Raw genomic sequence first — 68,305 nt, forward strand, 5'->3', positions numbered from 1 at the left:
TTTTGACAGGAAGATGTAATCAGAGCATAACTACAAAAACTGCATAGTCACAGTAGCTTTACACCTTTGGGGTTTAACTTCTCTCCAGGGGCATTGATGCTAAGTGAGTGTAAACCTCTGCATCAGGGCCCAGGGACACTCAGGAGAATCTGCTAAAAACCTCTACAACACTGACTGTCACATCAGTTTCACAGGTATGTGGCTGTGTAATGGCCTCTTAAAGCTGTGGGGACAAGGTGAATACACAAATAAAATATAATAAAATAAAGAACTGTGTGTGTGTGTGTGTGTGTGTGTGTGTGTGTGTGTGTGTGTGTGTGCGTGTGTGTATTTAATATTATTTAATATTTAATATAGCTCTGATTTGAAGATGCAGAGAGGAACAAAAGGCATGTCCTCCTCCTCCTCCCTATCCTCCTCCTTCTGCCTGTGACTCCTCACTTGCTTGTGTGTGACTTCCACCAATTAGAGAATCACATCACACCTTTAAATGGACTGCGCCTCTTAATCATTAATGATACGGTGTCATTCCTTCTGACGGGAGTCCTGTTGCACTGACGCAACCTGACACACACACACACACAGGAGCTGCCACAGTTTGGAGTTAATTAGAAATAATATGGCAGAAGCTGGAGTGGAGCCTTTGTAAAGAAATGTTTGCATTACGTTTAGGCGTATGTGTGTGTGAGTGCGTGTGTGTGTGTGTGTGTGTGTGTGTGTGTGTGTGTGTGTGTGTGTGTGTGTGTGTGTGTGTGTGTGTGTGTGTGTGTGTGCAGGGATCACCGTTGTTTATTTTGGTTGGTGTTTCTCACATTGAGGGGACACACCCATGATTGATAGAGAATCTGGCGGGATCTTCAGCCTACACGTGGATTAAAGGCGGCAGTGATCTTTGCTTTACTAAAGCAGCGAAATCAAATCACACACAAACAAATGCCTGTGAAAAGCAACACCCCGAATCATTATAGCTGGTTGATCAGTGGACATGAATATGACATATTGGTGAATAACGCCTGTTTCTCAATTTGTGAAATGTTCGAACCTGTGTTAAAAAAAGAAAAAAAGAAACTTAATTATTTTTTAAATGATAATCTGTAGAAAAACGGATTATTTTAGCTCTATATTTTCTTTTACACTGCAGAAAACCTGATTGTAATTCCACTTTGTGCATTTTTTTTTCAACACCAGCTATCGAAATCAATAATTACAATAACAATGTCAGTTTCCGGTTCCGGTTCCGCTTAATTCTGATGGGAGCATTTCGGAATGAACGCGACATGCATGTGGGATGTGAACCCTCTCGGTCACATACTGTGGTCCTGTAATGGTTTTCTGTGAGAGGAGAGTTACAGTAACAGGCCTGCATTCTTCTCCATAAACGCCATTGTTATTCCTCGGTTATCTCTCTTATCTTAATCTGCTCGGATTGTTTACTGATCGCATTTGAAATAGCTCAATTACGAATCTATCATCTGTCTTTTGTTATTTAAACTCCCCATTAAAGCTCTGTTAGTGCGAATAACATGATACTCCGACATTTCATTGGGAAATAACCCGGTATTAAATGTGAATTTTGAGCTATTTCAGTTTTTCAGAGCAGTAACTGTAATCCGATTTAAAATAATATAACGCAGATGTTTTGCTTCATTTTGTCTTTTTTTCTGTTCTACATTCTTCAATCCAAACATGCACTGGAACCAGGTCACATTATATATCCTAATAAATTCAATTATCAACAAAATGACCATGATTTCTGGATACAATAACAAAGAATCTGTGCTAAAATTATGAATGATGAATATTACTAACCTTCAATCTGAATATTATTTATATAAAAACGAATAGAAACACTGAGTGAATCCGCACTGAAGAACGCGATTCACTGAGGAAAATAGACCGAGCAGGACTATAGTGACCCTTTACGAGCTGCTCAAACATACACGGGGATTTGGGTGCGGAGTGTGTGTGTGTGTGCGGAGTGTGCATTTGTGTCTGTGTGTGTGGTGGGGGGTTAGTTTGTTGTGGCTTCAGTCAGTGTATCGCTTGCAGGTGATGCCAAGACTAGATAAGAGGTCGCCGATCCCTGCGCGCTGTCTAGACCAGGTTGTGTGACTCAACCAGAGAAACTGGACTGAGCACAATTTACAGCAGATTTTTGCCCCCGAGATAGTAAATGACCACCGGCCTGTTCCTGCTACAGGGGGCGGAGGGGGGCAGCGTGAGATGGTTAGGGACGATAAGCATGCAAGAGCCTTCAGCTCGGCTTTGGGCTCAGGTGAACTGGACAAACAGCGTGTCCAAGGCTGCAGCGCGCCACATGTTTGCTCCAAGGAATGAATGTTGTCAAACGTTGTGGTGGATCAACAACGGAACAGTCAGTTTAACTGTCAACAAACGCAACAGCTAACTAACCAATCACCCCTCCTTATAATCAATGACCTCTAACTCCGCATACAAAGATTCTCCACCAACACACTTGCATGTATTCAGCTTTTTTTTTTTATTATTGTTTTCTCAGTTAATAATCCCTTTACGAATCGCTTTTTTTCTAACAATAAATAATATAACAATAATTTACTTTTTTTGTTCGAGAAGCTCAAACAATCTATAATCCTGCTCATGAGATAAAATATTTTACAACACGAATAATTTTTTTGCAGATATCATGCTCCGCGTTCCTTAAGACAAAGACACTGTAGTCAAACTGGACTCGACAAACGCAATAAATGTATCAAAAAATCTCGCATGTTCGAAGAAACAAGACACAATATGAGCACAATGAAAATCGCAGAATGTCCGCCGGGGGGGTCTGGGGGGGGGGGGGGGGGGGGGGGGGGGTCGATGTGGGGAAAATGGTTTCCGGTTGTGTTGTAGTATATCCACCAGGAGCAACTTCCGGTCATCCTCTGTGTCCATCACAACTCATGCAACAACTGCTCGGCGTCTCTCTCCCTCTCTCTCTCTCTCTCTGTGTCTTTGTATGATGTCACCGCGTCTCCCAAAAATACCGGAGTCACTCGGTGTCACTCGGCGGCTCCTCCGTTTCTCCGTACACACACACACACTCCTTGTCTGCAGTTTCGGGTGATGTGATGAGCTGCTCACATGCAGGGGGGGTCTAGAGGGACGAAGGGGGGCTAGGGAGGGGTCCGGGATCATGCTGCTTGTCCTCTTTTTTTGCAGGGTGGGTGGTTTCAGGGGGTGATGGTGCGGCGGGAGGGGAGGGGAGGTGGGGCAGGGGGGCGACGACTCTTCTGAGGTTCCCCCTTGAGTCTCACGTCTCCACCGGGCTGGGCACCATACTGTTGGGGGTGTCCGGTAACTGTGAGGACAAAGAAGTCACGTCGCTGCCTGAGGAGTTCCCCAAAGAGCCCGACTCAGAGAAAGACACCTGGAGGGGGGGGCGACACACACACACAACGACACAATTCAACAACATGGAATGGACTTTTTATTTTGGTAATCATGCACTGTGAGCAGGGCCGGCCCCAGCATTTTAACGGCCCTATGCAGACCCTGGACCCCCTCAAAATGTAGTGTCCAAACATATCACATATAACTGATGTAAATGTAAATAAATAAATGTTTAACGTTACAGTGAGTTATTATGCAAGTTATTAGTTGATGATAGTATTTTACGACATTTAAGAAAAACATGTGCATTATTAAGTGTTAACATTGTTTACATCACAGCATCTTATTGCAAAATCACAGGCAATACTGCAATATATCTCAGGTTAACCAATGCCTGTGTATAAAAATAAATTGAGCGTTTGAATGCTTTAAAGTGAATAATCTACAGCATTTTCAATTCTAATATCATCGAAATCTGTTTTTAAATGACTAAACTATACCATGGGGCGGAGGGGGCTGATCATCATGGGGGCCCTATGCAGCTGTTATGGTGCTTAATATGTAGGGCCGGCACTGTTACCGTGTGTGAGAGAGAGAGATCTGCATGGATCTGTGTGTCTATCTGTCTCTCTATCTATGTGGCCTAATAGTGTGACAGTGCTGTATGTGTGTGGTGCCCACTTATTGTAAGTCGCTTTGGATAAAAGCGTCTGCTAAATGACCGTAATGTAATGTAATGTAATGTGTGTGTGTCGTGTCGGGTCCTGCACACACACACACCAGTTGTTGGAAGGCTGGCTGGTCCAGGTCACTCTGCAGGGCAAACTCACTCAGGGCCTTCCAGGGAGGCTGGTAGGTCTGCACCTCCACCGGGTTCCCCTGCACGGTGCTCTCGTGCCGGATGGGACTCCCGGCAACCAGAGGCGTCCCCGTGAGGCCCTGCAGGTTCTGAGAGACAACACAGAACACACCACTCTGTCAAGAACGCACACAAACACACACTCTACTACAGTAGAGCGTATGTTAATGATTGGTCATCAGATATTTCTCTTAAGTTGCAATTTGCAGCTTTTCCAAATGATCCCATGGGATGCAGAGAGAAGAAGGTGCAGGCCAAAGGTTTCTGCTGCAGAGGTTTGTTTCTATCATGCAACTGAAGCCAAAGCGGTTGATTCATTATTCATTGGCTTAAAGTTTGAATACAGAATAGCTCCAGAAACAATAAGAGGTGTAAATTAAGTACACATTCATATTAATAAAAGAATCCTGCAGGTATCAGAAACGCAAATATGAACAAGAATATACTATATCATAGAGAGAGAGAGAGAGAGAGAGAGAGAGAGAGAGAGAGAGAGAGAGAGAGAGAGAGAGAGAGAGAGAGAGAAAGAGAGATAGATAGATAGATAGATAGATAGATAGATAGATAGATAGATAGATAGATAGATAGATAGATAGATAGATAGATAGATAGATAGATAGATAGATAGATAGATAGATTGACAGATTGATAGATTTATATGTAAGGTTGATATATAAGGTAAGGAAGTGGGCAAACTTACAAAGATGCTTACAGTCTTATCACTGTGGTGCTGCTGCTGGAGCTGCTTCATGAGGATGGACTTCTTCTTGTCTTTGCACCGCTTGTTCTGGAACCAAACCCGGATCACTCTGGGGCTCAGGCCGGTCATCTCGACCAGCTGCTCCTTCATCAGCGCGTCCGGTCGCGGGTTAGCGTTGTAGCAGGTCCGCAACGTGTGGAGCTGTTTCTCGTTCAGCACCGTCCGCACCCGCGTCGTCTTCTCCGACTGTTTGTGGACGTGGTTCCGATGCGGAGCCTGCCGCACCGTCACCGGGTCTGCTGCGGGGGAGGAAGCGGGAGATATGCGTCTGTGAGTCGGGCTGGGGGAGGTTGAAACACTCGGTCCCGCCGGTGGTCGCCATCCGCCACTTTTTATTTATATTATTATCTTTCATCTGAGCTCGTAAATCAACTACGGAAAGCAGTTTGAGTTGCATCATTTCATTAAATTGGCTGATATTGTACCGTTGAGTACTTTTATCAATTTGGCCGGATTTGAGACTTTGAAGGTGAAATATCAGGCCTATAATAATATAATATTTATTTGAAACGATCTCGTGTGTTTTGTTTGTTGTTATAGATGTCAGAGCCCATATTCATCACATCCATATGGAGAATTATTTTCAACGCATAATTAGTCGATACTGCTAAGAAAGTGATATATTAGTTTATTATTAACCCGATTTTTATAATTAAAATGTCAAGGCTGCACTTTCCAGCTCTTTTCAGTCTTCCATTCCTGCATGTCCCCAGCCTTTATAATCCTTCATCTTTCGGTTACAAAATAGGAGAATATATTCCATCAGGTCGATCAGAAACACTGCAGAGTGAAGCCATGCTGAGCCCTGAGTGTGTGTGTGATTCCACTGCAGCCTCGATAATTCTGAAGTGTGTGTGAACATTATTTCCACACAGGTTTGTTTTCCTTGTGCTGGCAGGCGCCCTCAAGATGACACACACACACATACACACACACACACACACACACACACACACACACACACACACACACGCAAACACACACCCACACACACATTGCGACAGGCGACACACCAGATTATTCAGATAATGGTAACAAGCAGGTTAGTGCTAATGAGATCAATTATGAAATTAGTCTTAAGAAATCAGTAACACTATGATCTCGTTTCGAATTGATTTTGTTCAGGTAAAGTATGCACTTCAAATAATGTTTCACGTTTAAAATGTGTTTAATAATATTACTAAGTTATATTAACGTATTATCTAAAATTAGAGACGACTCTATATTATATATTTGCAGATATTTAAACGATTGGTTTTAATCCTAAACGACTTTATTCTCTCAAGCAGCATAATATCAAAGAACGATCAGAACAAAATGACGTCAATTTCTTTTGTCGATTAAATCAAGATATTTTCTACAAATGATAATAATAATAATAATAATAATAATAATAATAATAATAATAAAACAGATGTTAATAAACTCTACATTTATTTAACTGTAATCTTGAAATAAACAGAACAATCCCAATATTTTAAAGGATGTTTCGATGTTTTATAATAGTAATAATAATAATAATAATAATAATAATAATAATAATAATAATAATAATAATAATAACAACAACAATAATAATAATAATAATAATAATAATAATAATAATAATAATAATAATCCTGGTTCCTGACCTGCCAGGTGCAGCGGTCTGTTGGTGTGGATGTGTCCGGGGCTGATGGGGCTTCCTGCGGAGCTCCTCTCCAGCAGCAGGCTGTGGTCAGCCCGACACAGCAGCTCGTCGTCCCGCAGAGAGAACTCGTCCCCCGGCAGCAGCTGCCTGCTGCACACCGAGCAGCGGAAGCACTCGATGTGGTAAACGTTGTCCCGGGCTCTCATCACCAGGTCGCTGCTGCTGAAGCCCAGGTTGCATTTTGCGCATTTTATTCCAAACAGCCTGGAAGTTTGAAATGGAACAAATCGTTAGAAATGTACCACAGCAACAACAACAAAACAACAGTGTTTGCCTGATGCATGAGTTGGAATTTATAGTAACTTTTTTTTTGCCTAATTTCATGATTTAGCTCAATTTAAATCAATAATAAAGAAACATCTTACAGAAAAATTGTCTAAAAAAAAGAAGAAGTGCGCAGTTAATTTGAGATATGTTACCCCATTTTATTCTGCGTATTTATGGAGGTGTTTTATCTGACTTTCATAAATAATTTGCGTATAAATCAATTCTATCTCATCTCGTCTCATCGCTGCAGTCATCCACGTGTCACATTCGCGGTCATACCTCACATAATCTCTTTTGCAGTAAGTTTTCCCGTCTCGGACGAAGCAAGTGCAGGTTTCGTCCAGGTACTGGCTGCACTCGGCGCACTTGAGGCAGGCTGCGTGCCACTCCAGGTCCGGAGACACTCTCAGTATGTACTGGTCATGGATCTGACTTCCACATCCAACACACATCGCGAATCCTGGCTTCTCTGCAAAAGGAGTCACAGAAAATTACCGAAACGCCTTAAACGCATCATTTTTGCACTGAATTTGTCTTCTATTGATTTGCGGACTGGACAACTGTTGGTGTTATGTAACAGATTTTTAAATTCTTCTTCGCGTATAACTACATGAAACGACGATCTCGTCTTAAATACACGCAAAAACACGAAATAATCTATTTTATTTCATTACAAAATCGTATACCTACTGTATCGCTGCAAGTATCAGCAGTCTAAATACATCGCGCAGACCGTAATCCCAAACTCTAAAGCTGCCTGAGCGCTCACACTTACTTTTGGAATGATCCCCCATATCACCCAAGAAAGAAGAGTTGAAAATAATATCCACCATACAGGACGAGTGAGGGAGTGTGTTCGCTACGGGAAAGATGAGGCTGCTGGCTGGCTGGCCCCTCCGGCTGGCTCCCCCGATTACTTGTGTCTGTCCCGGACCGGAGGGGGGCCAAAGGATCCTGCAGGGTCCCACGCGCTGGCTTCTGACGTCATGACGTAAGAAAGCGTAGGGTATAGCCTCCGGATCGCCCCGCGTGCAGCGTCTCTCCGCTCCACATCTGCCCGTGATGTGAAGCCAGAATGAAGCCGGTGTGTGAAGATCAAAACATAACAATGTGGTGTTTCACATGCGGGGAGGTTTGATGGAGAAGAATTTGATTTTTTTTTAAGAAATAAAAGGATGAATGGAAGGAATGGGGTTCATCATCATCATCATCATCATCATCATCATCATCATCATCATCATCATCAAAAAAGGAAAGGGAAATAAAAAGGAAATTAAAAAAGAAAAATGACCAAAACACTTACAGACTCTACACAGACCCACTGAACCTCACAGAGGTTTCGGGGTCTTTCTAAATAACACAATTTTGACTTGATAAACGTCAAATATCTGTGTTTATTTTAAAGTAACAAATAACTTCAACATTTTATCATTATTTCTAATTTCAACACAGGTTTCATTAATTTTTTTATAGATAAACCAGGAGGAATTCTGGACTTTTCAGTCGGTGGCCTCTGCTCCATCCGCTCTGCTCATATATTCGAGAACGAGGACATCTACTGGATAAAAGTAGAACTACACGCGAGAAAATGAATGGCTGTTTGCTCTTGAAGAAAAATGAAAAATACTGAAGCAAAACTTTTTCAGCTGCCATTAAATCCGAAGAAAATAAATGATTTTTTAATCGTTTTTATTTGAGTTCTGTTGAATGGATTTTGTATATATTTATTATTTTCCCACATACTCAATATACAGTATATTTATATTTCAGCGATGTAAGTTTTGGACCTGGAGTGTGATGATATACCGTCGTAGTGGATTTTAGCTGCTAATTATTACACTGATTAATGGGCCAATATGAAAACCGAAGAAAATTGACTTTTGGCATAAAACAAACAAACAAACAAACAAATTATTATTATGAGTATTTCTCGGATCTTTGCCAGTCACGATAATACACAAACACAATCTGTTTAAACTCCTGACACCACTGCACACAACAATTCATCTTTAAGAGCTTGGGGTTGAAACGGAAATGAACCCAAGAGGTAACGACTCCTACAAAAGTAATTGGAATGTTCCAATCAATAAGATGAGATTGATGGGGTTGTCCATTTACAATCTACACCTCGTGGAGGTGTGGGTTGTAAAAATGCCTTTCTGCTCCATAGAAACACACAAAAAGTCTGGTGATCGACAGCATCTGCTCTTTTCAACTAAGGTACACAGATACAGTACTGTCTGCATGTGCTAAGAAGATGAGATGCATGAAGCTACAAAGACATCTCAAGACCTGGGTGGCCATCTATCCAAAGTAACAAATGGAAGCAGTACAGTTTCTCCTTTCCATTGGCAAGGACATCACTGCAAAGACAACCCCAAGAGGACAACAATGACGAAGACGATGATGAAGGAGAAAAAAGGACCAAAGAAAGACACAACTAAATCAGAGTTCTGCTTTTATCTCTAATGAGACTATGGCCGGAGCTGAAGAAAGGAAGAAATAACAGAAATATTGAGTGAGTTGAGAGAATTTATTTGAAAATTATCATTGACATTTACCATCCAAATTGGTAATGGTTTGCAATTAGTGTAGGCAGGATGTGTTTGTCTGTTACGGCGAATTCGATGAAGATCAGCTGACATTTGATGAGTAATGAATTCAAAAATCCGGGTTATTCTTTCTCTTCTGACCACTATATCTCATCTTGACCTGTTGACCTTGCTGCTCTGTTGAGTCTCTTTGTCCATGCCAGTTGCAAATCATACTTATGAAGTTCTGAAGTGCTGGAACGTGCACAAAAATTTGTCTTCATCAAATATGTCTCAATGTTCTAATTCATCTGAAAGTTATTCTTCTTTGAATTAATGTAACTTTGGCCTCAGTTATTCTGTGTGTATACAATAACGAAGTCCATTGCATTTAATGTATTTGACTCCAGGTTCTATTGATGCTTGCTCATCTATAAGATTACACTGTTAAGGATTTAAGCAAGGAGATGTTTGCTCGACTCCCCTGCATCACCGACACGAGAGCCTGTAAATGTCTCTTATAGGGACGTGTTTTATAGGGTGAGGCATTTGCTAGGAATGGAAATTTCTTCCTTTTTTACCTTTTATAGTCTCATCAGCTGTTCCAAAAGGTCTGTAGTTTGAAAGCCTAAAAAGGTTAACCAAACGCTGGGCCTCCCATTTACAGAGTTTCCAGGCTGGTTGTAAGAATCACTGAGGCCGAAAACACTGTTAGTTTTGATAAAATTTTAGGAAGTGGTGAAGGTATTTTGTAAATATAATACTGAAAATACTTAATATCTAAAATACAATGAGCACACTTCCTAGGAAAATAACGCAAGTTGAATTTTAAAAGGCGTATGAGGAAATGTTGCAAGTTGTACTCCAGTCCAGCAGGTGGCAGCATTAAAATTCTTTGCTTGTTTGCGAACCACAAATAATGTTACAGACGTCATTAAGCTTTGGGGTAAATAACCGAAAAACTACATCATAGTGGCTACTATTTAACTGTTTTAGCCCCCTAGCGTCGTGTGGCTGCATCTATTTAGTCCGTGTTTCTTCTGGTTTCACTTTTGGTTTTTGTCTTTAAATCACAGACATTATCTCTGGTCAAAAGGTGTATTTGTTTATATATTTGTTTGTTTATATATTTAGACGTACGACTTGGTCTTAAAGGAATGTTGATCTGTTCGAGTGAAACTTTCGGTTTTATGACGACATAATTCAGTGCGGGGAAAAAAATTGCACCGAATTATGTTTGACAACCTGTTGTTATTACCCTCTTCTACCTATAGATGTCAGTAGTGAGGCGGCAAAACAGCAAAAACAGGAATTTGCCACTTTAATTACACTTTTAATCTTTTTGGAAAAGCTGACAACGCTGTGACGTATTTATGCATTATGTAATAAGAATAACCCACAACATCCAGAAGAATAAATACTTGACATTGACTAAACAAGATGACTTAATAATGCTGCACAGGTCAAGCTGGGTCAGCTTAAAGGGCCTTTTCTATATATTTAGTTCACAATGAAATGGCACATGCAGCATTATTGTTTGTGACCTGTTAATGACTGCACGATCTTCTCCTGCCGTGCTAGCTGTCACTCCAGCATAAAAGCCTCCCTGAAGAATCTCTAATCACAATTTGATGGGGCCCATTAACCTCATGAAATATATATGTGCGACTGAAATCATCCACTTAAACTTTGGCAAGAGCTGAATGTTCTTGTTTGGAATTCAGATGGGCTTTCCTGGGTTACATGACTGAACTTTTCACTGTGACTCGCTTTCTCTTGAATGCTTAAGAGTTCTATGGCTTTCTGCCTTTGTTGTCAGGCCCATAAGTCTTTTTACTACAGCCGTCCCTTGGAACTCCCCCAGCTTGATTCAACTGATGTCGTGCCAGTTTGTTTTTGTGTGTGTTGCAATGTCTTGATTTGATCATGAAAATGGCATGCACGCTCACATTGAGTCGACACAGTGAATACATGAATTAGCAGAGCGAGGGTTAACTATATAAGAGGCATGCTGGCTCGCTGTGACGGTGCTCATGGTGTCAAAGCTTTGCCAGGGAGCAGCACAGGAAGTGACACCTGTGGGAGGAGGACGGGCTGCAATCAACCAGGGTAACAGATTTGAATGATTATCTACTAACTGCATTTACAGAATAACCCAGGGCAACATTTTTAATACTTATAATACTGGTATTGAAAGTTGGCCCAGCACATATCTTAATATCTCAGCCCTGCCTTGTATTCTGAGAGGGGAAAAGCTTGTTCGGTAATTCAGAAAACGTCTGGAGATCATTAGGAATTTATTGTTTCTTTACCCCGGCGACTACCAATCGGTCTTTTTTGTATTTTGTTTCCGTACTGATAGTTGGAGACGACCCCTGGCCTGCAGGTCAGTCAGACTGGGAGGATTCTTATGCCTGTAAGTCATCAATCACCCCCGACGTTTCTGTCCATTTGATCCAATTCATGTTTTTATTACTTTAAAAGTCTGAGTAAGTTTGCAGCAGTGTTTACATTTTGCTCCCTAAATAGTGTTACTTACATTCCAGAAGTTATGCTTTTAGAAGTATCACTTACTGTTGGAGTTTGGGTAGTGTGAGATTTATTATAGACCTCTGTGGGCTGAAAATGTGTAACACTGTAATAAATCAATGACTATGAATGAATGCTAATATTCTTCCCCTCGCAGAAACGAGAAAAACTCTCAATTTTAATTTTCTAACATCATTTTAAGGTATTGATCCCTCCCGACTTGTACCTGTCGATCAGTAGAGCCTAGTGTGTGTTGTTTTCATCTTAGCGTAGTCTTTTATGTCTCACTAACGCTTTTAGTTTCAATTTCAATTTGATATTATTTACTTTCACTTCTACTTCATAATAATACCCTGGTGGTTTAAAGGCCTAAATGATTAAACAGAGCTATTAGCGAGCAGGTTTTAAGTGCTTTTAGTCTAAAAAAAAAGAGTCAACTCTGCCAAAAGTGAAAGGAATACGAGCTCTCAAGGTATATGAAGGTGTGTGTGTGAAAACAGAGAAGAGAAAAATGTGTCAACAGACTTTCCAGAACATTTCACGGCTGAAAGAAAACAATTGCCAGGTCAAATAAAGACATATTTTGCATGTATAAATCAGCGATAGTAAGTCGCTCTGTGTTCTTTATTTTACCTGCAGAAAGGCCACAGAGAGAATAAAAGCATGGCATCCTCGTGCCAGCAGGGCGACTCTGAGAGGGGAAGCATGTTGCAGATTTATTATTCATCATTCTTCCGAGTTAATGCAGTATTCACATGATAATTAGTATTAATTTTTGATTGCCGCCTCAGGCCCGCTTCTGCATTGTGGGCCTGCAGAAGCTGAGCCATTATTACCTTATTAGTGTAACTGTCAGACGCCTCTTTTATTTTACAAATGCACGTCCTGTATTTTATTATCAGCTGCAGTTGTCAGCGCCGAGCTTTGTTGCTGTTTCTTATTAGTGGCTTTAACAAGACGCAGTGTCACTTTAATGAGACCCGGCCCCGTCACAACACTGCCATCACATGCACTGTGTGCGTGTGTGTGTGTGTGTGTGTGTGTGTGTGTGTGTGTGTGTGTGTGTGTGTGTGTGTGTGGAGTATTACTATCAGTCAGCTACATTTAAGTATTTGTTGGTTTTACTCTTTTGAAATTTGCCCGAGGCACACAACAACTGAAATGGATTTTTGTATGTGCGTGCGTGCGTGCGTGCGTGCGTGCGTGCATGCGTGCGTGCGTGCGTGCGTGCGTGCGTGCGTGCGTGCGTGCGTGCGTGCGTGCGTGCGTGCGTGCGTGCGTGCGTGCGTGTGTTTATCAGGGATTTGGAGCCGTTGACCAAACATGAGGGTTGGAAAAGATAACCCAATATTTTAATATAACTATTTGCTACTTGCTTTTCTTACCCGGCTCATTCAGGCCATTTTACTGCATCATACATGTCAAATAGTATTAAACAACTTCACCCATTTGTAGGATTATTTCAAATGTTCTGAAAGTCTGATATGATTAAATTGAAAAGGTGGAACATGAAGCTAAAGTGTATCTTTAGCTTGACAGGAATTTTGAAATTGGTTCCCTCACATTTCACTGTAGGGTTGTTTTAAATATTTTTTAACTAAATTTCTTCAAAAGTAAAGTTCCAATCTTAGTAAAACAGTCAGGCATGATAGATCTTCTGTAGGTGATTTGGGTTTTCATGTACTCTATTAGCTACAGAGATAGATCCACAAAATAAAATATTAACTAAGGTCACTTCTTTGTCTTAGGCCACTTAAATTTGATTTAAACACATTGTGACCTTGCTTAATCATCCTTGGTGGAGGTATGTGCCCTTTTATTAAAAAAAAGCATCTTTTAACATCTTCTTTCCTCCAACACAACCAAATCTCCTCTTACACATTTTGTAGCTTGTTGTCTTCTCTGATGTGTTCAAGTGTCCAGCTGATTCACTCAGTCGTGTCACAAACTGTTGGCCCTTCATGTTCTCACACCTTTGGTGCGTGAAGATCCAGATGCACGACTCCCGTGGCCTGCCCTCTCCACCACCTGTGTGTGTGTGCATGTGCGTGTGTGTGTGATTGCACTCTTAAAGCCCATGTGTGCCTGCTGCTCAGTCGGTGACTTTGTGGAGGAAACTTTGAGAAGCAGTTTGTATGGATGCTGAAGGAAAGAAGGGAGGGGTGGGGGGCTATTCTATTTTCCCCTGTCTCTCAAGTGAAAACGGGCCCCCCCAAGATTGACAGCACCTTTCATACTGTATTATCCGGCCTTGCTTTTAAGTCCGGGAGAACTGTGTTCACAAATTGATGCTCTGCTCCTTTGAGGCTGTAGCTGAAACATTAAATTGTACTGAAATATTCATATGTGAGTGCATTTAGCTGAGAGCAATTGATGTGCGACTCCCCAGAGGCCCCCATGGAAATGCTGCAGGGCCCCGCCGGCACGTGCTGCCAGACACCCGCAGCTCTGCACCGGGCTGAGGTTGTGATTTTGCCAAAGGTAGCAAAGTCAAACTCCTCTGAAGGATGAAAGATGAAGGGATCGATCTGATTTCATTGAGTTACGTTCCAAACTTGTCAGCAACTTAAACGGAATGCAAACTTCCTGAGGTGTTTTTCTTCATAGTATAGTCAATTAAAACACAGAAGAAAGACAACATTTGATAAAAGTTGTATTTCAATTCCAGTGAGCACATTACATCATTGAAATAAGAGCCTAACCTCTTTAGCCAATGATAAAAGAGAAAATATGTACAATATAAAATAAAGGAACATTACCATGGGATTGGATTGTTTTCCCCTTAATCTTATAAAACAACATTTTTAATAACAGTGATATATTTAATTTTTACTGTATTTTTCTAACAATACATGACGAGTGTTATTTTTAGTTTATATATAATTTAATATGCAGTTTTTACTCTGTGATCCAGCATTTATATGTAAATCCAATAAAAGACAGTGAGGTCACACAGACCTGACAGTAAATTGTATTTTAGTCCATCCACAGTTTGTATTCCCTTATAAATATTCATTCTCTGCATCCCCACTATACAGTAACTACAGAAAAAGCTTTTCACATGACTGAACGGTAAAGGCTCATTTACTTCATAAGCGTCCTCTTGGAACAATAGAGACAAGATTGAGACAACATTTCAGAATAAATACAAGGATTTTATAGTAGTAGTTATCTGAAGGAACAGGTTGGTTAAGGAATGGTTGGGTTTTGGGGACACAGATTGTGTAAATGCTTGGTCAGGATGTCATTTGGGGGAAAGGTTGAATCTGTGGCATGGTTTCCCCAAAGTGATTTGCTTTTTACGCACAAATGTTTGCTAATTCACCACAAAACAAGCCATGCATAACCACACCTTAACACGTCCCACTGCTGAATTAGTTTGGATGTAGATTATTTTTGTGAGGTCTTTGAAGCACAGAGTAATCCAGCGTCCCCGTCTCCCCGAGGACCGTCTCAGTGTGTCCTCATGTTTATCCCATGACTAACTAGTGTTCTTCGTCTTCTGCTTGCTTTTACCGTATGCTAAATACACAAACAGCCGTGTCACTCTTGTGATTTTGCTTCTTTTGTATTTGAAAAGAAAGAAAATCCATATTAGCCTCTGTTATCTCTGGACAGTGTGTAAGACTGTATCTGATTCTAACATGCACAAATAAACAATATTTGATTTGCATTTACAACTAAATGCTTGAATAATTAACCTGCAGCCCCCAGAGGCCTGATGTGATTGAGTTTGGTCACTCTGCGTCTTGTTTTCACTTTCTCCCCTTTTTCTCTGGAGTTGACCCACTTTTACCCCAGGAGGCCTCACCATCAGACTGGAGGGGGGGGGGGGGGTTTACAGAAGAATTCATTTTTATGTAAATGCAAAAGAAAAAAATATACATGTTGCCATGACAACAGTCTCCTGAGTGGACTTTTGCCGTGCACTTAAGAAGTGTGTTTGAAAAAGAGAACCCGAGAAGCTTTTTAAAGAATGATGTATAATTTATTTGTATTTTCCTCCTGCAGCAGGGCTTGTGGAAGGAGCGACCTGTGTGAGACATGTTCTGAATCTGTCACAGCAGCAGCAGCAGCAGTGATGCACTCCTGCCCCCCGTCCGTTTGTTCTTTAGGAGACTTATCCATTTAACATACACACTGCTGTGTTCAAAATCACTTTCACCCACTAGAAAAGAAATCCTGTTTATGAATGAAATCCCACTCAGTGCCTCTTGTTGCTGTGTATGATTACATTGATATCATAGAGGAGTGCTACTGTGAGAGCACACACACATGAGAAATACAGAATACATTGAAAGAAAGAAAGACGAATATGTTTTGCTGTAGTAATAAACTGCATGGTCTAAAATGAAAGAAATAGTTTTGATAATAATAAGACTTCAATGCTGTATTTCTAATGATGTCATAAGAAACTGAAGGTTTTTCCGAATCTAGGCTGTATATCTAAGATCTAAGATAAGAAGTGGATTTCCATAAGGATTCAAATATATTATAGTCAAACATGATATAAATATATATGATTTCTTTGTAGTGTGATTATGTATTATTTCTGAAGGAATTAACAAAAAAGTTTTTTTTTTTTAAATGCCTGAATTGGAGAGATATCATTTCAAATATCGTGGTCGGATCAGGATCAATATTCAGCCAACAAACAAGCAAACAAGACTCGATTTTTAGTTTAATTTGACAACTTATGCTCTTTGGAAACATTTTCTACAAAATATTAAATAAATAGAATTGTGGTTTTATTATAGGCGATGAAAAACGCATCAGAGCATCATAATAGAAACTCCAGGCCTGTTTTAACTGTTACAGATAATAAGACCTGTGGTTTAATGATGAGGGTGGAGTGAACTCCAATCCTGTTCTTTTATTTAATGTGTGAGGAAAATGTAATATCAATATTCATTTTTTATTTTTTGTAATTTGTACTTTCGTATTTTAAAAATTCAACTTTTTAAATTGTAATAAAGGAAGGAAGTTTTACGATTATTGTTCTAAGTAATTAGAAGATGTAACCTCATTTTAGAGGCCTGTCTGTTTCCTTTAATGAGAATGAAAACAATGATCATGTAATGTTAATGCAGTTAAAGTGACTCCCTGCGAGCCATTATTAAAACATTTCCATTATTAAGTCAGGTGTCTAATGGTCACTGTTAATTCACTTTGCCTCCTGTGAGTGTGACAGTCTGCTTCATCAGAGACGTCCCAAAAGTCATTTACCTCCACCTTATCTGCTCAGTGTCACCACCGGTCAGAAGTCAACGCGCACCCACACGGTCCTGATATGATACATATTGACAAATTGGGTTCATATGAATCATTCAGGTCCACCTTTTAGCCCTGTAGCATGAGTGGAAGGCCTCGGCAGCAGGTCGTGACTTCTCTCACGTACAAATATCGCCTTTTGGTTTGATGACTGAGTGGAGCTGCACAGGGTGGAGCTGGAAACTGAAGCCTGTGCGTTATCTGTTCTCTTCCACGCTTAGTCGAGGGTTCAGTTGCGACACGTTTCACCCCATACAAAAACGTTGTGTTGTGTGTGAGAGGTGGTGAGCTCATGATTTATTCACCTGCTCCGTGGCATGTGATAGGCTGAGCTGTTTGAGTAAACTAGATTGATTTGATCGGTTTAGTTATAGTTAGGAAGGTTATCACCTTACGTGAGTGTGTGTGTGTGTGTTCATGTCAGTCATACAGAGAGCAGATGGGGTTTTATTGTGAAACTTAAAACTTTCAATATATTCTATTTAAAGACTGAAGGGTCAATTCACACGTTTAACCAAATTATTGTTAATCATACTTTGCTTTTGTTTTTGCATTTGACTTTGTTTTATTATTTTAAGTTTCTATTTTTGTATCATTATTCACTATTTGTGTGAATTTCCTTTAGTTTTTTTGTTTTGTTTCAGTGATTTTAATGCTTTGTTTCTGCTGCTTGAACACCTTCACCTTCTTGTCGTCACTCTATTGTTAGACACTGCATTCTGTGTGTGCGTGCGCGTGTGTGTGTGACCTACTTGTCTCCAGTTAGACTCGAATCCACAATGTTTGATTTGAAGGCTTCACCACTTGACTGTCTCCCACTCTGATGAGCTGATACGGCTGGAGAGAGTCAGACGTCACCATCTATGGAGGACGACTCTGGTACAACACTTTGCTATAGGCGGAGGGTCAAAGGGCAGCACAGGTTGGGTTCACACTCAGACGGCTTCCACACAACGCTTCTGTTCAACATGAAAACAATTAACTCTGAGTTTAGGTCTGTGATTAATTGAACATCTCCAGACTCTCCAGGTCGAGGCCTCATAATGTTCTGCACACACACTCCTGTCCACAACTACTGCAAGAACTTAAGTATTTGTGCTTTTATTCTCTTCCCTTATGTTTATGCAAATGAATCCACTCGTGATTTAAATTAGCCTGCGGTCAAACATTTATCTGGATAAATTAAGGACCAATTACTCTAAACCTGAAACCCTGGAGTTGATGTCTTGATGTAGCCGTAATAGTTATTAACAATTAAAGTGTTCTCTGGATACTTGTAAACATTTGACATGAAACAAAATGGTACAGTAGTTTATCTTGTGAATTAATGATATGAGAAGATAATTAGGGGGTTTAATTCTTCTCACTCTGCATCACGATGAGTCCACCAATAAGCCGCTGTTATGACAGCTCGTCCAATCTTAATGACCTTAAATTATTTACAGTTTTAAGGATGATGTGCAAATGAAATGACACTAATGAAATAATGTACAGTGCCGCGTTTAACAATGAACCAATGAGAAAACAGCACGATTAAGAGCCGACAACGCAGTTTGTGTTTGCCTGCTGCAGTATTTTTGGTGTAAAAGCTCAGAATCGCTTTAATTCTATACAAATATGAGTCAGGAAAGCAAGCAAGCAGGTAAGGAAATACTAACTTTAATTTTTTTCTATTTTCATTCAAATTATCATACCTGCATTTGGCAATGTACATCATATCAATTTTACAAAAATGCTTGTAAACATTAAAGTGCAAAACATTTTCTTGCCGTATTCAGGGCAACGTTTTTCTTTTAAAGGTTCATGCTACAAGCGTTCCAAGTCCAGTTCCATTTCACGAATCTATCCACTTACCTCAGCTTCCATTTAATCCTCATCAATACTGACCATTTCTTGAAAAGTAAAACAACAATGCTGCGTTGATGATAATTTGTTTTCAAAAATCAACTAAATCAGCCACACAAACACAAATGTAACAAAATGTCCATGTAGTTCTGCCAGTCTTGTGCACCCTGTTGCTCTTTGATCACAGAACGGCATGATTCATGTTTGTTTTTTTTAAGTTAATACAAATAAACGGAAAAATAATCAGGAAAATGCAATAAAAACACTCCTTTTCCCTGTTTGAATGTCCAAGAACGACGTCTTGACTGGCAATACTGTTCAATATGTAAGTTTGTGTTCGGTATAGGCTTGAATGGCCTCTTGCTGGTTTCATTTTATGTTAAATTCAGTGCATTTAGGACCTATTCAAAGTGGGAATTCCTGATGAAGATTGTGTCCAAGACTAGACTCCCCTCTGTGGGACGTTTCTGTCTCTGTTGTGCTATATCAGGACGTTGGTGATGTCAAAAAGGAGGTTGGACTTTATGAAAAGGGGCCTGGAAATGAGCTTTTACTGTCATGTTGCTCTGCCAGTGTCAGTTTGAAGCTAAGGCTCTATGCTTGCTCTGGGTTGTCTATGGCTGGATTAACCAAAAATCTGATTTCCTAATCTTAAATGTTGCCCCTCTCATAAATCTCAGATCAGATTTAGGGCCAAACAGGCTGACAACAGGAAAAGAAAACACCTTTGTGTTTCTGTGTGTGTGTAGCTTATGTATCAGGCATACGGCCCAGAGGCGTGTCAGCCGGGCCCAGGAGCCGGCACTTTTCCTCCACGGAGAGCTCGGTTGTGCCTCCCTGCAGATGGATTAGGGGCTTGGTCTGCAGCAGCATGCAGCCCCTGCCCCGGCCTCGCCGCTCCTCCTGGTTCCTGCGGTTGTACATGTTGATCCTGTTGTCTAGCTCGGGGCTGGTCTTCCCAGAGCCCGTGGGGCTGGGGAGCTTCAGGTTGACGGGGTCCACGACCAGGCCCTTTTGGCTGAGGCAGGAGTCCTCAGAGAGGGAGGAGAGCAGCTCCTGCACCACCATGCTGGGGTTCCTGCAGGGGTCCTGGCCTGTGAGGGAGGGGGGGCACCGAAGGCAGCTGTAGTTGAGACTGAGGTCACGGGCTGTGCTGCTGTCTGTGGCGGCTGCACCCAGCGTGTAGCTGCTCAGGCTGTGGGGGCGGGTTGTGAGGCTGCCACTGGAGCGCAGTAGGGAGGTGGAGGCGTCACTTAGGGCGATGCCCACCCGCTCCGGGGCCAGCTTTGGGAACGTCTGGATGGGGTTTGGAATGGTGGGGAGGTGAACGTCAATGGCTGCTGTGGTGATGACCCGAGCTCCTGAGACAGAGGCTGCCGCAGCTTGAAAGACAGGATTTATACTTAGGAAAGAAGAAGAATCAAATGCAAACCTTTACTATGCACAACACACTTTCTCTGAGAGCCCCAGAGAAATAAATGATGTCAGATATTTACCTAGCAAAATAAACTTGTTTATAAAGACATGCATATTGCCTCACAGTTTAACAACAGATTTAACTTCAGAGTTATAACTTATACCATACCAGAGATATAGTATAAGTTATAAGAAGTGTCTCACACTGTGCATAGAGTGATGAGCACTCATGGTCACTTACCACCGTTTGCTTCACTGTAGTACTGGCTGATGTAGTTGTTCATGTCATCACGCACAACGGGATCTGAGTTCAACCAAACAGGAAATAATAACATGAATGACTCCACAGTTAATAACGATGACAACTCAGTGTGTTGTTTTGAACATTATAATGGACGAATCCCTTTAGAATCTATATGATGGGGGCGGCAGTAGCTCAGTCTGCTGGGTAAACAACTGGTACCGACTGCCTGTCTGAATTGAGCTGAATTGGGTTCCTTTAGCACCACCTATGGGTCACATGCTACAGGATTTCTTGTATTTTTAGGCGCATCCTTAAATTGGGGCTGAAATTTCACAGCGCATGTAAGACTTGTGTGGTTTACATTATTGTTAAACATTTTAATTTAAACAAAGATGCAAATGGCTGTAGCCTGTAGTGACAGATTCATTCTAAAATTTCAAACAGAAAGACAAAGAATTTAGTTTTTTGTCTGTCCAAAGACTAATCAGTACTTCCTAAACCTAAAGTTCCAGATATTTTCATGAAATCTGCTCGAATCTCCTGCTTAACTTGCTGACAGATGTCATTATAATTAGACAGCAGAGTCGATTTAGAGCTCAAATATAAAACAAAAGGATTCTACTCCTGTCTCGCCTGTACCTCCTCATATTTAAAAGTTTTATTTGTATCATTAATTTATTTTATTTGAATAGTACATCAGCCTTTTTTGTCACAGCTGGTGTGTACAGCCTGAGCTTGACAGGGAGCAGACTTCTCCTGCGTCTGCTCCAGGCCACAGGTGCTTTACTGGCAAATCGTCTGAATCGTGTGCAGCTCCGGTGTACATGAGCTGCAACTTAGTGCATGGGAGGTAAAGTGGGACAGTGACAGGGTGGGGTTGGCTTCAGGGTGGAGAGAAAGGGGAGGGGGGTGAATAAAGAGTGTGAGCTCTTTGTTCTGACCCCCATCCCTGCAGTCTGGTCGGGCGAGAGTGTGTGTGTGTGTGTGTGTGTGTAGTGAATGGCTGCGATCTGCTCTGCTCCTCAGCTCGCTTCATTGGTCTTGAGCTCACTGTCCGCTGGCTGAGTGCAGAGTCCAGAGTACCCTGAGTGCTACCCCCTGTCCCCTGGGACACGCTGCAGACTCTGATGGGTAATTTCATTTATTTTTCAGTCTAAAATATTAATCCCAGATTCCCCACCCCCTGGAGAGGAAGGAAGCATTGCACTCACTAAAACAAGCCTGAGACAATCACTCTACAATTAATAACACATGAGTCTCAGAGAGAAGAAGAATGGGCTGTCCGGCACACGTAAGAGGCTCTCATCTTCTCTCTGTGACAGTCAGGTTACCAGCCTGTTATCTGTCCCAACACCAGAGCTCACATCTGCACAGTACGGATGCAGACAATTAAAATCAATGAATATGTTATATGTTTACTGTTCAGAGTTTGCTATTTTAAAATGATACCCCAGAAATATTACAAAATGTCATGATTTCCATTCATTTCCTGTTCACTCACTCGAACGGATCCCTGTGTCTAAAGACGCCACAATAAAAGTTCAACAATCCTGAGTGAACTGTGTTATGCTGTAATAACTGTAACAGTTAAGGAGCGATGTTATCAAGACAACAACCTTAACGAGAATATAGTGATCACTCTTAGACTAAAGATAATGATAACTAAATGAATAATTTGGATGAAATTTCACCAGAGCTGTGATTCAATAATATACACAGGGTTCCGTAAGGTCATTCAAAGGCTGTCAGACCTGGTGACTGAACGCCAAATATCTACAGAACGTTCAGACTCACAAAAACGTGGCCTAGTTTACGCTTAAACTACCTGAAAATCTGAATCCTGAAAAAAGTGAAGAGAGACATTCACTCCCGGTTCAATCTGACTTCGGCCTTGTTAATAACTCATGACATTTCAATGGCACCCTGTGGGTGGTAGAGAGAGAGAGAGAGAGAGAGAGAGAGAGAGAGAGAGAGAGAGAGAGAGAGAAAGAGAGAGAGAGAGAGAGAGAGAGCCTCCACCTAATGCCTTCGCACCCGCACAGGCCTCCGTTTGCCCAGCGAGCCCTCAGCCTAAGTGCTCATCCCAGGGCCGATGTTTTTGTAAAAAGCCCCAGTTGTTTCTTGAGAGCCAGATTTCCCACTATGCCCTCGGGGTGGTGTTGTGGCCACGGTGGAGCCTCCCGATGCCCTGCTGTGGTTTGCAGGTGGAGGGGGGAACAGATGTTGACAGAAGCCCACTCTCCCAACAACAACAAGGCCCAATGCACAGAGCACTCTGTACCTGAAATAGCCCGAGTGGTCTGGGTCGGGCTCAGCCGGCCTCAATCGCCACAAGGGGGGAAGCCAGGCAGAGATTTGGAGCATGACCGTGCGGCGCGACGTGGTGTTGGCGAACACGCTTGTTTTCTCCGGCATTCACCAGATCCTAAAAGCTTTTTTGCCCTCATATTGATCCTTGAGTGCCTGCGGTCAGATGGGCGACGCATGTGAGCATGGCAGAGCTAAGAGCCTGACCTCCAAGACGCTCCAGGGCTCCTGCTCCAGATTAACCCTACACTGCTCCACATCCCGCTCACCTGATGTTACACCAACAGGGACTTTTTGTTCCACACAATTATGTACATACTTTATGCTGCAGCTCTCTGCAGCTTTGTCACAACGTTTTTCGGCTGCACCTGGCCTGGTGTGTTCAAATGACCCAAGAGTTCTTTGCTGTTACTCTTTGTTGTTAATATTATTGGCAAACTTTTCTCCTGTCACAGCTTTTATTTTGGAAAATTATAGGTATGAGTAACAAGCGTGATTAGATACTTTTTTAACTGCCTTCATCATTATCATTATTATGATGATGCATACAAGCTTTACACACACTTTCTCCAGCTGAATAATACATATTTAGCACTTTGAGATTGTTTTTAACTATGAAAAGTGCTCTACAAATAAAATGTATTATTATTATTATTATTATTATATTAAACTGTCATTTAACCCAGTGGCTACATACCACACACACTACACACTGTACCTGCTGTGGCCCGGGCCTCCCTGGAGTTACTCTGCCCCCCCTCGTCGTCAGACTCCCCAGGAGTCAGGCCCTCTACAACTTGGAAGCTCCTTCCCTGTTTGCTCCATACGCGGTGGATCTGCATGGCTGCTTCACGCTCTGCTGCAAGGTCCAAGTCCTGCTGTGCCAGGTGGGCCCGCAGCTGCCTGATCTCAAACTACAGAGGGTGTGTGTGTGTGAGGGTGTGTGTGTGATTTTAAAGGAGGGGAAGGCAGAAGAGAAAAGATGAGAGGAACACGAAAGGAATGGAAGGGAATGAGGGATGTGAGAAGAGAGAGAGCGTGAGAGGTGACAATGTGATGCAAGGTAAAGAGAAAGAACGAGAAAGCGAGAGCGATCTGTAAATACATTGAAACACAAAGCATCACAAATGCACAGGTCAACACAGGCATCTTTAAGCACAGACATTAACTGTGTATTTTATAATTTAGACAGTCTTTGGCTTCTATAAATGGCCTGATAAGTGTTGAACTGTCAAACTGACAAACATCAAGGAAATGTACTTGACGAGTATCCAGGTGACTTTGCATGGCCAAAACCTTCCTTGGTGTACAGCAGTAATATCCTCTATATTGATTTCAATGGGTTGGGTGTTGAGAATAAGTGCATGTCTAAGCAGTAAATGAAGATAAACCCCTGTAGAAGTGAGTTTATTCATTGAAAACTACAAGATAAAAATTGTCCCTGCCAATTAAAGACCTAGATTAGAGACCTCAAATTTATTTCACATAAATGAATACAACACCTCTGATCATACTCAAAGGAAAATCTAACGTCACAGTCATGTTCAGTGTGTGTGTGTGTCTGACAGAAGCAGAATAATGGACCATGTACAGACTGGACTTGTTTGTAAGGTGTTGCTGCCCCCCTCTGGTGCTTTATCGAACAACAGTCTCTAATCTGACCAAGTGCATGAAAATGTTATAGTTGATAGATGTATACTTGATTGATTTAGATTAGGTTAGATCTGAGTGATTGGGCTCTTCTATCCTGACAGCTCATTCTAAAAGAGACACGTAAAAACTTCTAAATGTGTACAGAAATAAAGCTTCTAATATTAGATATGAGGTCAAATAAAATGAGATTTGTGTTCTCCTCTATTCTTGTGTTATACTGCAACAAAATCTCCAACATTGTCGTTAGCTGTGACAAAAGTTTCTCTCCTGCCCACCCATGTCACGACGTCATTTTAATGCTCACAGAGGGGGACAGCATCCTGACTGAGGCTTCATCTAAGGTGCTTTGGTACTCACAGCCTGTTCCTGGCAGATCTGTGTGAGACGCTCCAGCTGCTCCTCTCTCACAGCTTTTGTCTTCTCACACTGCTGGATCTCCAATTCCATCTCTACTTTCACCTGCAACACGTAAGCTAAAGCGGAGAGCCGGAGGAGATGGACACACGCACGCACACACACAGAGAGAGAGAGAGAGAACATTGACAAAAACATGAGTCTTTTGGTAGATTCCCTGATTAAACCAACTCCATTTTCTTTGCGGTGTATACAGTAGCTCAGTCCATAGGGACTCAGCTTGAGAACCGGAGCACCTGTTCGGGTTTTGTATGGACTAAAAAAGTGGACTGGCAGCAGGAGAGTTGCCAGTTTGCCTCCAGGGCACTGCTGAGGTGCCCTTGAGCAAGGCACCGAACCCCCAAAACTGCTCCAGGGGCACTGTATCATGGCTGCCCTGCGTTGACTCCCCTGTAAAAAGGATGTGTGTGTGTGTAAGAGGGGCACGCAAGACAAATTACAGATTGGCGGGTTCGTGATTTGATTTGACCCAATAAAGTTTCTTCTTCTTCACTGATTGTGTTAACTTGATCACATCTTAAAGCTCCAGGACATTTTAAGAATTTTAAGTTCTGCTGTCAACTTCACATTCATCTGCACCTACAAAGATTCCACAGTTTTTATATTTTGGAATGTCAATGTCTATGTCACCATTACATCATCTTATCATGGTGCAATGACAATTTCAAACTTCCAATTTTTGTGACTCTTCAAATAAAGCAAGCTGTTTCAATTATGAAACGTTTTTGTACAATAGCTGCCTAAAAATGTGCTCAACTGCATCTATGAAAGTGAAGAAAACACTTTGTCTTTTGCCATAAAACGAATCCAAGCGAATAGATACATGGACCTATCAACATAATACAACAACAACCTGCATTTGTGGACTATTGTCTAGTTGCGATCACATACTACCAAGTAATGCAAAATCCTGTCTGATTCAAAATTGCTTAAATACATGACTGTGGTGAAGAGAGAGTGGATTTCTCTTTAAAAAGTAGATTTGATGTTTGGACAGCCTTCTTTATTACTAAATGCTGTGGTGGTGTTGTTGATGTACTGACAGCAGAAGGCTTGTATGGGCGGATGGATGTAAAGTTAAGTCAAATCCATTCTATTTGCAAGCTGCAGTGCTTCCTTCTGTTTAGATCAACCTACAACAGTAAACAAAATGATGAACACTTTCCAAATCCATGCAGACTTTGAGCACGTTTAAGAGATTGACATTGACCATCTCTGTTGTGTACATTTGAAATCTAAATGCTATGCTATGCTCATAAACCCTCCTGGCTTTCCCTTATTTTCTTCTTCACACTTCCATTCCCAGTGCAGGAACACAAACGTCTCCACTCTCACCAGTGCATTTATCAGTGTGAGTGTTGATTTCCCCCCCTCTGAGATGTGTTGCCATGTGCCTAACAAAGAAACTCAATCACTCACAGATATCAGAGCCAGCAGTTTGAGGTGTGTGGCAATGAAAATCAAGTGTCGGTGCCCCGGAGAGCGACAGTGCATTTTAAAAGGAAACTTCTTCCAAGCATGTGTCCCTGATCAATCTTTCAGCAGACTCAGATCAATGACACACAAAGCTGCACTGTGCATGTATATGTGATATTATTAACATCATTTTAAAGCTTATAATCCAATAAAAACTGCATTTTGATCAATTCAAAAGTATCATCAATGTGTTGCATAGCAGATGCTGGATTAAAGCCAACTTCAGTTCAAAAAAGACAGACATACAAAACATAAACACTGTGTATGCTGAATTTAGAAGTGTAGAAAAATGTATTAAAGTGAAAATTAAATGTTTAGGTTAAACTGATTGGATCAATATAATGAAAGAGTGAAGTTTACGTGTATCCTTCATTGAGGAAAGGATCAAAAAGGGCCTGTTGTCACTCAGTGTGCACAATGTTTTTTTCCAGGTCAAATCAATTTGTTTCTTTGATCAATTTGATTGCTGTTTGAACTTGAAACATTTGATTCGATTTGATAAGATAACAGACAAAGAAATGAGATTTTAGAAAAACATGAAAACACTTGACTTCTTCTCCTCCACTGTCTCGTGGACGTGAACAAATTGCATAGTGTGTTCCTGTGTGGTTTTTGTGTGCTTGCTCTCGTAGTGAGGGTGACCTCCAAGCAGATATTGAACCAGTCTGCATCAGCATACGGGAGAACAGCCGCTATATTCATTATGGCCTGTCTGAATGTACTTAACCAGGCCCTTACAATCAATACAAGGTAGAATAGCAGAGTGGCAGTAATTCACTCTGAGGCCTGATCGATAATTGTATTGCTCTGAATAGTAAATAATTTGTATAATCATGGAGAGAATGGGGTCATATAGTGATTTCAGGGCCAGCAGATTTTTATGCGTGTCTGATCCTTTTGAATACAGCAAAATGAAGTATTTCCTCAGTTCTCATAAGTAAAATTTGCCCTTCCTCACCATCAATGATCCTCTTCACCCTCCAGATGCGTAGGGTGATGATGAGGCTGATAGCATCCCAGGGACTGCTGGGCCCGTTGGCCACCGTGGAGGCCACCATGGGGGCCAGGGACAGCACGATGACGGCACCATCAAACACCTGAGCGTCCACACGCACAAGCACACACACAACATCAGCACTCCAGACACTTTTCATACACATTCTGATTCATATGCAAACAAGAACAAGTTGCACCACACTATCCTAAACTACAGTTGTGAAGTGCAGGTGTAAACACAGAGCACCAGCAGCTTACCTCAACTTTGTTCTCAATGTAGTCCCAGATCCCAAGCACGACAATTCTGAAGACAGTCTATGACAGACAGAGACACATCAGAACATTAGAATGGAAATGTCGGCTGAGATCACAATTACTCGAGTACAAAATAGAATATACATACACATATACAGTACCACTCATCTGAATTGTACATAACACAGACAACAATACACACAACAATACATAACATACAGCATATGCACAAAACCTTCATTTACTTTTTAAGAAACCTATGTGATAAAGAATTTATTGCTACTGCATAATGAATAAATTTACACTGGCATTGCACAACATATATACATTGAATTCTTCATTGTGAACTGTGTGCTGTCAGGTGAGAGAACCTTTGTGGAACAGGGCCATTGATTTACACGCTAATTAGCATGTAGTGTGGTGCAAAAGTGGCCCTGCTACTACATCAAGCGGGACACACGATGGACAACAGTGCAAATGTAAGTGAGAAGCGCGGGAGGTTCTGGTCATACGTTACACTCCATGATGACTTTTTCTTCTGATGTCAGTGGCCGAGGTGTTTGGATGGATTGCATCCCTGTAACCTCATCCTCGCTCCTCATTTAGCTCAGCTTTAATCATTGCTCCTCTTGGCGCGATGGTAATTAATGTTTGGTTTGGGGCATCGGGGCTGATGCTGTCAGGGTAATTGGTTTGCACTGGCATCCTGGCCTATGGGCCAAACTCTCCCCTCTCTATTTCATTTTGTGCAATCACAGAGTGTTGATAAGGCCTTATTTTATCTATCACGGAGGCCAATTTTTGTTAAGGTTCAGTTTGCGCCTGTGTTCCAGCCTTCAGGCTTTATGTAGTATTTCTGAAGCTCAAACTCCTGAAAGTTGAATGGTGGATACTGGAAATCAAATGGCAACAACTGTGCTGTTTGCACTGCTGGGGACAGGAGACTGAAGTTTCAAGATTTATTTTGATGCATTTCTATATAATTTATGTTCGGTTTAATGATTTTTCTTGTCCCCCCAGAGCTGCCATATAAAATCAGATAATATTAAAATCCTGCAGGACAACAGAGTCAAATCTAGGAAGGGAGCAAGACATAGGCATGCAGTCTCACCTCTCACATCTGAAACACTTACCTCTGAAAAGAAGAGTGAGAGAATGATAAGGCTGATCCAGTGGATAATGCTGGCGAATTGGAAAGCATTGGTAACTGGTGAGAGAAGGAAATGGGAACATTCATCAGCGAGGTTCGAGAAGGAGCACACGAGCAACAGCCAAGTGTTCCTAACAACCCAAGCGAGAGAGCAAATGCATTTATCTTTCACTGAAACTTCCTCAATCATAAGAATCGACCAGAGTCCTTCAAGCGTTTGCAACTTGAATCAGCAATTTCACCTCTTTCAGTATTTCAGATTCTATACTTTAATCCACATTGCTGATCTGTATCCACTCATATGTCACTGCCTCTTTGTGAATTTGTTTTGCTATCTTGCTACCTTACTCACAGCCTTTTGCACATTCTTTTCCATTTGAGTCAGAGCGTTACACTACAACACATCTGAAGCGACCAGTGTCCTGCAGTCCCTGGAGTGAAACTTGCGTATCATTAAAGCTGTGTGTGTGCTGGATGCTGGCCTGTAATCGATGGAGGCGTGTGCCCGCTGCCATCGACAAGAGACTGGGTTCATTATCACCTCTCTCCATCACTGTCTGTCACAACGATTTAACATCCAGCACCAGCAGCTCCTTCCTGACTGCTGACTGGCAAGACTCCACACAGTGGGAATGAAAAGAGAGGAGCAGAGTCTCCCTGCATCAACATGACTCTGCCTCGCGCAACGCAGAGGCATCAGTATGACAAAAGTAAAATAAAATAAAATAAGATAAAATAAAATAAAATAAAATAAAATAAAATAAAATAAAATAAAATAAAATAAAATAAAATGTATTTAATTTTATTAAATTTTATTAAATTTAAATAATACTTACTCTCATCAATCCACAGGGTTCATTCCAATAAGATAATAGGAAGTATCCTCATTATTCTTATATATGGAAAGACTTTGTTCTTGGTTTACAATATTAAAAGACAAATACAGATGGAGAAAAATGTAGCACTGAGTTTGTTTGTCTCCACTGTCTAATGAACTCTATCAACAATGAAGAATATTGTCACCCTGGGCTAAATTTTGCAATTTTTCTTTAGTTTTTCTCCATTAGATAGGTGTGCAGGCATAGTACAGGGGTGATTCAGTGTCTTGCTCAAGGACACTACAGCACTTAATGCACCGCACACCTCCAAGGTGTTTACGAATGTCAAACAGGGCAGTGCTACAAAAAAAAGAAGCTTGCTCAGCAGCCCTCTCCTTGATTAAAAAACAGACAAGTAGCAATGTAGAGTCCTTACATTGTAGGAGTTTGGTGTCGATGAGCAGTTCCAGGGAGAGAAAGAGCACAACCAGAATGACGCAGGCCACCAGGATGCAGTTGAATCCAGCACTGAGCAGACAGACCTGCCACAGGGCCACGCGGCGGCCACAGCACGGCTTCAGCCAGTTGGACCTAAGAAGACAGAACACAGACACAAGAACATAGAAACATTAATATTAAACATGAAACACCTTTATATCAACACGGCTAATACTTCAGATATTACATGTTTTTGTTGTAAAGTAGTAAGCTCGACTCAATTTCTGGAAAAAAGTTAATTCATCCTTTTAAATGCACATATTTACACTATTGGCTGGTGATGTTCTGCATAATATTGAAGGTTTAAGTAAAGTGACTTAAATATCTGCACAACATGTATAACTTAAAATGACAGGATTGATTAGATTCACAGTTGCTCCAATAATATTAACAGTTAATTCAAGTATATTTGGATTCCCTGGTTTGACCAACAGAGGGTAGTAATCCACGCGTGTGAGAGTGAACGTCTAATGTTGTATTCCAGCAGCAGTGTTTGGCTCCATCAGCAGGGATGAGCCTGGTCAGAGGGACAGTGAAGCTCTGTGAACGGGTGACTCGCCCATTAGCAGCATCAGTGACCGGAATAGTGATGGAGTCCCTTTTACATGGCAAATAAGGGATTCACTCAGGAGGGAAGCTTTCACAAAATCAGTGGCTGGAGAGACACAAAGGTGAGATGTGTATGTTTAAAAAAGATATACAATCTCAACACACACCTGCAGATCAACCTGACGACCATTTGCTCGCAAATCCAGTGAGCAGTTTTGAATACTGTGATTAAATATTATGCATATTAGACCACAGGGTGACAGAACATCTTTAACACTCAATTTGCTTTATCCTGCTCGTCATGAATCAAGGACGTCCAAATAAATAATAATGTTACATCCACTATGAGGGCTGACCGTGGGAGGTGACAGAAACAATGCCTCTCACAAGCTCTCCAGCTGGAGTGGAAAGTTGGCTCTGCCCACTACCTTTCCCTTCTCCACACGCGCTGGCATGGAGCAGACAGACATTGGCAGAGTTCTCCTCTCCTCTGATCATGTCTTCATTCCTTGGTTGGTGCTAACATTGAGCAGCAACAGTGGCAAAATGGCTCCATTTTTAGCACCGCTTCAATACTGGATCATGCTGCAAGGCACTCAGAATTATTCGGGATATATTTTAAATCTTATTTAATGTACATTTTCTTTTTAACGTCTCTCTTTATATATGTGTGTTTTTATGTGTATTTTCGCATCTCATTTCATCTCATCTTTTCTTATCTTGTATTGTATTGTCTTTATCTCAAATATGCAATAATACAACTTGACCGTTTCTGGCGATGAACTTTACAAGAAATCTGAACCACTGATATTCAATTCATTACTCAAGTTCTCTTGTGACATAAATCTGAGTAAAACCTTTAAGTTTGAGTAACAATAGTGTTTAAGTGAACGTTAAGTTTTGTTTTCCTTAAGAGGGAAGCATTTATTCATACTGGGCCCAAGCGGAACCAAGAGCTCGTAAACAATCCATAGCTCATCTAATAGAGGCATAATCACGCTGTCATCTTCTTGGCTTTGGCTGGGGAAGGACAAGTGTGCAAAAGCTCCAGATGGTGTAGAATCTGTTCCACCAGAGCCTGGCCGAGACCCTGCAGACGGCAGGTACCACATCATCCCGTATCCATGCCTACACGAGAGGACATGCGGGCACCTTGTCTACGAGCAAACACAAGCCAAGCAGCCATGCAAATGCATGTCTGTGAAGTGAAGTCGGTTCAATTACATGCAAAAGTTTAATTTGAATAAACATAACTTCTTACATGATTACACTTACAAATGTTCCTGATCTCTTTTATAAGAGCAGCTGGATGTTGGTGTAACCTTGACAACGGTGGTTGAAGGTGAGGTGAGTTAATTATTCACACTCCACTTGCATTTTCCAGAATGCTGGGGATTGAAACAACTAAAGTGTGAGTGTGTGTGTCTCACATTCAGTATTTTAATGATTGATAGCAAATGTTGTTTCTCTGACAGACCCACCTGCTCCACATCACCACCACACAAACACAGAGTGGACAAGGTCACACAAGGTCGTTTCATAACTTTCATAAATGTCTACACAAAATGTATTGGAATTTTATTGACCGATGTTTTTCACAACGTAATACACACAGGTTCTCTCTCTCTCTCTCTCTGTGTGTGTGTGTGTGTGTGTGTGTGTGTGTCCTTTGTGCTGCCAGCTGAGCAGGTTGATATAGTTGTCAGTGTGTTTCCCAGTACTGCTGAGATTGAGTGGAGCTGGACAACAAAAGGGAGGAGGGAGATTAAATCAGGGAAAAGTAATCGATACCAACATGCCGAATGAGCGAGTCACCAAACACTGACACACACACATCCACGCACACAACCTGATAGACTCCTCAGATAAGCAGGACAGAAGCGGAGATATTGCACACACACACGCACACACACACACACACACACACACACACACACACACACACACACACACACACACACACACAGAGTGCGTCATGCTAGAGCAAGCATGGTAAAGGTGGAGTGCAACCTAAGCATAACACACGAACAGAGTTTCCCCTTATGCTTTCAGATTGTAGGTAATTAATTTTACATCTGAAAGGTTCCCTGATAGCAATACCTGTGCACCATTGATCACAGCACACACACACACACAGCCACAAACCTTGTGCAGCACTTTCACTGGAAACAGAACCAAAGGAGTGACTATGTCTTGGGAGCGGGAGCTGACTGACAGGTGAGCAAAGTCAGATCCTCTTCTGTTTTCGAACAAAAAGTCTAACGATGATAAGAATCAAAGTTTGAAAAAAAAAATCACTATATTCTGTAATTAAACCTATTTAAACAACATCACAGTTCTTTCTTTCTTGGCACAAATTGAAAGAATCCTCTGGCACACCATGTTTCAAGTACCACCAGTGGTACACATGCCACATTTTGAGAACCATCGCTCTCCATTTCAACAGTACCTGACATAAACACGTGGGGGGGTGAACGGTTTGTGTTTGGAAAGAGCAACAACACACGCAGGTCCAGGTGTGAACCCATCATGCTGCATCATGATGATTTAATCACCGTCTTGCTCCCTCACCCAGGGGTGCCCACACACTCACCAGGCCACATTCATAACAAAGTGTAAACAAAGTCTGGGGCTTATTATGAGTTAGCGCTTTGTGTTCTCTCTCTCTCTCTCTCTCTCTTTGGTTTTGGGTCTTACTTATGCGGTACTTTGCCAAATAGGATGACGCCAGCCACACTGCATCCACTGGCATCTTCAAATCAGATTTCAAACACTGATTCTGTGTATGTGTGTGTGTGTGTGTGTTAGAGTGAGTGAGTGTGTGAGATCTATTTAAATGCAGCTAACAGGTTTATCTTTGGCACTTGACCCCCCTCTTCCTCTTTAGCCTGAAAAGCAATCTCACACTTTTCATGTTTGTGACTATTACACACTCTCCTCTCTAAAGATGAGTGTGTTTGGCAGAGTGTGTGCACGCCTACATCAGGGCTCAGGCCGGCAAAGCACCGTGCTTCTGCGGCACAGCTCGTTCTTTGGAAACATTATCATCATATTACCAATTCTGCTGTTTTTCAACTGGCTGACGGCAAAAACAAATAGATAAAAGCTGATACGGGTGATGATGATGTAATACCTTTAATTTCACCTTTGTGTGTGTATTTGTGATGTTTAAATGACTTCAGAGTGTTCAAATTATTAATGATGACAAAACATTCATTTATCGGCACTTGGAGAAGACTAATACAGACGTACTCGTTTCAATTTGAACTATAAGCATTCTCAAAAACCTCAATAATAATTAATATAATTAATTCTACATTTTATGACTGTGTTTATGATAATAAGACAAAGCTTGAGCATTGTGTAGCTAGATAACAGGAGGATCAGTCCACTCCCCAACATCCTTTGCTCTCTAATTCAATCAGGTCAAACACAGTTTAAATTTGTAACGTTTACATTTGACACTCTTGCACGTTTCTTCAGACAAGGTGAAAGCACGTAAGGAACAAACGCAACATTTGCTTCGGTGCCTCTGCTTATTCAGTGAGGTGATTCCCATATGGTGCCAGTCTTCAAAGCCGATGAAGTTTGAGCAACGTCAACCAGAAACTCTAAATCGTCAGGCTGTAAACTTTTGCAGGTTTTGCACAAATTTGACAGCCCATCATCTGTAACACCGTAAGCATTTTGTGTCAGAGTGAGTTTGATTGTAAGCAGATGACCTGAACAAAAATATGAACACAAGGCTTTTATTTTGGCCGCCATTTTCAATTTGTTTAAATAATACCTCAAAGACTTCATCTCTGTGCTCAAAGATTGTATTATTCTCAAATTTTGCCCACAAATGTGTGTATATCGCCCCATTGAGCATGTTTGGGATGCTGTGTGTTCCACTTCCCAATATCCATCAATATGGTGCAGCTATGGAAGAGGAGCGGGAGAATATTCCAAAGGGTACAATCAACAATTGATCAATTCAATGCCAAGGAGATGAGTTGCATTGCATGTTCTTCAGTTGTCCAGTTTCTAATACTAGCAAATGGGCCAGTAGTTATTTCCAAAATGGAACATTTGGACCCTTTGGCCTGAAAGCTGGTTGGTAGCAGAGGGTACAAGCTTTTTTTTTGTTCTTTCCCTCTTTCCGCTTCACTCACTAAGATACAGATTTAGATCAACCATCTGGTCTTCGTACCTCACACTTCCACCCTGGACTCACACATTTGGAACAGCCGTCTAAGCAACATATGCTTCTGGCTCCGCGTCTGGCAATCACACACATCACTGGGATGGGAGGTGACATCTTTCCTCTGCTCAGGTGTGTTCGTGTGTTCAGGTTGTGCAAAAATTCTTTAAAGCTGCATTCATTAAAGCTGCGTTAAGCGATTTTCTTGCCACTAGGTGGCAGAGGTATCCCCTGAATAGGCTGACACACAGCCCTGACATACTGATGACAGTGTTTCTCAATGTTTGTCCTCAAATGCCGACACACTGCGTACTCGCCTTCTCTCACAGCTCTAACAACACCTGATTAGCCAAGTCAGGTGTGTTGTGATGGAGCCAACCATCAAGCACCGATTGCGTTAAGACATTGGATTGAAAACCAGTGATGTCAGCAAACAACTGCTACTCACACATCCATCAAAGTCATGTTTCTGAGCAGTTGTTGAGCAAAGGTCCTGTATTCAATCTGCTTTTAGCTCAGTTTTTGTCGCCACCAACTCCAAATTGGTCGATAACTTCACCGAACACTTATCAACTATGCCTCTGACTCTTGGACAATAGAACCATACATGAAGTCAATGAGCTCAGTATAACAACAATATATATATACACATGCAACAATGAGTCCAGCTGGTTCATAGAGTTCATATCGCACTGACACCATCATCATACATTTTAGTATTCTCTTCATCTGAATGCTATATCCTCTTCATCAGCCCGAGGAGTGAACGCCTCCCTCTCTTTATATTGTATATTTAACTCGCAGTCATAGTCACATTATTCAGCACATTTGAGGTGTGAAGTGAAGCTGTGAGCCTCTGAAGACCGTACTGAGAACTCTTCTTGTGCTTTTAATTTTTTAGAGTTCATCCCTTTTAAAATCTACTCGTGCTGAACTATTGTCCCAGACGTGAGGAGAAAATAGACTCCACGAACGTGTGTGATGCATTAAGACTGACACATTTATAATGCAACTTTTAAGTGAATCAAACTTTAATAGTTTCACCCATGAACCATGAAGACGCTCTCACACCTCTGCCTCCATGTCAGCGTTTGTTCGTGCCTGCGCTTTTACACACAACAGCAGCAGCAGCGGCAGTGGCGGCCTACACGAATACACACTGAACTGCACCAAAAGAACCCTTCAAAAAAATAAAAAATAAAGAGAGAGAGAGAGGGAGAGAGGGCGAGCAAACCAACAAAAGCAGCTTGATGACTCGGGAGAGAGTGGGCGGCCATGAAAGTGCTGAACACAAGCCCACGCCACCTTGGTCCTCCCAGCATTTTTCCAAGACAGGAAGATGGATGGGCCCAACCCTATTAATAACTACACTCCACTTACCGTGGCGCCAAAATTGCTAACACTGCAACTGCCCCCGATGCTAGCTAGAACAACCACCTCCCACAATGTCGCCCACTTCTCTCCTGACAGGAACATTGTGTTAGACAACAATACAACAATCTCCAACCTGTCCACCTTTCTTTACCATTACGACGTGAACTCAGAGGCTCCTGACCGGCGTGGAGACGACTGTGAGCTCTGGCCGGTGAGACAAGTAGATGGAGGATGTAAGGTAATAAGATGACTTCCCCGGGGTCTGGGGTGTAAATAGATTGTTACTTCAGACTGTAGATGATCAGGGAAGGAGAAAACCGGAGGAGAGAGAAGACAGAAAGGCGGAGGATGAGGGAAGAGGGGAGAGAGTGAGAGAATGGAAAATGGGCAGAACCTTGTTGTTACTAATTAGGTGTGACGACCCGGTATAAGAGGTGAACCGTGATTAGAGAGGATTAGATAACAACCACCATGCAGCACCGCAGTCAGAGAGCTTTACAGGTCTGGCCTTGTTTCAGTGTGTACGTACACTATGGGCGAGAGAGAGCGAGAGAGAGGGAGAGAGAGAGAGTCTACTTGGCTCCTGATTCCCCATCATGTAAAGTGCAGGGCAGCAGCTCTCTATAGGAGAGATAGCGGTAAGGTCAGCTCCACCTTCACAAAGCTACAGGCCATAATATGCAAACATGGCTGACAGTAGGTGCTTCATCACACACTGGCAGCTTGACATGGGAGCCTTTCCTCTTGATTAATCCCCTCTGCATGGCGCCGCTATGAAACGCACTGCAGCCTAATGGGCGAATCATGACGCCACAGAGCTGCGTTTGTTAAGGATCCGAAAAACAAAGCCTGCTTCCTCTCACAAAGACGCAGAATATAGCGTTTATTATAAACTGTAACAGGAGCTATAGATTTCAATTTTAATGTGAATATTGTGAAGATGACAACGGGTAATTTCAGGGATTCATCATTGGAATTCATGAGTATAGTAACTTTGAAAGACAAGCAGCTCGACACATTCAGACACACACACACACACACACACACACACACAGATGCTTAGGGCCACATGATAGTTTAGTCATTTAAAACTTATTTGTATGGTTTAAGACATCAAAACCCTCTAAATTATTTACTTGCACGCATTTGACTTCACAATCTTAACAAATATATATATAGTTGTGGGTCTATGCGCAAAATAACTTGGAATTTATTGCGATATTGTCTGTTATTGTGCAATAAAAGAAAACACTTATTAATGTGTATTTTGTCTTAAATATAGTAGAATAACTCATTTCATTCATTTCATTACAAATATTTCTCTATTTACAAATGTATCTGTGATGCGTTCAGGTGTTCTGCATGTGGCATTTTTAGAAAAATTAATTTCTCTGGAAATGTATGAGAAATAAATGAATTAGTATTGAAATATAATTACAAAGTGGGAAAAGAAACTAGAAACTTCGGCCCCTGACACACTAGAGCCGACCCTGCCCTCTCACACACATTTCCATTCTCATGTCAGCAGGTGAGACAGAGAGACGCGCAAACTATAGGAGTGAGTGAAAATAACCACAGTGCTTAAATCAATGAACCGTGTTGAGGAAACATATTTTCACTCAAGCACGCACGCTCATTTTGCCAAACATGCCTCGACATTTCCCGTGCATACTCCTCGCCTTCTTCACACCGGCTCCACTATCACTGAGAGCCAATGAGCCGGCTAGTCAGTGAAGCGGCCGACAGATCCTTCTCCCAGATAGATTTTCATTTTGATGACTGTGGATTGCCGTCTCACTGTCTGTCTTGGTTCCTCTCAACTTCTCTTCATCACTCCGCACACCCATGAAAAAGCTTCATTTCCTCTGCTCTATTCCCAGAAAAGTGAGTTTACTGATCTGTCTGCTGGATGTGCACTCACGCGGAACTATGTGAGAATTCCTCATGTTGGCAGTGAGAAAATTCACGTATACTTTATATACTGTGTATGTGCGGGCGTGATGCGCCTGCACGCCGCCACGATCGCTCCAAGTCCACATCACCAGTATGAGATGTGAAAGCTCTGATTTAGCGAGACGATTGTAAAAAGCGATGATGGTGCGCGGTGTGTGACGGCGGCGTGGCCGATGGCTGCTGTCTGTTTGACAAGCAAATCGATACAGTAATGAGAAGAAGGAAGCGCGGGCGTCATCACCCAAAGCCCAGTGGTGCTGAAACTCAGAAGAGTTAAACACAAACGGGTCGTAGAGGTCACCAAGCTGACCGACACACTCACACATTCAGGCAGAACAGGCGTCTTCTTCTTCTTCGGCTTGGGAACCGGAGGGATATTACTTGTGATTGTATGTGATCGTATGTGATCTGACAAAAATAAAGTATCTTAAATCTTCTTCTCCTCATAGATTCCGGCTGACTGAGGCTCATAATCTGGCGGGAATTCTGTCTTTGCATCAAGTCCCACAGGGGAGTCAAGCAATTACCTATTCACAGTCAATCCTTATCTCCTGCTTTATCACCTCTATTATAACAAAGCAAGGGCCACAGAAACACCCTAATGAAACATTCCCATAAAAGCCAGACAGGGAGCCTGGTAATGGTGATTAATGTGCAGGATTAGTATACCGTTTAAGCTATAGTGGAGATGTAACAAGATACACACCAGCCAGCGCTCGTGCCTGGTGGATGTAAATGGAGTTTCATTAAAGCCAAAAGAAAGAATGATGACTTTTACTATTCCCTCTGGCAGCATTTTACAGGCAGACATTTTGCACTAATGACTTGAATATGAAATAGTGACCCCCATCACACCCGGCACAGTTTGAGTAAATTGAGCTCACTGGTAAAATAACCTTTGCTGCAGTGGCTGCTAAATCTGTTGCGAGAGCCTCTTGCAGCAGGGGTTCATCCAGGCAGGGGAGGAAAATGAGAAATTGAGTCTCCTGCCCTCAGACGGAGGCACGTTTGAACATTTTGTTCAGGTCCGCGTTCGTGCCGTTCATTTGGATTTGAGATTCCTGAAACAAAAAAATTCTGAAAAATGGATTTCGGTGCTTGATTGTGAAAATACACACACAGAAAGTGGGTTGTAGGAATATGACTCAGATTTCTAGATTTCTATTATGCCTCACTGTGAAGAATGAGTGGACTCATCGTAATACAGGTTCTCTCTCTCTCTCTCTCTCTCTCTCTCTCTCTCTCTCTCTCTCTCTCTCTCTCTGTTTGGCTATAATTTGTCCTGTCCTGCTGTCAGATTCCTGCTGTCTGGTACCAAAATAAGACGCTCCTGTTGTGTGCACGTCGCCCCTGTTTCACTTTTTGAAAACAGTAGTGGTTTGCATTCTGTACAGATGGATATTAGATTTCTGCATTTGACTGACTTTGTAAAAAATCCTTGAAAAGGCAAAATAACACAATTCTATTTTTTGTTGACACAATATAATGAAACTGGCCCTGTTCTGTGATTTTCCAAACTTAGTTTCAGAACCAGAAATCTAATGAACAGAAGCTCAACAGACCCTTGTAGTTTAGTTTTGTGATTTTAGACAGCAGACAGATTGCAGACAGCAATCTGACTCTGATATGAAATAGGAAACACTGGTTATGATAACACTCTTTCCCGTTGTTGACGCGTGTCGGTGAAATCCATCTGTTTCTTGCCGTCACCGTCTATCTGAAATGAACCAATGCAGTGAGACACGATCTGGTGTCAAACAGAGTCCTTGGATGAGGTTGTGTGTTTATGAACTGATTTCTGTGTGTGTGTGTGTGTGTGTGTGTGTGTGTGTGTGTGTGTGTGTGTGTGTGTGTGTGTGTGTGTGTGTGTGTGTGTGTGTGTGTGTGTGTGTGTGTGTGTGTGTGTGTGTTTGCCTGTGTGTGTGACTGTTGGATCCTGCACTGCAGCTTATGGTGTTTATGTGCATCCTGGTGAGAGCTCGCACCAAGAGCCAGGTTTGAGTCACAGCGACTGGACAGAGAGGAAAGATTGGACGGCGAGCAGAAAATCTGTTAATGTTGTGACTAATCAAAAGGACAGCTGTGACGTGACCTCATGTCCATATGCCAGGCCAGCATCACACACAGTCATGTTAAAGTGGAGGAACGTGGACCTGCGTGCATCGGTTCAGATCCTCAATGTGCACTTGAGTGAATCTTAAACTTTATTACCTTACTTGTGCAGCAAAATAGACATTTACGGGCAATTACAGGCACGAGATCAGCAGCTTGCAAAATGTCATTTACAGTGAAGGTTTCTATAGTCAGCAGTCAGGCTGGGCAGGATGATATCCAGTCACAAATGATTAATTGATCCCAGTTAACTTATGGACACTAAATAGCACAGAAGCTGTCAGTCTGTTGGTGATTAATGGACATAATAATGAGCACAGGTGATAACGAGTCAAGGACTTAAGGAGGAAGCTTAAAGGATGATGGATGGTAGCAATGCACACAGTGTGACAGCAATGTGAGTGTGTAGTAGTGGCAGCTCTTAAAGATATCATTCACCAAAAAGTTGTTTCCATGTCAACAAGTATCACAGAAGCCACAAGAGGACATGTGATATCATATGTAGGAATAATAATTATCTCATTAGGCTTTAATACTGTATGAACACATAGAGTGATTAAGACTTAAGGACATTTGTGTTTTGACTAAGTACCAAAGCCTCGATCATCTGTACAATATATTCTCTTTATTGTGCCGCAGGTAGTTGTGATTCATTTCTAACGTTTGCTATTGGGTCAATTTGCTGATCATGTCCAAGTAAATGTGCTTGAAAGTTTCACAAATCCGTGAGTTGTGTTGCTGTGTGTTTACTCCCCGTAGATGTAGATTTCACAGAGACGTAAAATCTGAACAACAGGTTTAAAAAAATCTCTCTTTATCTTTAGAAAATGGTGCATAAATAGAAAAATGATGACATTGCACCTTTTTCTCTCGGCGTCTGTGCAATATGCCAAAATATCTTTCCTGACTCCATTAAAGCCGTTTGTTAATTTTGCACAGATTTTAAGTGAGAGGTAACAGAAATAACACCAACTGGCCACATTCTGTTGTTGTAGCACCAAACTTTCACAAACAGGATTTGACTTTTAGCTCAAATAAACTTTAATTTGCACTATTGTCTTTTGAGATCAGCTTATAAATGTCGTCAAGTAAAGTCATCTTAAGTTATAAATCTACTAAACGAATCAAATCATTTGATGTTTTGGTGACTGTAATTAGAATTTAGTAATTTTTCTAATAATGCACCAAAATAACAATGGACACCAAATTGACTGCAGATACATAAAGTAATATTTAAGACTTGATCTGATACGAAGACTGATCTATCAATCACTCACCCTTCTCTGATCTCATCTTCATCTGCATTGGAGAGAAGCTGCGATCCGGCCAGCGAGAGGTCCAGAGCTGTGAGCGGCAGGTCTCTGTAGCCAAAACTCACCAGCTGCACCGGAGGAGCCAAGCACGAGTTCTCATCCTCCACCGGTTGTGAGATGATCTCCAGGTCCGACAGACCCGCCTGCTCCACTTCCCTAGTTACATACAAACACCAAACACGGAGAAAAGTCACACACCTCTTATTGAATCTGACGGCCTGTGGAACCGGAACACACACACAAACACTCAACAACTGAGCACGAGATGAAGTTGCAGTGACGTGAGTGCCTTGCTCATGGGAGGTGGGGAAGTTACTCACACAGACATAGAAATCAGTGCTATTTTTGAAATGGTACCGTAATGTTTATGGAATACAGAGCAGCAACAAACGCAGATTTTCCTTTTATTGTTACACTGCGACTTTAAATCAGGAGTAGCTTGTTGCTTGAGAGTAAAGAAGCTGAAAGAGCTCAGTTTCCTTTTCAAATATAGAGCAGGTTAACATATAAAGAGATTGTGTCAGCGTTTCATATGAGCCACCCCCCCTCCATCCATCCATCCATCCATCCATCCATCCATCCATCCACACCCTCAGCCACTTCAGGTCTCGAACCTACACACACACACACACACATCTAACACGTAACCCAGCGTGCTCACAAGCCCCAGTTGTGTACAGAAGCTGGGCCATCTCAGTGGATTGTGGAGGTGGAAACAAACGGCGAGTGCAGCTGCAGACTGACTGTGTGTCCCTGTTGTGTGTATTTTTAGACCGCAGCAGATGCTGGTGTATCATATCTGCTGTGACGTCACTCGCCTCTCCCTTTGTCAGCTGAGTGGATCCCCACTCTCCTCCAAACGTCAAAGGAAGTCAAGGGGGGGAAAAGAGAGAGAGGGGAAACCGAGGGGGGGAGAAAAGGGGGGACATGAGAGGTCGGTGCGACAAGAGGGAGGAGGGCAATTAAAGAGAAAGGAGCGTTGAACAGCGGGAGTGGGGATGAAAAATGGGCCTGGAGAGGGTGGGGAAAGGAGGAGAGGAGGTTTGGGAGGCACGAAGACTGCAGGGTGGGAAGGTGAGGTAGTAAAATGAGAGAATAGCAGAAAGTCAGGGAGGAAGAGTTGGGGTGTGAATGTGGGAAATAACTGGGAAACCTGTAAAGGAAGCTAGAGGAGGAGGAGAGGAAAGGGACCAAGGTGCAAACGAGGGGGAGTTCGACTGCAGATACTGAGAAGGAAAATAGGCGGAAGAGAGTGAAAGGTGGTGAATTTACAAAGAGGAGGAGGAGAGGAAACGAATACGAAGGCAGACAAGGAGGAAAGATGGAGGCGGGCAGCATGGATCCCCACTCACTGTGTGTCTATTTGTGTCTATTGTGTGTTATTTTCTATTTTACTTCTTGGCCTACAAACACAGGAATACCGTAAACCACAGAGAAGAGGAGCAGTCATGAGTGAGGAGGAGACAGAGAATCAAGCACCAGCTGTCACTCAACTTCTCTATACCTTTGGTTTTCTTCACTGTCTGGACAGAAAATCAGTCAGACAATCAGGACAGACTGAAAAAATACACAAAATCACAAAGCAATGTGGACAAAGAGGAGAGATATGGAGACAACACACACAAACACACACACACACACACACACACACACACACACACAAGCAAATATACAGTGATATTGTCAGTGCCAGAGGAGCTTTGATGCAATCAGGAGTGACCTGAGCTGCTGTTGGAGGGCATCCTCACCTGTGTGTGTGTGTGTGTGTGTGTGTGTGCGTGCGTGTGTGTGTGTGTATGTGTGTGTGTGTGTGTGTGTGTGTGTGTGTGTGTGTGTGTGTGTGTGTGTGTGTGTGTGTGTGTGTGTTTGTCAACTAGTCTGCTATGGGAACAACGATGAAAGGAGCCAAGGTTGATCTGATCTTTGCTGGTTGTCTAGACGATCATATAAAACAGCAATTGTTCCTTGCGTCTGGTTACCCATGAATGTTACGAGCACAAGACTTTAACACGTATAGAAAAGAGGCGTAAGAGACGCAACAACAGCACACAAAGACACGCAAAGACACGCGTGACGTCTCCTTCTCTAAGCAAAACCATCTTGTTGGCTGATTACTTTGCAGGCTGCTTGCAGACTGAACAAGCAAAGCTGTTTCTTGAATATGTGTGCCAGTGCAAGTGAAGCAGCGTCCCTCATCCTGTACTGACAGATGCTCGGGGTGTGTGTGTGTGTTCGTATCAGTTTGCCACTGCAGTGACTAATTGAACAATATTTTTGGAGAGAATACTCAGCTGAATGAGAAAGAAGGGACAATGCAGTGTGTGTGTCGCTGTGTGTGTGTGTGTGTGTGTGTGTGTGTGTGTGTGTGTGTGTGTGTGTGTGTGAGTCCCAGTACATTATCCTCGGTATGGATTTTGTTGTTGCAACTTCTTTGCATACCGGGACAGATTTGTATTACATTGATGAGACTCTGTGTGTGAGATGGTTTGATATGCAGCACACACACACACAGCTGGTGTGATGGAGGCCGGTTCCTCCATCCTTCTCTCACTCCTCTCATCTGTAGCACCACGGCAGCAGGTTTGGCCGTCTCCCTAAACTATCAGCACGGTACACCAAACCACTCATGACAGACCCAAGCTGTCCACAGCCGCTCAGCCCCGAGCTCAGTCATGGAGGAGATGAGGGGGGCGGGAAATTCGGCAAAGTCCTCATGTGAAGTAAGGTCGCGATTGAAAAGTATAACAAAGAAGCTGATCAGGAACTCTCAAAGTCCATTAAAATACCCGTTTTTGGTTGCGTGTGCAGATTGCGCAACATTTCCCTGTAATACTAATTTGTGTTACAGAAGCATTGGGGGTTGATGTATCTGCATTTAAGGAGGACTCCGCTGATTTCACGCATTAAAGGCGGATTCCTTCAGCTTCACAAACAGAAATTGGTTATGAAACATATATAGATGTACATATTCATGAAGGATGCTCCTGGATCTGGAGCCTTAACAGAGACGTACTGTATGTAAACACACTGATGGTGTCCTAATAAAGCCTTTACAAAGTTCTTATATAACCTTTTCAATAGCATTTCATGGACTCCACTGGAAATACTGCAAGAGCACGAGCAGAAGAGGCGCGATATGCAGGGGAGCAGGATTCCCTCAGGGTGGCAGATAAAATGAAATAGTATGTGTTAGTGTTGAAGGCCAGGTGGAAGGTCATTATGTGACAAAATTCACTAAAGGGACTGAACTCTTTTTAATCTGTATGCTTGAGCACAGCGTTCCTGTTTCAGGACTACACACACCTGTCTGGTTGGACAAGTCCCCCCCCCCTGCAAATTCCTTCGGCTAAAACTTTCAAACTTTCATAATTTCTTCCCAGTAGATATTAATGAAGTCTGTCAGACACATTAGCTCATTAATAATATGTCCAGATTAAACTATGATGAATTGGCTGGTGTGAACAATGGAGTGTTCTGGCCTGATGTGACCACACTGTTATCTGACCTTTCCAGAGACTGGCTGCAGGAGACACACAGAGACCCTCATGAGCCTGGAGGAAGACAGCGGATGTATGTAAAGCCATCTTCATCCCGGGGAGACCCACAGACCTCTCACACTTCATCACTATCTAACAAAAGACTATTTTAAATTCGAAAGACACTGAAGGGAATATGGATCCAACAGGCTTTAATGACTAATAGAAGTTTCCATACTGACTGACTGACTGACTGACTGACCGGCTCCCTCTGCTCTTACTTAATGCAAACATGCAAATTCTGAACAACCAATATTGATCTATCAACCTCAGAATCTATATTCCAGTAAAGCGTGAGTGTTTCTCGCTCAACAGTCGAGCGGAGACAGACGGGTCAAGACAAATCAATTTGAAACTAACAACATAGAGGTGATATATGGAGGGTGCCAGAATGATAAGCCTGAAAAATAAACTCCAAATGTCATAAAAGATCAATATAAATATGTATAGAGATGTTAGGAGGTTTGAGTTTCTGACAATACACTGAGCAGCTTTGAACAAACAAGTCAAACATCCGCATCCACAAATAACCAACACACACACACACACACACACACATAATGTAATATGACATAGGGGAGCTATTATTATCTATAGCTAATAAACCATTATGTCTACGTGTTTATGAAAAGAGCCAATTAGGCAGCATAGTGATACAGCTTTCTAGTGAACTCGCCGCTCTCTCGCTGGCGTTGAATAAACAACACGGCGATGTGGTGAGAAAGATGAATGGTCCCGTCCAGCACCGGGGAGCCTTTCAGAATCTTAAAGAGGACGACTCCACCGCCAAACACTGTTGACTCCATCCATTATTCATATCAAAGGTCGACTTTTCAGTTTAGTTTTGTTAACATATTTTGAAGACATTTTTGGGGGGGGTTAGGGTTAAGGGTTGTGTTTCTGAGTCGTTTGTCTAAATGAAGACATCAATCTGAGACGAACACAAATGTAATAATGATAAGAGAGTGTGAGGATGATGATGATAATAACAGGAAGCTGATTCTAAAGCTTACACAATGTTTTGGATTCACACCCAGCTGGACATTGTTTGATTGTAGTTGCAGTAGTTGTGAAGTTGTGAACACGTTTTTTGCTTAGTTACTAATTATAAACGATATAACTCTGATGCTAATTCACTTCACACCACAGGACGACAAAGATGGAGCTAAAAAAAACACTTTGCAGAAAATCTTTTTGTTGATTTATCATTAAAAATGTTACTGTCTGTCTCTATCTCAGTGACATCATCACACATCTTCACTTTTGTTCCACATTTTCAAAACAGACAGAAACGTTGTTTATGTTTCCAAATGGTAAACAACTATGAGCCATGCAACACTTAAAAGTACGAGATGCATATTCACCTTAAACATTGCATGATGTGACCCTGCTGCTGAGCCCCAGTGAGACCGGCTGAGAGCTGAGCTCAGGATGAGACCGACGGGAGAATTGCTTCTCTTATAAAAGCACAAATGGAGCAATGATTTTGGGCTATTCATCTAGGTCAAGAGAATAAATGCAGCTAGTTAAGACCAGACAAATTAGAAAGTCATGCTACGCCAGCAGAATCATCAGCTGACAGAGAAGGAACGATTCTCAGCATTCTGCCTTACATCTTACTTTCTCTGTGTGCGCACTCACAACACACACACACACACGCACACAGAGCTCGAGCGCATTCTCACAGCAATACATCAACTGTCCTCGCAGCACACTTAGGGCTCGGATTAGAGGAGGGAAATAGAAGAAAGCTGGAGGTGGAGAAAGGTTCAAATTTCCAGCGTTGAGTGTAATACTTGCAGATTTTAATGATTAACAAAATCGGACACTTTCCTGACCTGTTTATGGCTGCGAGATGGAGGCTTAATGGACAACATTGTGTTTGGATCAGTGTGTGGGTCTCTGCTTAGCATTCAGGGTGATGTGTCAGTTCACAAAGGACATGAATGTAGAAAGGAGAGCCGGGTGAGGACAGATAAGAGGATGGGAAGAGGAAGTATGATGAAGACAAAGATGGCCATGTAAATGTGGTATTTGTGTGCATTTTCAGTGCTTAACACTTTGGGGTTACAAGTCATCTGTCTGCAGTATAGAAGGAAATTGTGAGGAAGAGGAGACCGGTACTTACTCTGCGTTCGGCATGTTTCTTGGTGATGAAGAGGGTAGAGATGTGGTAACTCAGTTTCTGCTTTTTTAGTACTGCAGTTCGCCTTTTCACCTAATAGACGGCACTTTCATTTTCACCTGTAAAGAAGAAGGTTGTCATGATTACAAGTGAGCAAACTTAGCAACATGTATATCAACAAACTGTTTGGACTTTCATTGCTTTTAGTTTCAGGCCTTTTTGAAATATGAGTTAAAAACAACAACACCCATTCTGAAATGAGGGACATTTAGAGGAACTGTAGGAAAATTGGGCATTTGAGCATCTTACATCATCTGACATCAGTAATAGGATGAAGGTGAATCATACAAACACTCTGATACAAATAAAGATGACACATAAAACACAAAAATCACAGCTGACTTCACTAAAATAGCTTTGAGTAAATACTACTCGATGCACAAACGACACAGTTCACTTTTAGAGTTATTAAAGTAACTTCTGTGGTTTTATCAGGCATCTGAAAGCATTTACAGAGAGTCCACAGCATGGAGCCTTCCTACGAGACTGAACTTGGTTGCTGCCGAGTGAAGAGACCAAACCAGAGCAGCTGAGCCTGAGTTTTATACTTGGTACAAAGAGTGGAATCGATCATTGGGATTTGAGCCGCAGCACCTACCTGTGTGAGATTTACATAGCTGGCGGGGTAGCGAGCCTCCCGCTGCCCCCTGGCTGATGCTGATGTCTCCCTCGGTGGTGCTCGCAGCAGCAGCAGCAGCAGCAGGCTCGCAGTGTGTGGAGGCTGCAGCTATCCTTAGCACTTTTGCATTGGCCAAGAACCCCTGCTGCCGCTTCCGCCGCCCCTGCTTGGATTTCAGTGCAAAAGGGGCTGAAGCTCCGGTGCAACAACAACATCGTCACTCGGCAAAATCATATTAACATTTCTGCGTATCTGGGGCGATCCGGTAGGCCGAGCCGAGCCGAGCGGAGTCGAACCGAGCCGAGGCACAGTCTCCCCCGTGTGGGATTGCAGGGAGCTTTGCCGATCCGGATCCGCTTCTCAAAGCCGAGGGTCCCCCCCTCCTACCCTCCAAACACCCCCTCTATCCCTCCTCCTCCTCCTCCTCCTCCCCAACCAAACGCGGCGGGGAACCCTGCAAAAGGAGCGGGGAGCTGTCCGGGTGCTGACAGAGCCGACGAACCCGATACCGTTTCCACAGCAGCCTCCCGGGGGGGTGTGTGTGGGTGGGTGTGTGGGTTGGGGGCTTTTTTGGGGGGGTGGGGGGAGGAAACGAGACCGGTTTCAGCCGAGCACCGTCAACATATTGACGCGTCCGTGCCGGTGACTGACAGTAGCCAATGAATCGTGTGACATTTACATCGCTCCGGTCACGATACGGCAGCAGCAACAACAAAAAACGTGGCCGGGAGGGGGGCGGAGGTGTGGACGACCCTCTCCTCTCCTCGGTCCTCCAGATGAGGCCAATCTAAGAGCGGATTACCGGACACACTCGCTCTTATTAGCTTTACGATCGGTAGCTCGTCCCTCTGCGTGTCATGAGCGATTTTACGCTTCCTAAAATAAAGATAGTATGGGAATACAAAGCGCCTTCACAACAATTGGCTTAACCGCGTGTCACTCAGCGGTATGAGCCAGTCGATGGTTACAGCGCACAGCAGTCAACCTCCAGCGTCTCTGCCTTCATTTGGACGCACAGAGCCGTGGGAGGTAAAAGGCTGAGGGGGTTTGGACTGCACACACATGCAACATGCTTACTGTGGTAGGAATTTGCTGTATTAATATTAATAACAGAACACACAAGTATGATTGGTGTTTCCAATTTATTGAGAAAATGAGCAGAGAGGATGGATGGATATGATTTGGCACAGGCTGGAGATAAGTGTGTAATCAACAAAATGTATTTTGTTCAACACACTTAAAATACAAATAAGCCTCCTATTTCAAAGTGATAGCCAATTTGAGTTTGTAAATGAAACCGAAAGAGGAAGAGTCACGATCCTGGCAACAACCAGCTGGACCTGGAATAAAACATTTCAACTGAGAGAGAAACAAGACAAAAAGTACAGTCGGAGATATTTGACATTGCACCTTTACCTCCTATTTTCACAGTAAGTAGAAAGCAAGACATCGATCAATGACCAGGCCATCTAGAAAAGACACGCACATATGAACAGGGCTGAAGTCTACTGGAGGAATACTCAGACTTTTTTTTTTTTTTTTTTTTTTTTTTTTTAAACGGAAAATAACATAAATCCTGAAATAGACTTGGGTTCTTCTAAGTAAGTCTAAACTCAGACACTGTTGGAGAGATGATCACTGCAGACGTCGTTCCAGTTTGTTTCACCTCAGTTTGGCAGCCACAGTGCATCTCTTCACAATACTACACATCACTGCTTCATTCTGCAAACTAACCTGCCATAGACCTGTTACACACACACACACCACAACAACAAACAGCGTGTTACATGTTCCCTTTTGGCTGGGCATGAAATCAGGATTAAGTCACGTGTCAGAGTGTAAATGTAAACACTAAGGTCTCCGTGTGTACAAACCGGCAGAACTACAAAGAGCATTTTCAATCAAGATTAATTTGATTTGCAATTTTTTTCCTTAAGGGGCCTCACTTCTCTTATTTACATGACTAATACAAAGTGCCTTCTCCATATCAATTAGAAGAATAGTATGAGATATTTCTATGCCGATAATTCAATTTACCGCGATGCAAGCAGGCGGTGGGGTTTGACAGCAGAGGGTCACATACGCCTCCAATGTGTGCATACAGTGGGGGAAAAGATATATATATATACAGATATATTACAAGAGAGAGCTGTTACTTCATTGGATATGTTAAAGAGTTGGTCGGAGCTAAACTTTGTAAAACTCAAAGTCAAGGACGCATCATTCCCCTTCAGTTGCCGTTACGTTGAAGGCAGAGGGGAACATTTCCTGGCGTGTCAATTTAATGGCAGTATTTACGTAGGAAAGACCTCTGGGAGTTTTGTCGGCGTACCCAAATGTTGAACCGAAACAGGTTCACGTTGTGTCTTTTCATCCAATGTTATTCTAGGTGCAGCTAGCCTAGGTGAATCAGAGTCATGACTGTGGTGTACTCGTGCCGCAGACTGTCCACGTCGGCGTCACAGAGCGTGTAATCATCCTTAATGATCCTGTCGCAGCCGATCTCACCGTTACCAAACAGGCCGAAGAGTGGCGTGCTGGGGAAGACTTTGCGGAAGGCGTCGGCCTCCACGTTGGGTTGGTTGTTGTAGTAGTTCTGGCCTCTCCCCACACAGGCGAACATGAAGCCCAATGTGTTCCTCTCAGGGATCTTGGCAGCCTTCAGTCGTCGTATAGTGGCTTCTGCTGCCTTTGGGCTGCTGACGTCTTGTTCCAAGAGCACCGATGCCCCCTGCACCTTATGGCCGCTCAGAGCCAGGCCCACTACGCCATACGCACCCGGGCCACAGCTACAGAGAGATGGGGATGGGAGAGCATGACAATGTCAGAGTGTCCGTCTGTCTCTCCTGAAAATAGACTCAATCAAAGTGTAGGACACCAACTCACCACTGCCTGGGAGGGGAGAAGGCTCCATCTACTATTCCTCCAGCGATGAGGGCTTTGCTCTTTTTCAGCGGCTCCATTATCTGGTTAAGGAATCGAGCTCCTTCAGACTTGTAGACCTCATAGACAAACAGCAGGACCACGCGCAGCTCTGGGTTGTTAACCAATCCTGGAGGAGACAAAGAGATAGACAGAAAAATGAAAGATTTGAAAGATTCAAAACGTTATGGGTGTTGCATGTTTCCGTTTAGGTGCAGGGGAAATGATGAGCCAACACTCACCTGCTTCCTCCAGGGCTGTGGGAGAGAAGGTCTTTTTGCAGAAATGAAAGGGCTTGATGTGGACTCCCTCCATGCTGGGGAACATGAGGGCGTAGCCGGCCTCCCCCTCCTGGTACTCCTGGGGCTGATGTGAGCCACAGCCGCTGGGAGTCACTGCATAAAGAGGCGATCGGGAAGCAGCAGGACTTTGTTATACAGTACATCTACAGGGACACGTATGGCAGCAGTTTGTCTCTTTCCTAGTTTGATTTGTGTGTGTTGCTGTGTCAAAAACAGGCGACGGGCATTTCTAATGTTTATAACATTAAGTCAGTACTCCACGTCTTAGTTTTATTGAATCTGATGCGTACTTCAATATGCAAATACTGTTTAAGCCAGATCCACTGCCAGCTACACCTCCGGCCGGATCATCGGCCAGATAATAGAGGAGTTCTCTGAGGAGTCGGTGGCAGTACAGACGGGATCGCCGGCCTCAAGGAGAGTATCAAATGTAAATATAAATCAAATGGAGTACATATTCATAACATGCATCCCAGGGGACGGCACTGATCTCCTCATTGAGAAACCCAAGGACATGCTGACAGAGAATTGGCAGGTGGCTTTATCGACATTGGGTAGCGACCTCAACATCTTTGCGCCAAGAAACATTCTGGACAGCAGCCAACATGTCAGCTATGGGTGCGTGTAGATGAAGTCCCACATGGTAAATGTGGAGTGAATACAAATAAAAATGCAGTGGAAAGGTTTCACCAGAACAACTGCAGAAAGCTTTGGGTATCTTAGATGATTATGATGATTGTGACAGCACCATATTGTCATCTGCTTTACCATTCTGACCCAGGGACTCCATTTGTAGAATATAGATATTGCCATGCGTCCTAATGGCCACTAGGGGGCATTTCGGCTACAGGTGACTAATGTTGATGCCAGGTGCGCCCATCCATGTACAATAAGGTAACAACAGTGCTCATAAAGTCCCGCTCAAAGTTTAACGGCATGATATACAACTATGCAAATGTGAGACACATGATGACTGTGAGACGGATCAGATGCTTCCTGCACTCTATAGATTTTAGTTGCATATCTTTTATTTGTTGAAAATGAGAAAACTCTGCACATTCATATTTCATCTCTTCCCTCCATTGCGTTATAGATTAGATTATGGAATTCACTCATGAGGAACTATGGGAAAAGCTATGTAGCGATGTATAATAAGTCATCTTTCCAATATCACGCTGCCCCACTAATGATTATCTTCTACATGGCAATCCTATTACAAGTAATCTATAGATCCAACCTCATCCAATTACAGAATTCATTCAACTGAATTAAAGGTGTGCCGATGACCCTGCCGTGACCCTCAGCTGCGATATCACCCCAAAAAAAAAAAAAAGAGCGTTATCATAAACAGCCCGGGCCGCCGTTAAAGCTGATAGATGGCGGGGGCCTGATAAGCCGTCATCCTGAGGGAGGAACGCAGCTGATGGAGAGTCGCATCTCTGGAGGGGTGTGATTATGTGGAGAAATGGAGAGCGCGGCACCAGGCGGACGGGGCAATCTATCAGAGGGAGAGCCAGGGAGGTGCCAGCCCCCGGCCGTGCTTCCTAAGTAGGCATTGTATGCTTGGGGATTAATGCCCGGCCCCCTCTGTGCTGAAAGGTGAGCCGTTCCTCTTAGATGTGTCCGAGCTGCACGGTGAGCTTTCACTTTCTCTGAACCTTGCCGATTCTTCAACAGGCTGAGGCCACATGTTTGAGCCACCGTGGCTTTAAAAGGTCTCTTAAGCATTTTTTAACACTGGATCACATGACTCCCGGTAAAATGAAAGGGCTGCTCGTGTCTTTACATGAGGAGGTGGGGCAGGAGGGAGCTGGGTATGGGGCTGGTGATGAGAACGTTACAGACGTGATCGCCAAAGCAATGGGCTCAACACTGCTAAAAGCTTTAGTGTGGCGTGTGTTCTCAGTACAGGGAGTTACTGCAATGTTCTTAACAAAACATATTGCGTAATGAGGCTAAAAGTCTGACTAAGCACACTTGTCAAAATGCACACAATCACAACAGCTGTTGGTCTCCCTTCCTCTCATGAGCACGAACATGAGAGGTGTTAGAATTCAACACAACCTAATGTTAACACAATGAAACTGTTGTCTTGTGAATCAAAAGAGAACTTCTGGCAAAATGTATGCCCAGGACTGAAAATATAATCTTGGTCACCGACGTATTTCCCTTCTATGAATAAGGAAAAGAAAAGGGAGAACTTACAAACTATGCCTGGTGTGGCAACGCCCATGATGTCACAGCCTCTGGGGAAGAGCGACTTCAGTTCTGCAGCTGTGTCTGGACTGTGGCGACTCTTTTTGGCTTGGGAAAAAGACAAACATGTATTGATTAGATAGAGACAGACATTTCTATCGTCTTGACCACAAATCAGCTATACACTGTAAAACAAATTCCAAGTTTTTCCCAGGCTATAATCTTGGATGCAGAGACGCACACACCTCTGAACAGCATCAAGTCGTATTCTTGTTATTAATGATGCATTTTAAATTAAATTGGATCTACTTACTCTATAAAAACTATCACCAACATGAACTCAGTCAGTTCACATGTAGAATACAATGTAAACCAATACACTAGTGCTGTGATCAATCCTGTCTGAATGAAGTTCTCTGAAGCGACTACCGGTGCATCTCAATACATTAGAATATTGTGGAAAAGCTTATTTATTTCTGTTATTCAATATAAATAGCAAAACTCTGATCTATTATAGATTCATTTCACACAAAGTGAAATATTTCAAGCCTTTATTTGTTTTAATTTTGATGATTATGGCTTACAGCTCAAATTCAGTATTTTGAAAATTAGAATATTGTGGAAAAAGTTAAATATTGCCACCTGACGCTGTCTCACTCTAATCAGCTCATTAACTCAAATCACCTGCGGAGGTTTCCCGAGCCTTTAAATTGTCTCTCAGTCTGGTTCAGTCCGACACACAATATTGGGGAAAACTGCCACCTTTTATATTCTAATTTATTGAGCTGCACCCTGTACATGTTTTGGTTGATGGCGTTTCCGAGAGGCGTTACATGAACATACTAAACATTAACACAGGCTATGTCTCATTAAGAACGAAAAGTGGAACAAGCACCGTATAGGATCACTTACAGACCTTTGCCCTGTCTGTAGCAGTAAGCCTGTCCATTGAACGCATCACTGTCCACCACTGCCAGCACGGTTTTGGGCAGGAGGAACACTTTCTGTGAATGATAAACACAACAAAGGAAGAGTTTGGACGATTCATGCACCGATATACTAAACAATATGAACCACATTTGGTGTAATAAATAGTGTAAGCAAATACGTCTTCCTCACTTCCGGGATAGTTTCAAAAGTATTCAGGATGGGAAACATTTTTGGCAGAACATGTTTGTCAGGAAACTGACCGACTGAAAGTATTTAGTCAACACTAGAGTATCGCGCCGTACCTCCAGCTCCACCGCCAGGCTGCTGTACAGAGCGTGGATCTCCCCGTCTGACGAGCCGCGGGCGGACACCCAGGTCAGCTTCTGCTGGGTCCTCAGCACCCTGCGGGCACAGGTTCTCCACAGCGTGCACACACTGGGAACACACACACACACACTTAACAAGAGCGCTTATGAAAGTGTGTAGCTAAATTATACTTCCTTCTACCTCCGTGTATCCCAGCAGAGCAGGTCAACCATTAGCTACATCCCCTATAAAGCTCACAAACATGTTCCATTACCTTGAGATTCGGAGAAGCGATTTGGTCGGTACAAAGGTCAGAATTCTCTCGACCACTTCTGCAACATTGCTAAGTATGTAGGCAGCCTTGCTGTCATGTAAACAGTCGGAACATTCTGCATTTTCACCCATATTTCCTTCTCCAAATCGTGCGTTTCAACACCGCTGCCAAGCTACGAACTTTCGCCTCTGTTGTTCCCCCTCCCTAGTGCTGCGTGCAGGTTAGACACTGCCCCCTGTGGCGAGGAGGACCAAACGCTTTGGATTGAGACTTGAACCCAACCTATTTGTCCCCTTTTAAACTCACATAAATAACCCTGTTGTTGACATACAAACTTTTGGTTTTTATTTATTTATGGGCAGCAATCCATAATGTGTATGCTCTGTGAAAACATGCTAATGGAATCTGATCATTTAACACAAGGGGATTCGCTCCATCAAGAGTTGTGAAGGCAGAACTGAGGCTTACGTTTCTCTTAAGCTGCGTTTCCAAGCAACTTGTGCAATCATATAGGCAAATATTGAATTGCTGGCCCTCCGTATATAAGCAAATATTGAATATGTAAAAAGGTATATATGCTTCCTGCAAGTGGAAACATTTCATTCAATAAAATAAAATGCAATAAAACTGAGGTGGACGTTGCTGTCATCAGCATTAGTGGGCGGAAGATGAATTCACCACTTGTAACTAGTATTAGTTGAAAAACGGCAGCAGAAATGCATGCAGTTACTATGATGTAAGGGACGCTGTGGTAACCAAAGGATATGATTACATTTAAACTGAACTATTTTAAGATAGAAATAGAAGAACCTGCAGTAGTAACATGGTAAATAAGCAAATAACTTGTTAAATCAGTTTTATTCAGTCATAATGGCTTTTGTGATATTTAAAATTAGTTTGAAAATGTTCAAAGTCCTATATGCTAGAGGTTTCAGTTTGGGCTGGAGTTATGCCAATTGACCAATCACATCCTTGTTGCCAGACCACAGGCGGGGGGAAAAAATGGAATAAAGCGATGGAAACATAGTTACTGATGTCATAGCAGGTTCATATGAAGGGTGATGCTGTATGGAGATAACCTAAATGTTTTCATTATGCTGCATGCTTCAATTTCAAAAAAGGTACAAAAGCACAACACAAACACGCTGGCCATCACAACCAAGTAAGACAGACACTTGAAATAATGCCAAACTTGTAAATCAATTATGTACGATTCAATTATTTATTTATGTTCTTTACATTTCCGAGATAAAATAGGAGGAACAACATAAATGTTAATTTCTGGAGAAAAATATCACGAATCAACAGAAAAAGTGAGTACAGTGCACCAATGTGTCCATCACTTCCCTTTGACAATACAGAACGTTAAGCGACTGAATCTCTCCCGTCTTTACAATCGATACAACAAAAACAAGGACAAGCAACTTACAAAAGTACACGTAATAAAAATCCCTTTTTTTATAACCTTGGCTAAAGTTATGGCTTTGTATCGCAATGATTATGTGCAGCAGTTTGTCCAAAAAAGTGCAAATCCTCCCAACATATACATAACCTATTAAAGATGTACAATGAGTTTTAACTACGTCAGATTACAGTTTTAACAGAAGCGGCGTGCGTTTAACGGTGTGGCTCACCCACGCCGCCTGTGCTACCTCGTGCCGAGCGTGTTCCCTCCGAGGTGACGAGCGAGCGTTCCCGTGTTTATCTGTGGCAGCCGTGATGGGCGCCGCCACGCAGAGCAGAGGTCAAATGTGTAACATCTCCATTAGCGTCTGATCCAGCGTCTGCTTGGCGCTCTGGCTCTCTGCTTTAGCACGTGTGAGTTTATCTGTTAATACAGCATTGCATCGGTTAAAAATCATTAGGAGAAAAAAAAAAAAAAAAGAACACAAACAGCACCAAGATGCACAGAATATAAAAAGGGACAAAGCCTTGATCTGGTGGAGGGTGTTAAACACTTACTGGATATCGTTTGGAGAAAAAAAAAAAAACTGTAGTTATTGAGGGAAATTGCAGACTGAATTTTTGGAGGACTTGAGAGATCTCGATCAATTTGACAGGCAAATACAACTTTGAATCAAACTCACGCTACCATCATCCCAGCTGAGAAAATCCCATCAAAGTCTCTTTGTTAATATCCAAATTCATTTAAATATGCAGATGCTGTCTTTCCATCTTTGTCCTGGAGCTACAGGGCTGCAGTGTACATTAGATAGCTACTTACTTTTTAAAAAAATGCTACACGTAATATCTCAAATTACAAAATGGCAAATCAACTGACATCGATTCCCAAACCTATCATAACTCAATTATTTCTCAACGATCCAATGTAACGCAGATCCAGCTTGTCCCTCTTTGACAGTGACGGAACACGTCGAGCTGCAGATGTTTTGGTTGCTTCGTCGCCATGTTTGGTTTTCAGTTGAAATGCAGATTTCAACCAAAAACCCATTTCGCTACAACAAGCGACTAATCACAGATGAGACTGTCTTTTTGTCTGACCTTTCACCTCACCTGCACTTTGAACATGCAATGTATAACTTGACGAGCTTATAATTGTGTTTAGTAGTGTAAAACATGACGTGGAGTAAGGCATGGGCGTCGAGCCAGTAACACGGCGGGCTGAGAGGCTGCAGGTTTCCAGTCCAAACAGACCACTGAAGCGGGATTCACTCATTAGTTCCTCCCCCTCCGAGAGCGCGCTCAGTAAATCTGCGTGCGCTCTGAAAACCTGCCGTCTCTTGGCCCTCTGTGTAACCGATCTGAGACCTATGGTGCGAGGTTTTGAGTCACACACAAGTTTCCTATCGCCTTTAAAGTCACAGCATTTAGATATTAGGGCGTGTTAATAAAAGCATCCCGAGGTCCCCGCTCCAGTTTAGACCTCGTCTAAGGCTACCCTCAGCTCATTGGTCAGGAGGCGGTTTTTCTCAAGCTGCTTGTATAGATGATCTTTGCAGTCGGAAAGCAGGTGAGAGAAAAGGGAAAGAGACAGGAGGCAAGTTAGTACAGACAAGGAAAGGTAAAGTTAGTGCTGCTGCTCTCAAACAAGTACATCCGTTTGCTTCCTGTATGAACGCTACAACTCAAACACTACAGCAAGAACTGACTGTGAGACCTCATGGAACTTTCCTGTCACTCAAACTTGCTGCCCTGGTTACACAATTCTGCTTTTCTGAGATACTGAGGAGAGGAAAACTCCCCGACATATCTCAGATGTCAAAAGTGTTTCTCCTGAATGAACCTGTAAGCGCCGGCTGAACGGATCACTTTGGAAAGTATGAAGCCAAAGCCCAATAAACCTGTTAGGCCCTCCATCATTGTTACGATCAAGCAGTTACGATTACAACATTCTGCAGCGCAAATCCATGCTCGCGATCCATTACTCCTCCAGCCAGAGCGACTTTACCATTTTCACTTTAGTTGCTAAGTGTGAACACTCCCATTCCACCAAATTACAGTCATCCCTAACAGAAAATGGAACAGTGAATGGGCGAGGAGCGTCAGGAGTTTATTCAAAAAGCTACTCGACAAAATAAATTGAAAAAGACACAGAAGACAAAACAAATTTAAATTAAAATAAAAAGATAAGACAAATGGGAATGAAGAAACATGGCGGGAGAAAGGGGAGGGGCCGACATAGACGAGAGAATGTTTATTTTACAGGAAACAATAGAGCTCAGAGAGATGGGACAGGTGTGCAGCGTTGATACAGCAGCAGAGGAAGGAAGAAACAAAAAGAGACAGAAAGCTGGGGCAGCGCTGTGCGGGAGAGAAGATGATCACGCTCAACCAGCGGGTGGCATCTGGGGTGAATGGGCGTAAACACTTAGCTGTGAAAAGAGGAAAGAAACAGAAAGTGTTGAAGGGAGAAAAGGAGAACTGGAGTGGGAAGGGGGGGCAACTGAAATGAAGCTGAGCGGGAGGAGGGATGCAGGATGAAGCTAGATAGGAAGAAATGTACCTGTGCTGTGAGTTAAACTAAATGTCAGGAGTTAGTTTGTGAACTCTAGCTGTAAATGCCTACCAAACACTGGCTGGCTTAAATACAAAGAAAAGGGAGGATGGGGATGCTCCATACAGGGTTATCGGTAAGAATCACTGCACTCAGACACACACCACAAGAGGGAGCTAGTTGATGGTGAGAGTGGTTAGAGGCTTCGGGGTTAATGCACTGATCGGACACAAGCCTGCGGTGAAATTACATGGAGGTCATGTCGTTGAGGGCGTGGTCCAGCTCCTCGCTGATGGCCTTGTACTTCAGTTTCTGGGCGTACAGCTCATCTATTGATCGCAGTGTCGATTATGGAGTGATGGATTTTTAAAAAAGGACATTTAAACAAAAACAAAAAGAGAAGGAGAAAAGAGTCAGAACAGAAGACAAAAGGAGACGCATGAGGAGAAACCCCAAAAAAAACAAAACGCAGGATAGAAATAGGAGGAACACATGCAACAGCTGCTGATGCGTCAGATTCCTGAGGAGTCACGCACGCTCACACACTGCCTGGCATGTTCCATGAGCCTGTGAGAAGACAACTGAAGACTCTCTGGCCTTTAAGAGTCTTTGCGCCCGAATGTCAAACACCAGGGTGCCAAATATTGCGGCCAACATGAATAATGTCACGCCGGGCATGTTTTCCCCTCACAGGCGTCTCAAAGTCTAGATATTTGTCTTGAGGGCTATTTCTTCACTCATTGGACAAAAAGCAAAAGCTGGTGTCAATATAAATACACACACACAATCACACACATTGGGCAGTTTGCTCAAGAAGAAGAAAAGGAAATAGAGCCATACCCTCAAGGTCATCAATGGTCTTCTCAAGCTTGGCGACTGATCTCTCTGCGAACTCAGCACGGGTCTCGGCCTGAACAGAGGAAGGCGGTAGAATGTTAGCCTCTCACATGCTGCACCTACTTCACAGCAGTGTACGGAGACAATTTAAGAGTCTCTAAAACTGAAAGCATGAAGAAGCCATCAGTAAACTCACCTCCTTCAGCCTGTCTGTCAGCACCTTGATCTCCTCCTCATACTTGTCTTCCTTCTGTGAGTACTGTGGTCAAACACAACAGCTCGTGTTAGGCAAACGCTTTGACCAGGCTTCAGTTTTTAAGGCAAAGTGATGTTTTCACTCAGCGATCTTACCTTCTCAGCCTGAGCCTCCAAGGACTTCAGGTTGTTCTGTACGGTCTTCAGCTCCTCCTCAAGCTCGGAGCATTTACTGCCGTTTGGAGGAAGGGTTGGACGGGCAGAAGATGAATGAATGACACAGACAAGTCAGGCCAAAGTGAGCGACATTACTTCAAATTATGAGCTGACAAAGCCAAAAGTTATCCAAAAGCTGCGAGTCGCAGAAGCGAATAAAGGGCAGAAAGAAGTTCTTACCCCTCAGACAGCTCAGCACGCTCCTCTGTACGTTCCAAATCACTCTCAATAATCACAAGCTTACGGGCCACCTACAGTTACAACAAAACAAAGTTTAGACACATCTGCAGAACTAACTTGACAAAATGGCCACTGATAAAGGCCGTCGCCCCATGAGCAATCCATCATCTCCATTACCTAACTGTATGCAAATGTACGTGGACATGAAATGTGTATTAAGGTCAAACGAGACTAAGGTCACATGAGAGCATAAGAAAGGCTGAGAAACTTGCCTCTTCATATTTGCGGTCAGCCTCCTCAGCGATGTGTTTGGCCTCCTTCAGCTGGATCTCCTGCAGCTCCATCTTCTCCTCATCCTTCATTGCCCTGTTCTCAATGACCTTCATGCCTCTGGAGGACAGAAAGGAGCATGGTGAGCAAGGCCATGCACGGAAAAAGCACATGTATATTCATTTGACTCCTGCAAACAGGGAGACTTGTGACACGATAAAGGCTCAACTCCCCTGAACACAGGGAGGGTCACTGATGCCCTGAGTGTAAAACCTTGTCTCCATAAAGGAACAGTATCTGACATCAAATAAATCTGTTGTGCAATTCAAATCCATTATATTGATTAGAGCCATCATAAAATCTCAGCTTGTACATGATTCCTAGCGGCCCTTCTTTTGTTAGATTTTGCTCAGTGCTGCCACTGGTGGCTCAGAGTTGAGGGGGGGTAATGTTTTCTATTACTGCATGTCCATTTTGTTTCACCAGACTTTCTGGAATGGTAATGATGTCATCCAGCAAACTTGCACATATATCATACTGACGGCATTGATGTCATTTCAACCACCAGGTACACATTGAGGTCGTCATACCTGGCTGTATTTCCTTGACGTTTCCTTTTACATCTATTTCTCATGTGTATTACTTATCATTGTCATTATTGTTCATCATCCCTCTCCTGGTATACACATTTACTTTAACCGCATGCTGATTGTTATGTCTTCAGATGCTTTCTTCCATAACAATTCTCAGCAAAAAAATAAGTCATCTTAAAAACAGATCACCTGCCACTACATCTCTTGGTCGAACACAGACATATTGCTGTTTCAATACTAATCTCGGCCACTGGTGGCAGCACTGATGATGACTGGAGATATTCCAAAACGATCAACACGATTTAAGAGTCATTCATAATAGTGAATTTTTTAAATCAAACCAACCCTTTAAATCATATTTATGTCTCCTGGCTTGGCTCAAGGAGTCAGACTATGGTTTATGTGTTCTCTAGAGCCTTTGCATTTTCTGTTTGCATTTTTCATATTTGCATTTGTTCACATACTGATCGTTGGATCATAGGATACAATATGTATCTGCAGTAGAGTGCCGAGTCAGGCCAGATTAAAAATTCTTTAAAAGTCTCCACTCCTGCTTTTGAATGCAGCTTCCCAACTCTATGGTATGGAAATCACCCTCCACACCAGAGTGGCATGAAGTGGCTGGTGGCATGAGGTTGTCTGTCAGTGTTGTGCGGGCAGATCATTACCCACCTCTCGCTCTCGTCAGCAGCCTTCTCAGCCTCCTCCAGCTTGGTCAGAGCTGTGGCCAGACGCTCCTGAGCTCGGTCCAACTCCTCCTCAACCAGCTGGATGCGCCTGTTCAGGGAAGCTACATCTCCCTCAGCCTGGCAGAGCACAACAGCGAGACACCACAGTCACATGATGAACGATCATGAAGCTCTGTACACACACACACACTTTCATCCACTACTGTTAACCTGCCTGGTGGCCATCAGCCCTTTAGCAAGTTAACTTGCCTCTTAATTAAACTGCTGCACGGTTGGTTGCATATTTTGGAGAAAACACAGCAGACAGGTGATGCTATTAGCTAATGGGAGTTGAACACAGCGCCAGCAAGGAGCGCTTGCTGCTGTGGAGGCTGTTTGTCTCCTCGGGGTGTGCCGGGCGGTGTCCCTTTTATCTATCCATCGTTTACTCGCCTCACGCTTTTCGGCTAATTTCGAACCCATTTATCCGCCCGTCCATCCCAGCCCGTAATCGACCGCAGCCCGTCTGTCTGGGCCTCGTAGCCGCGCTTTTTGACCAGATTTACGGTTAATGCCGTCGGCAGCCTGGACACTAATTGCTTTAAATCACGGTGAGCGGCTTACGGCTTCTCTCGAGTTCCTCTCCCCGTTGAGCTCCCGCTGGAGTGCCGCCGCCCGGTCCTCCGCCACATCGGCCTGCTCCTGTAGAGACTTTATTTTCTTCTTGACTGCTTCCACGGAGCTTCCACCGGCCATTTTCGCTCGTGCTGTGTGCGTCTCTCGGCTTGTTTCCTCGGCTCTGCGCGCGCTGCTACAGACGGATACACACGGGGATGCGGCGCGATTGATCCCTGCCCCCACCGCTTTTAATCAACCGCTGATGAGGCTTGGGATGTGCCACCAGCACCGGAAGTCATTTTAAACGCAAAAAAAAAGTCAACGTATCAACTGAAAATAAAGACTAAATTGTAAATGTTTACCATGTTATCTTTTGTCTTTCAGATATATGGGATATATGGGGATATATGTCGTGTAATGTTTTTGTATATACTTTATGGTAGCTAGACAGCCACCCCCTGTGGAGCTGTTTTGACCGCATCCCCCAATGTTAAACTGAGCCAATCCTGACAAAATGATTCGCTCATGTTGGGACTTTATGTTGTACACATACTGAAGATGTATTACGGTATTATTTTATTGATATTCTCAATTATTGCTACCGGTTTGTTGGTGTATTTATTTTTAACTTGCTCAAGGCGATTTTCGGTTGAATAAAAATCGTGTTCATGTTAAATGTTGAATATTATGTAGATATTATAATTATTCTTCCTAGTCCTATTGTTATAGCTGTTATCTTTCATTTATAAATATCCATTGTGACGTTATCAATTTTGCATAATTGAGATTGCTGATAAATTAGCAGGCCTCGTTTTCCAGGCTTTAATAAGCTTTGGGGCTGTCAGTTGAAAGCAGCAGGGCTTCAAATCTGTCAAAAATGTGCAGGTCAGATATGTCTGTGTAAAGCTGGACTGAAACCCTACACTAGCCCACAGATTTGCACAAACGCCTGTGGAATGCAGTGGTAAGCCAGCAAGCTGTCACCTTACCATACAGCACACAGACTAAATTTAACTAGCTTTATGATCATCCTATAAAGCCCAACTAAAGCCTTTTGTAGTTAATTATTTTGTAATTTAATTATTAAAGTTAATCTCTGTGTCTTGGGTGATAATCCTGGTTTGGAACCAAAGTGGTGTTGTAAGGTCATAACATCAGATAATGGATCCTGACTGGTGCCTCTTTCAACTCAAACTCACATCGGTGGCTTTCTTCTCAGCCAGCTCCAGTTTCTCCTGGGCATCCTTCAGAGCACTTGAGTACTTGTCCAACTCATCCTCTGTTGACTTCAGTTTCTTCTGCAGTGCTACCAGGTCATCCTCAAGCTGGGTGAAGGAGAGTTATTCACAGAGGCGTGGGTGCCACACGCAGCATAGTGGGCAGTGAGACACAGACAGAGGGTTTAGTTACACGAAGAGGACAAATCATATCATAAATCAACACAGCAAGTAGGAGAAAGTCACTTGGCACGTCTCAGTATCTGCAAGTATTCGTTAAGGTGTGAAAGAATCGATTGCAATACAAACAGTGAGCCCCTGTAGATAATAGATAAACAGTTCTAGACCTCAGTAGAAATACTTATTGTTTTTGTTGAATTGTAAGAATTATTGTGACTGAATAAATGATAATAAATCCAATTCAAGATTAATCCTCTTGAGTACAAACAAACACTCATTTAAATCCATAATGAGGGGATATAGTGATACCCAAACACTAACAATGCTGCACTGGTGCGTTTACGTGCCACCGGTGCTTAAAATCGCACCGGGGTGACTCTCACGCTGCGTGCCGACCTGTTTGCTCCTGTCCTCGGCTGCCTTTTTGTCTGACTCCGCCTGCTCAGCTCTGTCCATAGCATTCTCCTTGTCGAGCTTGAGCATCTGCATCTTCTTCTTGATGGCATCCATGACTGCTTAGTGTTTTGGGCTCCCTTACCACAAAAAACAAGAAAGTGAATGAAAAGACCGGAGCGTCTGAACCACACTGAACGCCAAGCTGGAGTGCGAGCTCGCCCCTGCTGCAGTGAGCCAAATGTGTATTTTGGCTCGGTAGTTACCAGATACCTCCGGACATCCAATACTTTTTTGGAAACAACTGCAGCTGTTTGCCAATGCGGGCTCTGTCTTTTTTCCGGATGTCTTCGGTGATTCGCTGTTCCAGGACATTTGATCGCTTGTGTGACTATACATGGGGTATACACGTCAAGGAGGGACCCCCCTTGCCACACACACACAGCGAGACGTCTCCTCCTGTTTCTAACACCCCTAACAAATAGGAGGTGTCATGAGTCAAAGAGGTATATGTTTTGTTGTGAGAGAAACATGCTGCCTGCATGCAATGACCTGATTATCCCAACAAATTAGGTTTGGGAAAAGTTGGCAAATAAGCAAATGATTAGTTATTAAATATTTTGAATCCATACTTTGCTTTGTTTAGTTTGAGAAACAGTAGAATCAATACCTCAGTCCTGCTCTCATACACCCACAACGAATCACAGTTCAACATTTATTGTGCTTTTTGCTATTTGTCTCACTGTTAAGTTGGGATCAACACCAGTGGAATTGCACTCCACTTGTCGGAGCTATTCATACAAAGCAAATATATCAGATTGGATAAGCTCCTGTGAAAGTTCCTCTGCCTCTCCCGGGTGTCATATTAGCCAGTACGGCTTGTTTATCTTCCAGGGATCATGTTAGCGGTGGAATCTCACAGCATACCACGGTTCAACATCTGATCAGCTATCAAAGAGGCTTACTCTGCGTTGCCATCCATCACCAACTCCTCTCTGAGTGAATTGAACCTGAGAGTTCTCTTTCAAAATGGGCCACAGTAAAAACAACAGGCTGTCAAAGTGACAGATATGGAAGCCTTGGCATTTGTGCAGCCCCCCTCTCTCTCTGTCCCTCTGTAATAGTTCACAGGGCCTTTAGCACAGGCTCAGCTGTCACACAAACCTGTGGTCAAGACTTGGCTGGCTGAGTGATCTGCACAGGATTAGAGTCATTAGTTTTAATTTGCTGAGGAAAGGAGCTTGGGGGGAATAGAATGTGATGTGTAATTTAAAATGAATTATGATAAGGGGCTGGACATACACACATCCTTTGCTGTTATGTAATACTATACAGTTTTTTAATTTCAATAAGTCTGTTTCTCCCATGACATATTTGTATTCAGCACCTTCCATCCTCCTTGATGTTTCTCTTGTGTTTTCTTGAGTGCATTTGTTTGGGTTCCTGCCAACAGAGCACCTGCTCTGCTCTGTCTTAAGCCCCTAACAGCCTGACAGAGAGAGGGTTGTGAGGTCAGATTCTTCAGCATTGTGGTCCCTTTGTGAAAGAAAGTGGCCAAAACCAGGCAAAATCATTTATCTAAATTATAAAGCATAGCACAAAAAAAGCTACAAGTCTGTATTAATCATTAATATAAGTAATATCCAGCCTCTTAGTTTGAGCCATTGTAGTAGAAGCAGTTGTGGATAACTGACAAAGTGAACTTTTTGTTTTACACAAAACACATGTGTGTAAAGAGATTCCAATTTTCCATTTCTGTTGCATTCAACCTTTTACTATGTTTTTAATCGTTTTTTTCTGTCTATTCCTGTCTTTTATTGCAGTGGTGGTCCAGCCTGATGTCCTTCCTTTGATGCTTTTTAAGGCAGTCAGCTGTCACTGTTGTGTTGTCTTCCTGCCATGCATTTTGTGGATTGTGCAACAGGCCAGCCAGACATTCCGCTCATACACAGAGATCAGAAAGGCTTATTGACACAATCCGTGTCACTCTGGCACCCTGCAAAGATGGAGAGCCCGACCTGACCACATCATACCTGTCCAGAAAGTAATGGCTTCCACAGAGAGCGTCAGGGGCTCACAGCAAAGCAGTAGTTAGGTTTAGGTTACTGAGATTTACATTAACACAATAAGTTATATTTGTTATTGTAGAACTCCTCTCTCTGTTCTACAGTGGAAAACTTTTCTACAACACAAACCTAATGTCTCCTTACTGATGGCATAGGTCCAACGTGATTGGAAAGCTGAAAAAAAACAGGATTCCCAGTATTTCCATAATGCTGGGAATTATATGGCAGTGTAACAACAATATTTTGAACATCCACACTTGAACTCTCCTTTATTTTGCATGTATTTTAGTATTTTGAACGCTCCGTGTTATACTGATTTATTGCTGAGAGGTTCTCAACATCTTTATAAGAGCCCAGTCAGCCTTCAACTAAACAAAAAGTAAAAGAATGTAACAATTAGACGTAGACCAGCTCGGGTCAAACCAAAGTTTAGTTCAACTATGATGCTGTCATTCTCTGTTGTCACACTCCAGTGTCAGACCTCAAACACGTACCAGTTTGGTTCCCAGAGATGTTTGAATGTTTCCTCATAGAAGCAACTTAAGCTTCGCTCAGCTCATGAAGTTGAGGATGGAGCTTCTCAACCTGATTAAGTTCTGCTAGTAAGTCAATTTTTTATCTCTTTCACTCCCCTCCACACACACACACACACACACACACACACATACATGTCAACACTCCCAATCAAGGTCATCATCATGGTGATGTTTGGGCGTGCATAACTCCTGTATGAGGTCATGTAAAAATATCAGAGCGATGATCCGCGTGTTTCGCCATTGGACACGATGTTCAGGATCACAGCTCCCACACTCATTATGTCGCCGCTGTGTCATTTCCCCTCAGAGGATTAACAGTCGGCAGCTGAACGTGACAATGCACGGAGCCTGTAATTGATGGAAAATCTGAGGAAAAATAAACAGAAAATAAGTCAGTATAGCTTCAATAACTGTACACACTGTCTGACTTTTCTTTAAATAAGATTCAAATTCAGGACATGAAAATAATGGATCAGCTGTTTGTCCACATTGCACTCAGCTCAGGGCCTCTCCTCATTGCTCACTAGCCACAGACACATTAGGGAGCAGCTCATGTTAGACCCTCAGTGCTTTAGATCACTCTTAGGCCTTTCACCGATCCACATTACTTATTTCCCGCGCATACACACACGGGATTGACTTCAAGAATGGATTTGCGGATTTTAAAAGCAGTGCTGGAAGCAGCTGTGCCATTGACATTGTCTCCTGAAATTTTAGTGCTGGCCAGATTTAGCATGGCTCTCACGTAGTCTGGACTCAAGATGGCCTCAGGTTTGGTGCTGACTCAGAAATACCATCTTGACCTGACACTAAACTGACAGAAACACAACAAAAGAGTTGTTGTCCACTCACCTCTGTTACTCCCTTGGTACAGAGAACTTGAAGTGTTTCTGTGTCCTGCCAGCACAAACAGGTTTTAGGTTGAGGATGTAATATTGATATTGAGGAATGCTGAAATCTCTCCACGGTTTCTGAACATTAAATACACAAGTTAAATAAATTGTGACTGAACTGTTGAGGAGAATTTTGTTTTGCTTGAGCCAAAATTGATTTATTGAATTCTGTTTGACATTTTAAAGGGATTCTACATTGATGGTTTGCCCCATTATTTCTATATCTTGCTGAGTTGCTGAGATGCATAGAAACTAAGTGTGGATCAGTTTCCTAATCAATGACTTGGTGTGCTAGCTTTACAGAGGTGAATGCCTTGCTTCAGATTTTCACACAACACCAATAACAAGGGACCAGCAAAACCTGTTGCAGTCACTTTCTTAATATGTGATCAAAGAAAAGA

The 68,305-nt window shown here is 42.7% G+C and overlaps 4 protein-coding genes across 6 annotated transcripts; all 4 read right to left on the reverse strand.

Moving 5' to 3' along the window:
• Positions 1–3,274: 3,274 nt before the first annotated feature.
• On the reverse strand, positions 3,275–7,763 carry isl2b (ISL LIM homeobox 2b). Of its 2 annotated transcripts, none has more exons than XM_076156195.1 (6): positions 7,706–7,763; positions 7,210–7,399; positions 6,605–6,867; positions 4,926–5,209; positions 4,135–4,302; positions 3,275–3,391 (listed from the first exon to the last, which is right to left on the reverse strand). In XM_076156195.1, the coding sequence occupies exons 1-6, from the start codon at positions 7,761–7,763 to the stop codon at positions 3,275–3,277; spliced, it is 1,080 nt and encodes a 359-aa protein (XP_076012310.1). The 2 variants fall into 2 exon arrangements, with proteins under 2 accessions (XP_076012310.1, XP_076012309.1); XM_076156194.1 differs by having other exon boundaries at positions 4,926–5,212.
• Positions 7,764–19,856: 12,093 nt separating this feature from the next.
• On the reverse strand, positions 19,857–47,495 carry LOC143004500 (transmembrane protein 266-like). The gene is made up of 10 exons (XM_076155420.1): positions 47,482–47,495; positions 41,782–41,973; positions 30,272–30,426; positions 29,001–29,074; positions 27,871–27,927; positions 27,575–27,713; positions 25,084–25,199; positions 23,792–23,987; positions 20,764–20,826; positions 19,857–20,488 (listed from the first exon to the last, which is right to left on the reverse strand). The coding sequence occupies exons 1-10, from the start codon at positions 47,493–47,495 to the stop codon at positions 19,857–19,859; spliced, it is 1,638 nt and encodes a 545-aa protein (XP_076011535.1).
• A 1,785-nt stretch (positions 47,496–49,280) lies between these two features.
• fbxo22 (F-box protein 22) lies at positions 49,281–55,286 on the reverse strand. Of its 2 annotated transcripts, none has more exons than XM_076156165.1 (7): positions 55,088–55,286; positions 54,810–54,942; positions 54,500–54,581; positions 53,587–53,685; positions 51,322–51,474; positions 51,044–51,209; positions 49,281–50,946 (listed from the first exon to the last, which is right to left on the reverse strand). In XM_076156165.1, exons 1-7 carry the CDS (start codon positions 55,216–55,218, stop codon positions 50,553–50,555), a joined length of 1,158 nt encoding a protein of 385 aa, XP_076012280.1. In that variant the 5' UTR covers positions 55,219–55,286; the 3' UTR covers positions 49,281–50,552. The 2 variants fall into 2 exon arrangements, with proteins under 2 accessions (XP_076012280.1, XP_076012279.1); XM_076156164.1 differs by having other exon boundaries at positions 54,494–54,581.
• A 4,002-nt stretch (positions 55,287–59,288) lies between these two features.
• LOC143004662 (uncharacterized) lies at positions 59,289–62,760 on the reverse strand. Its single transcript, XM_076155751.1, has 8 exons — positions 62,626–62,760; positions 62,006–62,139; positions 60,743–60,860; positions 60,471–60,541; positions 60,231–60,306; positions 60,076–60,138; positions 59,883–59,952; positions 59,289–59,371 (listed from the first exon to the last, which is right to left on the reverse strand). Exons 1-8 carry the CDS (start codon positions 62,755–62,757, stop codon positions 59,289–59,291), a joined length of 747 nt encoding a protein of 248 aa, XP_076011866.1. The 5' UTR covers positions 62,758–62,760.
• Positions 62,761–68,305: the final 5,545 nt, after the last annotated feature.

The sequence above is a fragment of the Genypterus blacodes genome, unplaced genomic scaffold, assembly GCF_046128005.1.
Source record: "Genypterus blacodes isolate CSIRO-AG114 ecotype Tasmania unplaced genomic scaffold, CSIRO-AGI_Gbla_v1 ptg000067l_1, whole genome shotgun sequence".
Taxonomy (NCBI): Eukaryota; Metazoa; Chordata; class Actinopteri; order Ophidiiformes; family Ophidiidae; genus Genypterus; species Genypterus blacodes.

Excerpts from the sequence above, each read along its gene's own strand:
- isl2b (XM_076156194.1), bottom strand. The coding sequence starts at position 7,763 with ATGGTGGATATTATTTTCAACTCTTCTTTCTTGGGTGATATGGGGGAT. Across the intron at positions 6,868-7,209 it reads TGCAAAAGAGATTATGTGAG|GCTGTTTGGAATAAAATGCG; the intron begins GTATGACCGCGA and ends TCAAACTTCCAG. Across the intron at positions 5,213-6,604 it reads CAGACCGCTGCACCTGGCAG|CAGACCCGGTGACGGTGCGG; the intron begins GTCAGGAACCAG and ends CCTCCCCCGCAG.
- LOC143004500 (XM_076155420.1), bottom strand. Across the intron at positions 29,075-30,271 it reads CGACACCAAACTCCTACAAT|TTACCAATGCTTTCCAATTC; the intron begins GTAAGGACTCTA and ends TTCTCTCACCAG. Across the intron at positions 27,928-29,000 it reads TCTCACTCTTCTTTTCAGAG|ACTGTCTTCAGAATTGTCGT; the intron begins GTAAGTGTTTCA and ends TGTCTGTCATAG.
- fbxo22 (XM_076156164.1), bottom strand. The coding sequence starts at position 55,218 with ATGGGTGAAAATGCAGAATGTTCCGACTGTTTACATGACAGCAAGGCT. Across the intron at positions 54,582-54,809 it reads GCCTGGCGGTGGAGCTGGAG|AAAGTGTTCCTCCTGCCCAA; the intron begins GTACGGCGCGAT and ends TATCATTCACAG. Across the intron at positions 51,210-51,321 it reads CACAGCCCTGGAGGAAGCAG|GATTGGTTAACAACCCAGAG; the intron begins GTGAGTGTTGGC and ends TGTCTCCTCCAG.
- LOC143004662 (XM_076155751.1), bottom strand. The coding sequence starts at position 62,757 with ATGGCCGGTGGAAGCTCCGTGGAAGCAGTCAAGAAGAAAATAAAGTCT. Across the intron at positions 60,307-60,470 it reads CGTGCTGAGCTGTCTGAGGG|TAAATGCTCCGAGCTTGAGG; the intron begins GTAAGAACTTCT and ends TCCAAACGGCAG. Across the intron at positions 59,372-59,882 it reads GACCATTGATGACCTTGAGG|ATGAGCTGTACGCCCAGAAA; the intron begins GTATGGCTCTAT and ends TGCGATCAATAG.